The 71,087-nt window shown below is 51.9% G+C and overlaps 1 protein-coding gene and 1 pseudogene across 1 annotated transcript; one reads left to right on the plus strand and one right to left on the minus strand.

Moving 5' to 3' along the window:
* Window positions 1–13,416: 13,416 nt before the first annotated feature.
* Window positions 13,417–16,432, plus strand: LOC130015959 (rRNA-processing protein FCF1 homolog; annotated as a pseudogene).
* Window positions 16,433–20,297: 3,865 nt separating this feature from the next.
* On the minus strand, window positions 20,298–46,230 carry TEX36 (testis expressed 36). Its single transcript, XM_056106702.1, has 4 exons — window positions 46,132–46,230; window positions 37,479–37,610; window positions 35,636–35,716; window positions 20,298–20,546 (listed from the first exon to the last, which is right to left on the minus strand). The coding sequence occupies exons 1-4, from the start codon at window positions 46,180–46,182 to the stop codon at window positions 20,298–20,300; spliced, it is 513 nt and encodes a 170-aa protein (XP_055962677.1). The 5' UTR covers window positions 46,183–46,230.
* Window positions 46,231–71,087: the final 24,857 nt, after the last annotated feature.

The raw sequence follows: 71,087 nt of genomic DNA on the forward strand, positions 1-71,087 counted from the left end.
CTCTCAGAGAGCCCGGCAAGCTACCGAGAGTATCCCGCCCGCACGGGCAGAGCCTGGCAAGCTACCCATGGTGCATTCGATATGCCAAAAACAGTAATGATAACAGGTCTCATTCCCCTGACCCTGAAAGAGCCTCTAATCATTGGGAAAGACCAGTAAGGAGAGGCTGCTAAAATCTCAGGGCTGGGACGAATAGAGACGTTACTGGCACCCGCTCGAGTAAATCGACGGACAACGGGATGACAGTGATACAATGATTTTATTGTCACTGTTACTGGTTTGGGGGTCACATCCAGTGATGCTCAGGGTTTCCGCCTGGCTCTGTGCTCAGGGATCACTCTTGGGGGACTCCGGGGACCATATGGGGTGTGGGGATTGAGCCCAGGTTGGCCGTGTGCAAGGCGAGTGCCCTCCGTGCTGTGCTGTCGCTCCAGGCACAGCTCGTGTGGTTTGAAGCCGGTCACTCCCTCATGGCCCGCCCGCTGTCAGCTCGTCTCATCTGCTCCTTGGACCCCCATCCTGAACTGGCCTCTCGTCTGCCGAGCAGGCCCTGGTCCCTCACGACAACGCTATTAATTCCTCATTTTACCTATCATTACGCTTCCAGTAGGTAAATAAATGAAAATGGAATAACTGCTTATATCCATAAGTAATTAAAATGTATTTAGTGCCTTAGTAAATAGTTCGGTTCCCTAATTTTCCTGTAATTAGCAGAGAAAGAATTAAAATCAATTCGTCATCCAGCAGATAAAAAAAATGACTCCGCTCTCGCCCTTAACACGGATCCGAATTCTAACGCGCACCCGAAACACACATTCGCGATTGTTCTGTAACATAATGTGTCTCCAGTAGGAAACGCATTTCTGTGACATTCATCTTCTCTCTCAGATCACAGCTTAACACAATGATAATTACGACCTTTCAGAGTCTCGTCACCCAAACCACACTTCACGGGAGCGACCTTCGCCGGAGGTGCGGGCAGGGCTATGGGCTGTGGGTCCTGTCATCTGCCACATCCTGATGGCAGCCGCAGGGGCGAGGCAGCCTCACCCCCAAACAGCCGGGGGAGCAGAGCGAGGGTCACTCGCAGAAGGACTCTGGCTGTGCTGGTGTTGCTTTACACTGGGTCCCGAGGGATGGGCATATGTGGGGGGAGGGGAGAGACAGAGTCCCAACCAGCCCACATTCCACGGGGACCAGCCTGACACGTGCAGCCACCAGTTCTCACCCATGGTCGTGTCCCCAGAGGGCCAAATGGTGCCATTAAAGCTGGAAACCAGGGCCGGAGAGATACCACAGTGTCTAGGGCGCTTGCCTTGCACATAGCTGACTGGGGTTCGATCCTTGGCTTCCCATAGGGCCCCCTGAGGCCTGCCAGGAGTGATTCCTCAGCACCATCAGGTGTGGCCCAGTCATCATCGCCAAGTGGTAACCACAGGCATGCAGCCGGGTCTCCTCACCACCCATCCTTGGAAACCACCACAGGGCTTGTCCCAGCAGGTTCTCCTGAGGTGTCCTGTCCTGTCAGAAACCCGCGACTGTGCTAGTATTCTTCATCCTTCCTCCTTCGCAGGCCAACACCTTCCCTGCATCCTGGTTCCACGAAGCAGCAGGTGGAACTAAGGCGTTCAGCCTCTCGGCACCTGCAGATGATACCAGTCCACGAACTGGGCTGCATCACTGGTGGTCGGCAAGAGTCATGGAGATATAAGGGAGGCTCTGATGGGCCCTGCGGTTCCCCGCCAGGCTCCGGATGGCCGAGCATTGTCGGAGGAGAAAGCCGAGTCCCGGCAGCCACAGAGACAACCCCTCACCTGCCTGGATCCCGGGAAGATCACGTAGCCCGTCCAGCCCCCGGGGAGCCAGTGATGCTCGGACCCGAAACCTGCCGCTTGCTCTCAGGCAGAGGGGAGGGAAGGAGGAAAGAAAATGTGACCTGCCCCTTGCTCGGAGACTCGGGAATGGCTTGATCTCAAGCGACAGCGAGAGGAAAAGCCTCAGGGGCGATTCCTGTGGGTCTGCGTGGGAAACTGCACACAGCACCCCAGCGGACCCCACGTGTCACTGAGCCGTAAGTGAGTTCTGCTTGGATTCGTCCCAACTTGCCGGTGAATCTGCCTCTGACAGGGTTAATGCTGTTTAATATTGGGGGGGAGGGATTATTTGGGTATTTCTGTAATGTGTTTACTCAATACTGTGTGTTAAATGAGATGTTGTCATTTGTTGTGATAGGTGATCACACAGGCTGTGCAGCGCGCACGCACACACACACATACACACACACTCACTCACGAGGTTTGCTCCCACTCCCTGCGCTGGGGAGGTGCCAGCCGCCTTCCACGGAGAAAATCTGGAGCTGTCAGACCCCGAAGCCCAGAGCCCCGCTGGATGGGGTCTCCCCCAACGCTGGGGAGGGTCACCAGCCAGGCCTGGAGCTGGGCCCCTGCCCGGAGATGGAGACGGCAGGGGAAGCGACTCTTCTCACTTGTTTTGTGGTTCTCGGGGTGTTACCGTAACAGCAAGGCTCCCTCCCGCACGCCGGGAACATATGGGGGCTCTAAACTTAGCTTCCTGCTGCAGTCCTTCCTTCCCGCACCTGCTCCCCTTGTGAGGTCTCTGCCGGGAGCTCAGGGCTGGGGAACGGGGCGAGTCTCTCTCTTCCTGCCCAGGCGTGGGGCAGCCCAGCGCTAGTGGCCACGAAAGCCCAGTGTGGAAATTGCCCCTTGGAAAGGGGGGTGGCATCAGCCAGGGAGGAGGGCACTGGTCACCACTGAACTGACACCAGCTACTGGCACAGTGACAGCCAAAGGGCACCACGCAGCGGAACCCAGGGGAGTGTCCGTCTCTGACGCGTCACGGTGTCCAAAGGGGGCTGCGAGCAGGAGATGCAGCCCTGGCCTCGTGTGCAGCCGAACCTTGTTCCGTCCCCAGCAGCCGCGAGCCAGAGGCAGGCACCGTCCCTGCGTGCTGCCAGGTGCGGCCCCAAAATCCACCCCACCCCACCCCCAATTTTTTTTTTGAAAAAGTACACGTCAAAATGGATGAAATAAGAACGTGGAGAGTGAATACAGGGCTTAAGGGCTTGCTGCACACAGTCAATTCCTGTTCTATGCATCTCCCCGTTCTAACTCCTGGGCCATGCCTGGGGTCACGTTCAGACGTGAAAAGGGCCAGAAATAGCCCCCCGAGCACTGCGGGGTGTGGCCTCCACCCTCCCAGTCCCCCTAAAATGAAAATAGCATTTCAGGCCCCTCTAATGGGGTCAGAGAGAGACCCGTCCTGTGTGTCTATCACTCGGGAACTGGCTAGAATGTTCTAGAAGGTCAGTGACCAGCCTCTGCGTGTGTGTGTGTGTGTGTGTGTGTGTGTGTGTGTGTGTGTGTGAGATCACTGCTGCCACCTCACAGGGCTGATTCCTGAGACGAGGAAACGATAAAACACTGGCAGGGGGATGGAGTGGGGAGCGGGTGTTAGGGTGGGCGGCCCAGGTGGGGACTTGGACAGAGGCCACAGACCCCACAGCACGTCTGGACTGGAGTCTGCTGGTGCCGAGGCCGAGTGCCCACATCCCACTGGACTTGGGGCTGAGCAGGAGGCAGGACCAGATGTCAAGGTGGCTCTGAGTCACCGAACTGGCCTGGACTCAGGCTGCTCCTTGGTCCCACCTGAAACACGGCCCTGGAACGGGGCTGGGACATGGGACCCCCAGAGCCCCAGAGGAGGAGAGCAGCCACGGGCCCCTCCACAGCCATGCACGGAAGGGGACAGGCGGGTGCCGGCTCCTCTCTACCAACGTGTTGGTCACATGCCCTAGTACAGGGGACGAGGCATTTACCTTGTAGGCAGCCAAACCGGATTCAATTCCCAGCACCACTTAGAGGCCACCGAGCATGGCCAAGGGTGACCCTGATGCACAGAGCCACGAGTGAGCCCCGAGCACTGGGTGTGCCCCCAAATAAGTAAATCTGTTATTTCGGGTGAACTGAAAAGCCCCAGGAGACCCTGGTAACGCCAGAACTCCATCCCCATTCCTCCTGTCTGGTTTTGGGGACACCCCGGTGTGCTGGAGGTTACTCCTATCACTGTGCTTAGGGAACCGGAGATACTAGGGATCCGCTCTAGACCTTCGACAGGCGAGGCCTGGGCTCAGCCCCCGAGCGATCACCCGGTTCCCACCTCCCTCCTCACACTGACAGCCCCCAGCATCCCACGAGGGACCGAAAACGCTGTGAGGCACATAGGAGGGGGCTGGAATCTGACTGCAGGCTACAGCAAGGCAAGGCGAGCAGTGTGCCAGCTCCCTCCCAATCCCCCCGAGGCCGAGGGTAACACCCCCCTCACCCAGGATCCCACGTGCCAAGGGTTTCCCTGCACCAACCTGCATCTCAGAATCAGGGGTCCCAAAGGACCACAGCAGAGAGCGGGGACTCAGTGGGGGTGGGGGCAGCTTGCTCTCCTGCGGGGCCTCTGTTCCTGCCCCCACCCCAGCCTGGCAGGCAGGGGCTCACAGCCCCCAGCCGCGCTGCTTCTTCGCTTCTATTTTCTTTTGTTGGGGGTTATGAAAGGCTGCAGCCTCCTCGGTCTCTAGGGCTGCCGCCCTCAGCCACCCCAGGTCTGGCCTTGGGCTGGGCTTAGGGAGCCACACCTGCTGGATCTGGCCTGCGTCCCACCTCGGCTTTTACTTTCACTTTCTGGCACTTAATCTGGCAGGACTCTGTGTGTATGGGGGCGGGCACCAGGACTGTTGCCCCAGGAAGGTGAGTGGACGTCCAGGCAGTGAATGCGGATGGTTTGGGCCCCGTCCGCCTCCTGAGCCCGGCTGTCAGCAGAGCCCAGGAAAGAGCCCAGTGGGCCGCATTCGGCCCCGGTTTCACCACCCAATGCCCACAGGCTCGAGATCTCACGGGCGCTGGGCTATGAGCAGATCTTTGAAAGCAGAGCAGAAGCCTAAGACCCGCAGAGGCAGGGAGCTGGGGAGCCCAGTTGGGTAACAGCAGGATCATGAATAACTAATACCAGCATTCAAGGATACCAGACAGATGGGGAAACCCAAGCTCTAGAAGAAGGATCAATACTAACAGGAAGCCCAGGGGCCACAAGGCCACAACAAACCTTGGAGAAGAAAGTGACCGGTTAAGAGCAAAGCATCTGAGTCTATCCCCCTCTTTCCGACTCATTTCGCTTAACATGATACTAGGTATCCAGGTAGTACCACTTGTATGTAAATTTCATAACTTCGTCTTTTCTAACAGCTACATAGTACTCCATTGTGTAAATGTACCAAAGTTTCTTTGGGCACTGGTGGAGGGATGGGTATTTGATCCCTGTATAATTGAAACCCAAGCACAAAAATGTGTAAGTCTGCAACTGTACCTCATGATGTCTCACTATTAAAAAATTTTAAAAATAAATAAATAACATTTTTTTTCTGGAAAAAAAAAGAGCAAAGCATCTGAGATGGGCTAAAGGCAGAATGGATCTTAAAACAGCCTAGGAGTAAATTCAAAGTTTGGGGCTTTCCCCAGAAACCAGGGCAAACCAAAAACGTAAAGAAAGAAATACTTAAGAGTGAAGGAAGGCAGGTGAAAATATTTCAGTATTCATCTGACCTGCATTTGAGAAGAGGAGGGAAGAGAACACATATTCAGACAAAACTAAAAGGTAAAAAAATTTAAGAAAGACCTTAAAACTAGAAAATCAGAAGCAAAGAATCCCCAAAAATCCTAAAAGTGGGGTCAGGGAAGTAGCTCATGATAGATGACACTTAGTCCAAGCTTCCGTCCCAGCAACGAACAACAAAAAAGATCTAAGTATGGGGGCTGGAGTGATAGCACAGAAGGTAGGGCATTTGCCTTGCACGCGGCCGACTCCGGTTCGATTCCCAGCATCCTATATGGTCCCCCGGGCACCACCAGCAGTAATTCCTGAGTGCATGATCCAGGAGTAACCCCTGTGCATTGCTGGGTGTGACCCAAAAAGAAAAAAATAAGATGTAAGTATGAAACAGCCCCTCCCAGCCCCGTGTCCAGACCATGCCAATATCAGGATGTGATCCACGGGTGAGTGCGGGCAAGGGTTGACAAACACGGGCGCACATGCGACACGCGGCAGAGCTGGTCTGGACAGGGTCAGCTTCCCGGGGGTTAGCAGTGGGAGACAGAACTCTCAGGGACAGGCGGCGTCTCCCTGTACAGCTCACAACCATCTCCCACGCTGTTATACGGCAGCGAGATTTCCAGATCAACTAAGGTCCCAGATGGATGAAAGTTGTTCTACCTGGGAGGTTAACAATCAAAAAACAAAATTTCACCATGATCTGGGACATCCCGGGCTCCAGAACTGTTTTAAAAAGTTTTTTTTTTAATGCTGTAGATATTTAGGGCTGAAGTGATAGCATAGCGGGTAGGGCGTTTGCCTTGCATGCGGCCAACCCGGGTTCAATTCCCAGCATCCCATATGGTCCCCCAGCACTGCCAGGAGTAACCCCTGAGCATCGCCGGGTGTGACCCAAAAAGCAAAAAAAAAAAAAAAATTGCTGTAGAGAATCTTCTTAGCTCCAAGTGTGTGATTTCTTCAACAGGGCAGTGGTTCTTGTCTACAAAGGCTCACACAGGTGCTGGATCGGGAGAGGGTCTTAAATCTAGAAGAACCACAGAGGGTTAAGAATGGAGCCGTAGGGGCTGGAGCGATAGCACAGCGGGTAGGGCGTTTGCCTTGCACGCAGCCGACCCAGGTTCGATTCCCAGCATCCCATATGGTCCCCTGAGCACTGCCAGGAGTGATTTCTGAGTGTAGAGCCAGGAGTAACCCCTGTGTATCGCCGAATGTGACCACAAAAGCAAAAAAAAAAAAAATAGAGAGCCGGAGCCAGAGCCGCAGGGCAGCAGGTAGAGCCTTGCATGCTGCTGACCCAAGTTCAGTTCCCTGTATCCCATATGGTCCCCCAGGCCTGCCAGGAGTGATCCCTGAGCACCCGCAGGTGTGGCCCAAAAATAAAACAAAGAATGGAGCCAAGTCAGCACCCCAACCACGTGGGACTAATTTGGGCCACAAACACCTCCCCTTATATGAGGACTCCAAGAAGGCAGCTGGGATAGAGAAAAGATCACCAAGTTCAATGATGGTTGGAGGGATAGTTCGGGATGGGAGGTGTGTGCTGAAAGTAGATAAGGGACCAAACATCACGATAGTCTCTCAGTATCTGTATTACAAACCAGAGCGGCCCCAAAGTAAAGAGAATGGGAGAAACTGTCTGCCAGAAGGGGAGGGTGGGGGGGGAGATGAGGATACTGGGGACATTGGTGGTGGAGAATGTGCATGTGGAGGGATGGGTGTTCGATCATTGTATGACTGAAACTCAAACATGAAAGCTTTGTAACTGTAGCTCATGGTGATTCAATTAAAAAAAAAAAAAAGAGGATCCCAGGCTCAGCCTTCCGGCCTACTGGACTTGAGCTAATAAATAGTGGCCTTTTAAGTCATTAAGTTTATGGTAATCTGCTGCATGCCAATAGAAACCAATTTTCTACTGGACTATAGTTAATGCCAGATAGTATCACTGGTAAAAAAATGGGGGAGGGAACCCAGAATCTCTCCACATTAAAATAATTTTCTATGGCTATCTCAAATTAAGTTTTTCAAAGGGAAGTTACATATTCCTTTCAATACATATAGGACAGTTATAAATATCGACAGCCTTCAGTCACCGCTGTTCCATTTTCAGAAAGCAGCCAACGGATCACTCACTGATCACAGTGCAGAGATTAATTGATCAAATGATAAAATACGGATAAAGGAAAGTAACAGAGATAAATTCTAAAATATATTTCTTAAAGATTGTATGAGACTAATACCCAAGAACAGTAGAAACGAGGGCCGGGAGGTCTGGTCCATGGTTGGAAGCTTGCCACAAGTGAAGAGAAGAGTGGGGAAGGACAATTAGGGCAGAGAAGAGACAATCAAACAAACACTATCCTCCCGTTGTTCATCGATTTGCTCGAGCGGGCCCAGTAACATCTCCATTTTTTTTTGAGACTTGTTGTTACTGTGTTTGGCATATTGAATATGCCAAGGGGAGCTTGCCAGGCTTTGCCGTGTGGGCGAGATACTCTCGGTAGCTTGCCGGGCTCTCCGAGAGGGGCGGAGGAATCGAACCTGGCTCGGCCAGGCTGGTTGCGCGCAAGGCAAACACCCTACCGTTGTGCTATTGCTCCAGCCCAGAAGGGACAATGATAGCTGGAAATGATCACTCTGGACAGGAACTGAGTGTTGAAAGGATATGCATGATAACCTTTCAGTACTGTACTGCAAGCCATAATGCCCAAAGGGGGTGGGGGTGAGGGAGAGAGAGACAGAGAGAGAGAGAGAGAGAGAGAGAGAGAGAGAGAGAGAGAGAGAGAGGAAAAGTGTTTGCCATAGAGGCTGGAGTGAGGGTGGCAGTAGAGAAACTGGGGACATTGGTGGTGGGACATGTACACTGGTGAAGGGATGGGTGTTGGAACATTGTATGACTGAAACCCAACCATGAACAATTCTGTAACTCTGTATCTCACAGTGATTCAATAAAAAAAAAAAGAGAGAGAAAGAATTTCTTAATCATTCTTGGATCACAATGAGAAAGGAGAACAATGGCAAGCTATTTCAAAACGAAGAACATAAAAGGACCGTGGAGCCACAAATTGGTATTTCAGAGAAATTGCTTTTGTTGCAAGAAAACAGTCAAGAGTGACAATAATTGAGTGCGCTTTTACCTTAAGAAGTTAGAAAAAGAAACATCAAAATAAACTCAAGAAAGGGATGGGTAAACATGAAAGCAGAAATTAGCGAGATCAAAAGCTAACGGCAGCAGCAAAAATGTAGATTTGTAAACAAAACACAGACGTGTAAACAACATTCAACTTGTGGAAGAACAGGCTGGAATTTTCAAGTACTGAGGGACTATAATGATACTTGAAACACCCACCATTAACATATCTAAATAAAACATATGACTGCCCCTAAAAATAAAACCGATCAAAATTAGAGGGGGAAAAACTAGAAAACATTAAACTGACAATCTCCATAAAAATCAATTGAAATGACGTTCTGAGGTTTGCAACTGAAATTCGCACCAGGTCTAGGAAAAGCTGGGGCCAGCGCTATTGATATTGGCGATTTATAGGAGCGAGGTCAGGACATAGAGAAAAAGACTTTCAAATCCTGAATAATATAGTTTCATGTCAGAGCTGGAGAAGAAGTACAGGGGTTAAAGCACCTGCCTGGCATGTGTCTGACCCCAGTTCAGTCCCTGGCACCCCACGGGCCCCTGAGCATTTCAAGGTGGCTGGGTAAACCCAACACTGACTCCTCTGCCCACAGATAAAACTGCCAGTCTGATGGCATGGGTTCCTAGCAAGAAGCCCAGGGTCCCTGAGAACTGCTTGGGAACCCTCCCGCAAGTTACATATCAAATTCTCCTGCACTAATGCAAATTACAATGCATCAAAACCAACTAGAGTTTGGGGCTGGAGTGATAACACAGTGGGTAGGGCACTTGCCTTGCACGCGGCTGACCCGGGTTTGATTCCCAGCATCCCAGATGGTTCCCTGAGCACCGCCAGGAGTAACTCCTGAGTGCAAAGCCAGGAGTAATCCCTGTGCATTGCCAGGAGTGATCCAAAAAGAAGAAAACAAAACAAAACGAGAGTTTGTCCTAAAAATACCAGAGACAACATTTTTTTTAAAACCTACCAGTACATTTTATCTCACTAATAGAACAATATTCAAAATGTTTATATCCACCTCAATAAATGCCAAGATGTCATATACTGTTCAGTACCCTATACATTAACCATTGGAACTAACAGAAAGACTCTTAGTGTCATTCAGAGGATCTTCAGAGGACCACCTTAGAAACTGTCCCTTCAATTCAGGGAAAAAAAAAAATGCTAGAGGTGGTTCTGTGCTGATATTTAAATTGTACCTGATCCAATGACGATGGGGAGGAGGAACAACATTAAACAGCTACACAGAAAATCTGAAGAAATCAGTTAAAACATTTGAAATATGCTTTTTAGTTTCTTGTATTATTTTTTCATTTACTATAAGAATTTGAAGAAGCTATCAAAAAGCCGGGAGCTGGGTTTTATAGTCTCTGGGTCTTGGCTGTTGATGGGATTACCTGGCGCCGGGGGCAGTTGGTGGGTGTGACCCCTGCCTACTGGAATTTGGAGGATCTGGGTGGAGGATGCTCAGCCCCAATCCGAGCAGGCTTGGAAATCTCAGCCCCAGGACCCACATGCCTTTGTTCTTCTACCGGTACCTTCATGCATGTGGAGAGTAGTCTCAGCATGGTTGTGGCTGGTTCTGGAGGTCTTGGCTGTTGATGGGATTACACGGTGCCAAGGCTGAGATCTCCAAGCCCGCTTGGATTGAGGCTGAGCATCCTCCACGGAGATCCTCCATCTTCCAGTAGGTGGAGGTCAACCCACCAACTGCCCCCCAGCGCCCGTGTAATCCCATCAACGGCCAAGACCCAGAGACTATAAAACCCAGCTCCCGGAAGCGACATCTTATTATCTCATTCTTACTTTGGACAAACTGGCAGGCTACCAAACATAACCTGCCCACACAGCAGAGTCTGGCAAACTCCCCTTGGCGTACCCAATATGCCAAATACAGTAACAATGATGGGTCTCGTTCTCCTAACCCTGGAAGAGCCTTGAATATGGCACTTTTTAAAATCTCAGGGTTAGGGCAAAGGAGAGGTTACTGGTGCCTGCTCGAGGCAATTGACGAACAACAGGATGATCGTGATCATGATCGTAATCAAAAGGCCAGGTTCACATTCAGAAATCAATAATTGTTTCTAATACATCAGGAATACGGTCACGGTCACAGTCTTCCCGTTGTTCATCGATTTGCTCGAGCGGGCCCAGTAACGTCTCCATCATGAGACTTGTTGTTACTGTGTTTGGCATATCAAATACATCACGGGTAGCTTGCCAGGCTCTGCCGACATCAGGAAAAAACAACCCAAAAGTATAATTTTTAAAAATGTAAATATAGGGAGGGTAGCAATCATATAATGGTTAGGGCATTTGCAATGCATGGGACTGACCAGGATTCAATTCCTGGCATCCCATAGGATACCCAGAGTCAGCCAGGTATTATCCCTGCACAAAGACTGGTGTAAGCCCCGAGCACGGCCAGGTGTGGCCCCCAAACTAAAACAAAAAATTTGCAAAACAAAAGAAAAATGTTTCAAGATAGCTACAGTTTCAGAATATGTGTAATCAACATAGAAATAGGTCCTAAACAAAGAAATTATGAATCTTCACTGAAGAACAAAAATAAGATTCGAATAAATGAGGAACTATATCATGGTATAAATTATTGTAGCTTCTCCAATAAGTGATTATCTAGTTTTCAAAAAATCCCTATCAAATTGTCAACACATTTACTTGGCATGCTTGTTTAACAGTCATCAATGTGGACAGGAGACATAAGGAAATATAAGAATATTTTGGTGCCAGGGAAGACAACACACTGATTCACTGATGGGAAAGAGAAATGCCCACCAATGGGCAGGAAAGGAAGTACCACCTCGATTAAAGCAAGAAAAACACAAAGCAAGAAAATAACAAGACCAGGAATCCCTACATATGATTGAAAACATCATTTAGAATAGGGCAGGGAGTGGGAGAAGCAAAAATTTACCCATAGGGGCTGGAGCGATAGCACAGCAGGTAGGGCATTTGCCTTGCACGCAGCCGACCCGGGTTCGATTCCCAGCATCCCTTATGGTCCCCTGAGCACTGCCAGGAGTAACTCCTGAGTGAAGAACCAGGAGTAACCCCTTTGCATAGCCGGGTGTGACACAAAAAGAAAAAAATATATACCCGTAGACATACTATTGGGCCAGGAATTTTTCCCAAATAATTTGGCAATATTGGTTAAAACTTTGTGCCACAGAACCATCTGGCATCAGTGTTAGGCAAGAGCGAAGGAGGAGGGGTTAGCTAACCAAAATCTCTTTCATACACAACCTGATTGGTCTATTCTGCAAGCCCTCATGTACCTGGAGCAGAAATGCCTAAGGGGTAGGGACTACCATACTACATATAAGCTCAGGTCACTGCATATAGATGCTGCATTGAGGTCGCTGTCTGCGTCCCCAAGGTTTCTTGCTGTTAGATTCCTGTCGAAGCCGTTACTGCCGCGGATGCCACTGCTGTTCCATTAAAGAGTCAGCCTGCAGAGATGCACTTGTGAGCTGTAAATAAAGAACGATAACACTGAAGACGACTGGCGGTCGGTGTGCTGTTCTCACCAACTGCAAAATCCTGAAGCCAGTCAGATGTACTGCAACACCGGCCAGGGAATTTTTCAGAGAAACTTGGTGACCCGTGAGAATTATATCAAGGGAGATTCTTAGAATGTTCCAGGAGTTGGACTTTGAAGGTGCTTTAAGTGACTCCATTGGCAAAGATGACCAAAGAAACACAGGCAAGCTACTGATTGGGAGAAAATATTTGCATGCCATATGTTCGATAAAGTAGTAGTATCCAGGATATACTGAGCATTCACAAAGATCAACATCAGTAAATTCAACAGCAGCATTAAAAATTAAGGATGGTTTATGTTCCCCAGATGAATGCAATCTTTCTGTGTCTATCCCTCTCTTTCTGACTCATTTCGCTTAACATGATACTTTCCATGTAGTACCACTTGTATGTAAATTTCATGACTTCATCTTTTCTAACAACTGCATAATGCTCCATTGTGTAGATGTACCAAAGTTTCCTTAACCAGTTATCTATTCTCGGGCACTCAGGTTTTTTCCAGATTCTGGCTATTGTAAAGAGTGCTGCAATGAACAAACAAGTGGCTGAGATTAGCACCAGGAATTTTGCTCCATGACTTGGAGGCCAGCCACACGTGCTAGGGGAAAAGGGAGCTCAGATAGAGAAGGGAACACCAAATAAAGGATGTTGGGAGGATCCTCCCAGGATGGGAGAAGCATGCTGAAAGTAGATTATGGACCAAACATGATTGCCACTCAATGCCTCTCTTGCAAAACACAGGACCCAAAAGAAGAGAGAGAGAACAAGGGGGAATGCCCTGCTACAGAGGCAGGGTGGGATGGGGGGATGGGGGGTGGGAAGGATACTGGGATCCATGGTGGTGGGACATGGGCACTGGTGGAGGGATGGGTACTTGATCATTGTATAACTGAAACCCCACCACAAAAATTTGTAAGTCTATAACTGTACCTCATGGTGTTTCACTAATAATAAATAAATAAATAAATAAAATTAAAATTGGTAATCAAAAGCAAAAAAAAAAAACTCTTTGATGCTCAGAAGTAAAAAAAAAAATTAAGGATGGCATGGTGTGAACATGAGGAAACAAAAGAAGACAAGTATGCGACTATGAATGAATGCTTCGTCTCAGAGGCCAGAGGCTGAAAGCAAAGGATTAAATCCTAAAAAAAAAGTAAAGAAAGATCCCAGTGCACTGAAGGAGAACTCACCCAGCCCCCTTCTTGCTTATTTTTCCAACATAACGCACGGCTGGGCCACTGTACTCTGCACTCCTGGTTGAGACTGACCTTATCAACTTTTCCATTAAAGCCAAATTGGACTCAGTACAATCAAGGATGGATTGTCTGTATTCCAAGTGCATCCCTTGTGTAACTGTGTCATGGCTGAGATTGAGAAATCAGGGCAGAAGTATCAGGAGCCCTCGGGATTGCCAAGGATCCAAGATTTGAACAATTCCCATGTACACACCACGGGACCTATGGAGATGACTGCTTAGTACAACAAGCAACTCTGTTACACAATGCTGCATTGTGGCCACAGTTGGCTCAGACCTGAAAAGAAGGATTAGAAAGACCCCCGCAGTTCCCATCATGGACATCTTTAATTATAGGGACAATACTGAGCGGGGTCCAGATGGTTCTAGTTCTTTTTTTTTTTTTTCATTTATTTTGCTTCTTTGGGTCACACCCAGCGATGCTCAGGGTTTACTCCTGGCTCTGCACTCAGGAATTACTCCTGGTGATACTCAGGGGACCATATGGGATGCTGGGGATCGAACCCAGGCCAGTCGCATGCAAGGCAAACGCCCTCTCGCTGTACTATCGCTCCGGCCCCAGTTCTAGTTCTTTGTATTTATTTATTTTTTTATTTGTATTCTAGTTCTTGAAGACAAAATTTCTGCCTGCATTCAACTTTCTCTGTTGCTAGTTCACTAAACATACTTAAGCATGTCTATGAATTGTCATTCTGCTCACCCACTTGCCCTGTCATGGGCTGAGAATGGTGAAGTACATTCACTTTTTGATGTTTTGAAGATGATAATTTGGGAGCCGGGCTGGAGCGATAGCACAGCGGTAGTGCATTTGCCTTGCACACTGCCGACCTGGCTGACCCAGGTTCGATTCCTCTGCCCCTCTCGGAGAGCCCGGCAAGCTACCGAGAGTATCTCGCCCGCACGGCAGAGCCTGGCAAGCTCCCCGTGACGTATTCGATATGCCAGACACAGTAACAACAAAGTCTCCAATGGAGACGTTACTGGGCCCGCTCGAGCAAATCAATGAACAACGGGAGGACAGTGACAGTGAATTTGGGAGCCAGAGTGATAGTACAGTGGGTTCACATTTGCCTTGCACACAGCCACCTAGATTTGGTTCCTGTCACCCCACACGGTCCTCCCAGCCAGCAGTGACCTCTGGGAACAGAGACAGGAGTAAGCCCTGAGAACAGCAGGTCTGGCCTAAAAACAAAATACAAAATGAAAATTATATTTTCTATCATTACAAACTGTTGCATATTTATTTATAAATCATATGGTTGCTCACACACACAAAAATGACACTTTTTTCTTGTAAAGTTCTACCAGTGCCTTGTATATCATTAATATTAACCTCTCGTCAGATGGGTATTGGGTAAATAATTTTTCTCATTCTGTGGGCTTTTTATCTTGATCACCATTTCTTTTTCTTTTGTAGGAGTACTGCTATTTATTCAGCCACTGATTAGCTGATTAAATTGGGCATGAACTCCACCTTACTTTTTATGTTTCATAATTTTATTTATTTTTTTCTTCTTATATTTATTTATTGAATCACTGTGGGGAAAGTTACTAAGCTTTCAGGTTTCAGTCTTGGTCATACAATGATCAAACACCTCTCCCTTCACCAGTACAGAATTTTCACCACCAAGAACCCCAATATACCCCCCTCCCACCCTTCCCAATGCCTGTGAGGCAGATGATTTTCACTTAACTCTTCTCTACACTAATTACAGTCATTGTTTCGACCAAAGATCACCATTATTGTTTAGAATTCCCCCCCCCCCCCAACAATCAGAATTGCTGAAAAGGCATTGTGAAATACTTTGTTTTCTATAACTGGTTATGAGAATCATATAATGTCATGCGGCCACGATTTTGGATTTCTACAAAAGAGCCAGATAATTACGAGATTGGTTTCTGTGCGTCTGGTGTTATGGCTGTGCCGGAGAGCCGCTCGTGGGGGGCAACTCATGACCTCAGCAGGGTGTGAAGGACGAGCCAGTACCGCCCCCTTCCCATGAGACTGCAGTTGCCCCATCACTGCCAGCTCATACCTGGTTTTCCTATAAGCTCTGAGGCGGCGGCCACCTTGCTGCCGGGCGGGAAAAAGGCTGAAGGGAACAACACCCTTTCCCTCCTGGGGAGGCATGGCACTGTAGTTTAATGCGTGGTCCATTCACTTTTCTGCCGCCAGCTGCTGGGCTCTGGATTAAGTCCTTTTGCCTCTGGATCCATAGCCGTGCCAGAGAGCTGCTTGTGGGGGGCAACTCGTGACCTTGGTAGGGCGGATCACCATTTCTTTTGAGGAGCCGAAGATTCTTATATCCAAGGTCAGGGAAAACAGGGGCTAGGAGGATGGATCAACGGTTGGCAGCTACCACAGGTATGTTCAGGGGGGAGGGGGGATGGAGGGAAGTTAAGATAGAGAAGGGATCAGCATGACAGTAATAGTTGGAAATGACCACTTTGGACAGGAACTCAGTGTTGAAAGTAGGTAAAGGGATAGACATGATGACCTTTCAGTATCTGTATTGCAAAGCATAATGCCCAAAGGAAAGTGAGAGAGAAAGGAGAGAGAGAGAGAGAGAGAGAGAGAGAGAGAGAGAGAGAGAGAGAGAGAGAGAGTCTGACACAGAGGCAGGCTGAGACCAGGGGTGAAGGGAAACTGGGAATATTGGTGGTGGGAAATGTACACTGGTGAAGGCATGGGGGACGGGTGTTGGAACATTATATGACTGAAACCCAATCATGAAAAAAAGGGGAAAAAATAGAGGAAAAAAATAAGGAAAAACAATTAACAGACACTTCTCCAAAGAAGACAGGTGAATATGAAAAAAATGTTCGCCATCTCTTTTCAGGAAAATCCAAATGAAGAAGGCAATGAGATACTACTGCACACCAGTGAGAACAGCATGTATCAGAAAGGACAGAACGTGGAAAGAAAAGAATTCTCAAGCACTGGTGTTGAGAATGTTGTTTCAACCCTACAGAAAACACTGTGGAGATTCCTCCAAGATTACTAAATAAATAAGAGCTACCGTATAATCAAACCATATGACTCAGAGATCCTGCTGTTCAGTATCTACCCACAAGACGCAAAAGCATTCCTTCCAAAAGTTCCATGCGCACCTATATTGATTGCAGTCCTTAGTATGTAACCTGGTTACGGAAACAACCTCGGTGTCCAAAGACAAGAAAGTAGATTACAAAGCTTTGGTGTCTTTACACAGGGGAAATACTACTCAGGGACACAAATGACGAAATCATGTCATTCACTGCAACGTGAGAGGAACTGGAGGATCTGACACCAAGTGACGCCGGAGGCCAAGGCTGAGCTGTTCTCACTAATTTGTGGTCTACAGGATAATTTATCTGGGGAGATTAGAGGGAGAAGAGGTGGGGGAAACACTGAGCCTAGGTTACAGCAACAAAATCGCCAAGGAGAGAGAGACATGCAGAGGAAGAGAGCAAGAGGAAGAGGATGGAAGTAACAGGGGAGCAAGGGTCAGGGCCCTGGGCCCGTCTGTGGTGTAGAGGCACGGACCTGAATAGATGGAAATCACTAGATCCAATGGGACCTAAACATGGGGCCTGAACTATAATGGCTACACTTAAAAATATCTCTGTTAAGGGGACAGGATGTGGGAGGGGGAATCTGGGGTCAGATATGGGGGGATGGGCCTCTGGTGGTGTGTAGGATGACCTTGCTTTGACATTGCTTCGTCCTTTCTCCCTTGCCACAAGGAGCTTAGGTTTATCAGGTTGCACCCATCACAGTGCTCCCGAGTCACTCCCACTCCTTTGTTTATCTGTAACCACTTCTCTCTGCTCTCCTCCCCAACCAGTTCATCAGCTTTTCCCCCTAATCAGACTCTATTAATTTGTAAGGTCAGATCCTTCTAGGACACTGAAATTGTATTGCAAGTTAATAATACTGCCTTTCTCCTCTCCTTATGCCTCTTGAATAGTTTACTTTAAAGCAATGTCCTTTTTGTATAGATGCAGGAAGACCGTTAATATTATGCTCTGTAATTTAGGATTTAATTGGCTTTGAATATTATTCACTCCCGGGCATCTGCTTTCTCGACTTAAGCCTCAGTTGTCCTTAGTTCCTAACATCCCAGAAGCAGGGTCCCAAAAAGGGACTGAATGGACTCAGGGCAAGCGGTGAACTACCCTGGCATAGAAATGGGCCAGGCCAAAGTGCCACGATTCTTAACTATAAGTTAAGAGCTTGATCATAGACAAATGCTGTCATGATCCAAAAGTAACGAGGAGACGAGGACCCAGCTAGGAATAGGAAAGACTATCTGGCCTGAGCACTGTAGCCTGAGATCGAGATGGCCCTAGGAGAGCAATTCTATAAGCTTAAGTGTTTCTTACTGTCACTGTCCTCCTGTTGTTCATCGATTTGCTCGAGTGGGCCCAGTAACGTCTCCATTGGAGACTTTGTTGTTACTGTGTCTGGCATATCGAATACGTCATGGGGAGCTTGCCAGGCTCTGCCGTGCGGGCGAGATACTCTCAGTAGCTTGCCGGGCTCTCCGAGAGGGGTGGAGGAATCGAACTTGGGTTGGCCATGTTGGCTGCGTGCAAGGCAAACGCCCTACCGCTGTGCTATCGCTCCAGCCCCATTTCTTACTGCATCCATACAAAATGATTTTAATATTATGAATGCTTATACGTTTGTTGGACAAGGATAGGAGAAACACACCCCTGGGATTCCGCTCTAAGGTGGGTCGACCTGCTAATGAGAATCTGTGCTAGAAGTGGCTTTCCCCGAGGGAAAGAACTCTACCCCTATTGATTGGGACCACACCTATACATAATAGTTACCCCAACCCCTCATGGTTTGGGGATTTAACTAGACTGGAAGAGTGGCTGGGGGATCAGGATCCAGACTCCAGCAGGAGAAGGAGAAAGGGGATCCAGAGGCCCGAACCAGAAGGAGAATGAAGGGGGATTGAGGAGGAGAATGAAGTAGCATCGGGGAGGAGAAGGCAGAGGAGAGACAGGAGTGAAAGGAAAGAGAGGATTGGAATAAACTACAACGAAGACCAACCAGCCTGGCCCTCGTTCCTTCCTTCACCTGCCCATCGCCATCGACCTCCCCAGGGTGGGGAACCGTAGTGGGACTATCGAACGCAGGCAGCGGGAGAGATAGACCACTGCCATCTTTTTGAGTTTACACATCTGGCACCCCTGGGTGCTGTCTTTTTTAATTTACACAGTGGAGGGATTGGAGGTGGGAATATTGTATGCCTGCAAGACTACTGTAAACTACTATATGTCTAAGTAAACGTTCAAAATGCAGCCAACAACCAATTATAGAGGGAAATATATATGCATATTTTTTCCAGATACATATACGAAAGTTTGCTCAACCTACTCAACCTTTAACAACATGTGAGTGATATCCTAAAGAAGGTCTTAATGGCTCCTTCCAAAATAGAACAACCTTCACACTGTTTCCTCTGTAGATATTTTTGTAGCATTTTCAGCGGTTTTTCATAACAAACAATAAAGGTAAAAGGTAAAGGCCCTCCCGTTGATCGTCGATTTGCTCGAGCGGGCCCAGTAACGCCTCCATTGGAGACTTGGTTGTTACTGTGTCTGGCATATCGAATACTCTCGGTAGCTTGCCGGGCTCTCCGAGAGGGGCAGAGGAATCGAATTCGGGTTGGCCATGTTGGCCGCTTGTAAGGCAAACGCCCTACCACTGTGCTATCGCTCCAGCCCACTAATAATAAGGTAAAAAAAAGGTAAAGGCCCTCCCGTTGATCGTCGATTTGCTCGAGCGGGCCCAGTAACGTCTCCATTGGAGACTTTGTTGTTACTGTGTCTGGCATATCGAATACTCTCGGTAGCTTGCCGGGCTCTCCGAGAGGGGCGGAGGAATCGAACTCGGGTCGGCCCTGTTGGCCGCTTGTAAGGCGAACGCCCTACCCGCTGTGCTATCACTCCAGCCCCATAACAAACAATACAAAATATATTATTTTGGTTGTGCTTTGGGACAGGGCTTGGGGCTTGGGGTGGAAACACCCCAAATATGGTGGTGGGATTGGTGTTTGAATATTAAATGTAATCAAATATTGTAAACTACCTTATAAAATAAAAAATTTTGAAAATAAAATAAAATGAAACGCAGCCTAAGAGGTCGATCAAACAAGTTCACGCACCCCCAGTTCTGACCTTCCCCAAGTAGGAACAACTCAGATGCTCATCAGTAAATCATCATTTTTTTTTTAATAACAGAGTGTATCAGTACACAGATACAGCGATGCCACTGAAAAAGCAAACAAGTCTGTCATGCTGATACTGTAAGAACATTGTTGAGTATCAAAGGGACTGTCTAGAACATTCTCGATAGTCACAAGCAAATTTAAACTGTTTCTGTCTCTAAGCACATCTATATGATGGTAAATGCAGACTGAGAACAGAAGGTGGAATCACTTCTGGGCACGGGGTAGAGAGTGAGAAAATCTAGGGGCTCCTGCTTCTTCCAGGGTGTCTAAAATCCCGAAGTGAAATTAAAGATTGCCACCGAGTAACGATGTGATTTTTAAAACTCCCCCAGAAGTTTAAAGTAATTTTTAAAGTCGGTCACACTTTTACTTCAAATACACCGCCTTATCATTGCATATCTTCACATATAATTCTTATTTGTGTATCTCTAAGGTCGAACATGAAGTTTCTGGATCTCGTAAGAGAAATGAACTTCTTGTCAAGAGCAAACGTTACTTCTGGGCTCCTTTTAGAAGGTTCTCCTTTTCCTCATGAATGCTTTTATAAATGCTCCATTTTTCATTGTAACCTCTTGGGAAGCGCCGGTATGTCGGGACCACTGGGGTTTCTCGGTAGCCGTACGATATTTGGTTATTGGAAAAGCTGTCCAGGCTGGACGGAACATAGTCACTAGCCCAGAGGTTGAAATTTTTTGATACTTGTTGCCTTTTCTCTGGGGAAATCTTCTTACGTCCCAGGCCCTAGGGAAGAATTACAGGAGGATTAGAACAAAAACACCCAAAGTCTCGCAGTTCTAAGATCTTTAAGTGAAAAACAGCTACCGGGCATGTTTCTCATACTGGAAGTAAAAGATTCAGTAATAGTAGGCTGAGTCCCTGCCCAACTGCAGTCCTGACAGCCACACCCACCCCAACAACCACCTAATAACTCCCCAGCTTCACCAAGAATCTTAGCAGACTCATCCCCGTTCTACAGATCCTAACACTTCTGGACCACGTGACACCTCCAAATTCCACAGTCGTGAAATTCCAGCAGGAACACACCAAATCATCACTGTCACTGTCCTCCCGTTGTTCATCGATTTTCTCGAGCGGGCCCAGTAACGTCTCCATTGTGAGACTTTGTTGTTACTGTGTTTGGCATATCGAGTACGTCACGGGGAGCTTGCCAGGCTCTGCCGTGCGGGCGAGATACTCTCGGTAGCTTGCCGGGCTCTCCGAGAGGGGCGGAGGAATCGAACCCGGCTCGGCCGGGCTGGCGGCATGCAAGGCAAACGCCCTACCCACTGTGCTATCGCTCCAGCCCACCAAATCATATGCAAAAGTAATATAGAATCCAACTAGCACTGTGCTGCAGCACTGTCCTGTTGTTCATCGATTTGCTCAAGCGGCCACCAGTAGTAATGTCTCCGTTGCGAGACTTATTGTTACTGTTTTTGGCATATCGAATATGCCATGGGGAGCTCGCCAGGCTCTGCCATGCGGGCAGGGTACTCTTGGTAGCTTGCTGGGCTCTCTGAGAGGGACGGAGGAATCGAACCCAGGTCGGCCGCGTGCAAGGCAAACGCCCTACCCGCTGTGCTATCGCTCCAGCCCCAGAAACCAACTAAATAAACAAAATCAGTAACACAGAAGGCTCAACCAACAAGGAGCAGCTTCATAAGTCCTCAGACAAAGACTTAATACCCTGTGGTTTCTCTACTTTCGGCACACATCTCCTATCCTGAGCGATCCCTCCAACCATCACTGACTTAGTGATAAAGGACTAAACGTGATGGCCTCTCAGTATCTATATTGCAAACCATGATGCCCATAAGTAGAAAGAGGGAAACTGTGTGCTACAGAGGCAGGGGGAGGGAAGGGATGGGGTGAGGGGCAGGGATACTGGGGACATTGGTGGTGGAAAATGTACACTGGTGGAGGGATGAATGTTCCATCATTGTATGACTGAAACTCAAACACTAAAGGTTTTTTTTTTTTGCTCTTTGGGTCACACCTGTCAATGCACAGGGGTTACTCCTGGTTCAGGCACTCAGGAATTACTCCTGGCGGTGCTCGGGGGACCATATGGGATGCTGGGAATCAAACCCGGGTCGGCCGCGTGCAAGGCAAACGCCCTACCCGATCTGCTATCACTCCAGCCTCAAACATGAAAGTTTTGTAACTGTAGCTCACGGTGATTCAATAAAAAGAAAAAAGAAAAAGAATAGATGGTTGATGAAGGAAAGGAAAATCGGAAGAGGCTCAGTTATCTGAGGCAAGTCATTGGACAATTTTGCGAATCTTTGAGATGAAATATCCTCCTTTGTGCTTGCTTTTGGACCGTTTCTAAGAAGTTAAGAATTATCTTCCACTGGAGAGGAGTCTTTTCCCTAAGTTATTTTTAGCTTTCAGGAAACCAGGGTTGTCAGTATGCCCTTTTGGCAGGACAAGATATCCTCACCAGCACAGTTCTTGGGTCCCGTAAACAGATCGGTTGAGGACACAGTGACCACGACTCATCAGAATGAACCACTTGCTGTTCACAGCTCACCTATGTGTTTCTCTACGTATTACCAGAGGGAATAAAAGTTTCACATTTCACAATGGAAAAAAAATAACCCTGTGGTGAGATATATCAATTTTCACAAATTTCCCTTTACTGAAGTATTTTTGATAATTCCTTTAGCCATTTGGTTGTAACACGCAATATAAAACAAATTATTGTGTGCCTGCCAAAGGAACAGGCTTGGGAGTGGTTGGAAAAATGAGAACAGGGTGGAGGAAGGTCACGCAGGTAGGAGGATTGGGTTTGGGACATCAAAGGCTCTTAAGAACTGTATTATGAACAACTCTGTGAGACATGGTATTTAAACAAAGTAAAAACATTAAAAAAATTTTCAGTGAAAACAAAAAGTTTTTTTTAGTTAATCACATAGTGGTGGAAGGTGCAATGGTGGTGGGATTGGTGTTGAAATACTGACTGTAATCATCATGAACAACTTTATAAAAATAAATTTTATTTTATAAAAATAAATTTTATTTTATAAAAATAAATTTTATTTTTATAAAATAAATTTTATTTATTTTTATAAAAATAAATTTTATTTTTATAAAAATAAATTTTTTAGATTAACTCCATAAAAAAGATTCAGGGGAAGGTCAGAGAAATGACACTTGCCTGGCACGCATCTGACCTCCATTCAATCCCCACCCCTGCATATGGTCCCCTGAGCACCATCGGGGGTCACTTTGAGCACAAAGTCAGAAACAGCTCCTGAGCACTGCTGGAGTATAAGCCCAAAACAAACAAAATGATCTGAGGAGAGCTTTTATTTTTTTCTTTTTGGGTCACACCCGGCGATGCGCAGGGGTTACTCCTGGCTCTGCACTGAGGAACTACCCTTGGCAGTGCTCAGGGGGACCATATGAGACGTGGGGAATCGAACTTGGGCCAGCCGCATGCAAGGCAAATGCCCTACCCACTGTACTATCACTCCAGTTCCCTAAAACACTATTCTTAACAGTATTGTAAACTCGGGGGTCTAAAATTCACTGTATCACTGTCATCCCATTGTTCATCGATTTGCTGGAGCAGGCACCAGGAACGTCTGCAAAAGGAGATCCTGCCGTGGGACTGGGATGGACCCAGGGCGAGTGGCAGAGCTACCCTGGCATCAAAATGGGACAATCTAGAGAGCATAAAAGCACAGTCTTGATGCAAACTGTTATGACTTAAGAGACAGGACCCCATGGGGAAGGACAAGCTGAACCAGCCTGAGGACTTAGTCTGGGATTTACGGTAAAAGCCTCGCTAGCCCTCGGAGCCCAGAGAACCAAGTTTGGAATCCCTATCTCGTACTGTGTTATATATGCCAGACACAGTAACAACAAAGTCTCCAATGGAGACGTTACTGGGCCCGCTCGAGCAAATCGACGATCAACGGGAGGGCCTTTACCTTTACCTTTACCTTTATCCTAATCACTAAGTATTAATAAGAAGTAAACTTAATTGCTTAATATTTACCAGTATCAAGAGAAAAGCAATACAGATGCCCCTGGGAGACAGCGTCTCCTTGGGTTATTGCCCAAGACAATTGCCGCCACAGAAACGCTTTACCTCTGGGAATGGTCAGTCACACGTTTGAACTGCAGCCCTATACTTAGCCCCCTCAGGTGTTCTGTAAGATGCGAACATCTCTACAGTCAACGGGCCATTTGGACCATTGGCCTGTGGTTCCCGTCTGTTCCTCTGCTGGGGTGCGGTTCTCAGCCACCAAATGCACGTGTCACGCACCCACACTTTGGTTTTTTTTCTTTTTTTTTATTTAATTTTTTATTATAAAATTGTTTAATAGTGAGACATCATGAGGTACAGTTGCAGACTTACACATTTTTGTGCTTGGGTTTCAATTATAAAGTAAAAAGTAAGTAAAGGCCCTCCCGTTGATCATCGATTTGCTCGAGCGGGCCCAGTAACGTCTCCATTGGAGACTTTGTTGTTACTGTGTCTGGCATATCGAATACTCTCGGTAGCTTGCCGGGCTCTCCGAGAGGGGCGGAGGAATCGAACTCGGGTCGGCCGTATTGGCTGCGTGCAAGGCAAACGCCCTACCCGCTGTGCTATCGCTATACAATGATCAAACACCCATCCCTCCACCAGTGCCCATTTCCCACCACCACGGATCCCAGTATCCCTCCCACCCCCCCGTCCGCCCCATCCCACCCTGTCTCTGTGGCAGGGCATTCCCCTCTGTTCTCTCTCTCCCTTTGGGTGTTGTGTTTTGCAAAAGAAACATTGAGTGGCAATCATGTTTGGTCTATAGTCTATTTTCAGCATGCTTCTCCCATCCTGGGAGGATCCTCCCAATACCTTTATTTGGTGCTCCCTTCTCTATCTGAGCTCCCTTTTCCCCTAGCATGTGTGGCTGGCCTCTAAGCCATGGAGCAAACCTCCTGGTACTAATCTCGGCCACTCTTGGGTGTTAGTCTCCTATTTTGTTACTTTATGTTCCCCAGATGAATGCAATCTTTCTATGTCTATCCCTCTCTTTCTGACTCATTTCGCTTAACATGATAATTTCCATGTTGTACCACTTGTATGTAAATTTCGTGACTTCATCTTTTCTAACAGCTACATAGTACTCCATTGTGTAAATGTACCAAAGTTTCTTTAACCAGTCATCTGTTCTCGGGCACTCAGTTTTTTTTCCAGATTCTGGCTATTGTAAAGAGTGCTGCAATGAACAGACAATTGCAGATGTCACTTCGACTATACTTTTTTGCCTCTCTGGGATATATTCCGAGGAGTGATATTGCTGGATCAAATGGGAGCTCAATTTCTAGTTTTTTGAGAATCATCCATACTGTTTTCCAAAAGGGCTGAACCAGTCGGCATTCCCACCAACAGTGAAGGAGTGTGTCCCTTTCTCACCACATCCGCGCCAGCACTGGTTGCTTTTGTTCTTGTGGATATGGGCCAGTCTCTGTGGTGTGAAGTGATATCTCATTGTGGTTTTGATCTGCGTCTCCCTGATGATTAATGATGTGGAGCATTTTCTCATGTGTCTTTTAGCCATTCGGATTTCTTCTTTGTCAAAGTTTCTATTCATTTCATCTCCCCACTTTTTGATGGGGTTGAATGTTTTCTTTTTGTGGAGTTGAACCAGTACTTTGTATATCCTTGAAATTAACCCCTTATCAGATGTGTAGTTGCCGAATATCCTTTCCCATTCTGTAGACTGTCTTTGTATTTTGGCCACTGTTTCTTTTGAGGACGCACCCACACTTTGAACTCACAGTCAGGGGCTTGCTGAGCAGACGAGTGCTTCCTACCCCTCCAGTAGGTGCTTAAGGCCCAAGACTGTACTCCCTTCCAGGAACACCCTATGAGGGACTGTTCTGGCCTGTTCTGGCCTGTTCTGGGCCAGGCTGGGCCGGACTGGGCTCTTCTGGGCTGTTCTGGGCTGTTCTGGGCTGGGCTGGGCTGTTCTGGGCTGGGCTGTTCTGGGCTGGGCTGGGCTGTTCTGGGCTGGGCTGGGCTGGGCTGGGCTGTTCTGGGCTGGACTGTTCTGGGCTGGGCTGGGCTGTTCTGGGCCGGGCTGGGCTGGGCTGGGCTGTTCTGGGCTGTTTAGGGCTATTCTATGCTGGGCTGTTCTGAACTATTCTGGGCTGGGCTGGGCTGGGCTGGGCTGGGTTGGGCTGGGCTGAACTGAACTGGGATGTTCTGGGCTGGGCTAGACTACGGTGTTCTGGGCTGGGCTGTTCTGGGCTGTTCTGGGCTATTCTGGGCTGGACTGGGCTGTTCTAAGCTCAGCTGTTCTGGGCTGTTCTGGGCTGGGCTGCCTCCTGTCCTCAGCTGCAAATCCCCCTGCCATCCTTCCACAAACCCCTCTTTCCCAATTAAGCTCTTCCCGGGAGGGTCTGGAGAGATAGCAGAGAAGTTAAGGTCCTCACCATGCACATAAACAGCCCTGGTTTTATCCCCAGCACTGTATGTGGACCCTCTTTTGTTGCTCAGAAAGTTATCAACACCCCAAGCCCCTCCCCCCCAAAAAAAACCTTTCTGGGGAAAGGAGTTCTAGATCCCCATCAATTCCTATTTCTTGAGAGCAAAATAAACTGCATGTCTACAGCTTTATAATAGAACTTTCAAGAATAAATTGTAGCTACGGTGCCCTTTCCCTATGTAGTGATTGTTTCTTGAATGCAACAAGGTCGGGGCTTTTTTTTTTTAACAATCTTTTAATCCATCCATCAGATCCATCTAGTTCATTCTAACACGTCTTTCCAACACATCCATCAGCTATATAGCTCATCCTCACACATCCGCCTAATCCATCCATCAAATCCATCAACTTCATCCTAACACCCCCCTCCCCCAGAACATGCATTGATGGACACAATGCTATTATCAAATGGAGACTGTTCTCATCAGCTCATCATCCCAATAAGGTCTCTAAAGCAAACACAAAAATATGCCCGGGGAATTCAGCATAATTGCCAGGTCATTTTAGCTTTCTTTTCATATGCAACACTTCCTCAGCCTTGGCCTTTTACCACACTGCCATCTGGAAAATAGACCTGGCGAATCACTTTGCAAAATGTCTCTCCGTTTGGACTCACCGCACCTTGCTTCACAACTGTTTCGTTTCTTATTTTGATTGGGTTTGCCCCTAATCAGTGACATCAGGGGCAGAAGCATGCGTGGTTGTGCCGTTACCTGAGCTGTGTTAGGGTCACTCCTGCATCTTCATCCTAGAGTCACCTGTTCGTCGTGTGTTTCTTTCGTAGCGCTCCGGGATTTCTATTTTTGTGTGCTTGCTTCGGTTTCTGCTTGCTGCTGCCTTTCTGCCGGGCCAGAGATGGAGCCCAGGGCCTCACCCACGCAAGACGAGATCCACCACAAAGCCAAATCCAGTGATCTCTTGAGGAGGGCTTTTGAGACGATGTAGACTTTCTATTTCTCAAATGATTGTCACCCAGTCTTTTTTCCACACCCAGGAACCGAAACCGTGTTCATGTCACGGTGTGGTTTAATTGATGACTATTATTCCTTTACCACAGTCACCTCTACACGATGCATTTCCCTCCTGCTGAAGGGTCCCCATCTTCCCAGCATGGGTACATTGCCACACTGCTCTCCAGAGGAGTTTCAAATTAATATTGCCACGAACCACCACCAGTGTGTCCACTCACCTGCTAGGGGTTGTCACTCATCTGTCTGAGATCCTGTCCTGGTTCCCTCCTGTCTGCCTCCACTTTGCTTTCTTGACTATTAAGGCCATTTCCGTTCTGCTGCCACTCATAGATGTTCTATTTTTGAGTTGCCTGATCATTTTCCTCTGTGTCTTTTTACAATTTCATTGACTGAATATGATGAAGCTTCCAGTATGAGAGTGAGCTGCCGGCTCCAAATGTGTGACAGTCACCAACTCGGCCACCAGATTTCCAGCACTGGTCCAACCTCCCAGGAGACTCCTGAGAGAGACTTCGGGGAACAGGATATAGAGGACAGGGCAAGTAAGACCACACTGCAGCAGCCCTACCACTGGACTCCCAGGAACCCCAGGAAGATTCTTGGCACCCAAGGGCTCCTCAGCAGGTCTTCCCTGGAGACACCCCCAGCCCAGAGGACTGGCTCTTACTCCAGGAAGTCCTCAGGGTCAGGTTATTTGCCATCCAATGTGGTCCCCATAAAAGACGCAGCACCTCTGAGTCTCTGCCCGTAGGTCTCCTTCTCAATTGTCAGCACCTTCGAGGCAGGCCTGGAAATCACTACATATTCAAGCGGATGCCTCTGCTTCATCAAAACCAGAGAAACACAAGTGGTACTGCATGGAAAGTATCATGCTAAGCGAAATGAGTCAGGAAGAGAGGGATGGACATAGAAAGATTGCGTTCATCTGGGGAACATAAAGTAACAAAATAGAAGACTAACACCCAAGAATGGCCCAGATTAGTACCAGGGATTTTGCTCCATGGCTTGGAGGCCAGCCACACATGCTAGGGGAAAAGGGAGCTCAGATAGAGAAGGGAGCACCAAATAAAGGGTGTTGGGAGGATCCTCCTCCCAGGATGGGAGAAGCATGCTGAAAGTAGACTATAGACCAAACATGATTGTCACCCATTGCCTCTTTTGCAAACCACAACACCCAAAAGGAGAGAGAGAGAATAAAAGGGAATGCCCTGCCACAGAGGCAGGGGGGATAAGGGGGTGGGGGTGGGAGGGGTACTGGGATCAGTGGTGATGGAGAATGGGCACTGGTGGAGGGATGGGTATTTGATCATTGTATAATTGAAACCCAAGCACAAAAATTTGTAAGTCTACAACTGTACCTCATGGTGTCTCACTAATAAAAATTGTTTAAAATCATTATATTTTTCTTTAAAAAAAAAGAAAAGGAAGACAGTGTGCTCAGAATGAGGAGAGGACGATGTCAGATAACAGAGACAGCAGTGGAAAGGGTTGTCTTTTCCTAAGGACTCATCCCACATCGCTGCAGGAGGCACCCTCAAATCAGGGAACTTGGGGGAGAGTTTAATAAAGGAAATGTAGCAGCATGTATATTCAAGGCCCATGCAGTGGCTCTGGGTCCTCGCAGATGGGGACGGAACGTAGCCATAGAGCTCAGTCCCAAAGGAGCCTGAGCAGGAAGGAGAGGGAGTTGGGGATGGGGGACGCGGGGGGCGGTGTAGAAAGGGACAGTCTGGACGCAATGCCCAAGGGCTGGGCTAACAATGTCTCCATGGTACTCCTGGAACAGAAGCAAAGGGAAATCAAGGACAAAAAGGTAGGAAGGGGGACTAGAAGGAAAAGAAGAAGTAAAGATTGTGATATCTAAACACTTGATGACCAGGTGGCTGTGAAGTATATGGAAATGGGGAGGAGGGAGGAAAGGAGGAGGGGTGGATGGAAGGAGAAACAGGTGGAGGGGAGGGAAGGAAATATGGAAGAAAGGTGGAAAGAGGAGAGGGGAGGGTAGAAGGAGGGATGGAAGGAAGGATGAAACAATGAAAGGAATGAGGTAGGGAGAGAAGGAAGGAAGGAAGGATGGAAGGAAGGAAGGAAGGAAGGAGGGAGGGAGGGAGGGAGGGAGGGAGGGAGGGAGGGAGGAAGGAAGGAAGGAAAGAAGGAGACGATAGAAAGGAGGGAAAGGCACCTTTTGGGGAGAGCAGAGCCTGGACCAAGCAACACAAGAACCCCTAGAACAGGAGATGAGAGGAGCAACCCACTCTGAAGGATGGACCTTGCTCCCGGATGAAAGCCATTAATGTTTCTGTTCATACACTCACATGCACTCATGTGTTTCTTGCACTTTTATACTTCAGGGTAACCACCAGTAGAACACAAATAGAAGTCAGAGTGAGCAAGTAAATCCAACCTGCAAAGTTGGAAGTGGATCCTTCACTGTTGGTGGGAATGTCCACTGGTTCAGCCCTTCTGGAAAACAGTATGGACGATTCTCAAAAAATTAGAAATTGAGCTCCCATTTGACCCAGCGATACCACTCCTGGGAATATATCCCAGAGAGGCAAAAACGTGTAGCCGAAGTGACATCTGCACTTGTTTGTTCATTGCAGCACTCTTTACAGTAGCCAGAAACTGGAAGAGACCTGAGTGCCCAAGAACAGATGACTGGTTAAAGAAACTTTGGTACATCTACACAATGGAGTACTATGTGGCTCTTAGAAAAGATGAAGTCATGAACTTTACATACAAGTGGTACAATATGGAAAGTATCATGCTAAGCGAAATGAGTCAGAAAGAGAGGGATAGACATAGAAAGATTGCATTCATCTGGGGGATATAAAATAATAAAATATGAGATTAATACCCAAGAATAGCTTAGATCAACACCAGGAGAATTACTCCATAACTTAGAGGCCAGCCAGGTATTCTAGGGGAAAGGACAATTCAGATAGAAAGGGGAACACCAAGTGGAGGGTGTTTGGAGGATCCTCCCAGGAGGGGAGATGCAGGTTGAAAGTAGACTGGACTGAACATGTTCGCCACTCAATGCCTCTTTGGCTGATCACAGCGCCCAGGAGGAGAGAGAGAACAGGGGGAAATGCCCTGCCACAGTGGCATGGGGGGATGGGGGGATGGGAGGATGGGGGGGGAGGGATATTATCCTGGTGGTGGAAAATGGGCACTGGTGGAGGGATGGGTATTTGATCGTGGTATGACCGAGATCCAAGCACAAAAATTTGTAAATCTACAACTGTACCTCATGGTGTTTCACTAATAAAAAAGAAAAAAAAAGTTGGAAGTGGAACCAACAGGCACCGTTATAAATTGGAAGCATAAGTGAGAAGGCAAAAATCAAGTGTAAAACATAAAATATCGTAATAAAGTGAATGGATTAAATTCTCAAAAATGTGTTCTTTGGAAATGAAGGTAACGTTCTACAAAATAAGTCAGAGAGGAGGACAAAGGCTGGCTGACCTCACTCATTTGTGGTTTACAGAGAGACAAATGGGCAGAATCAAACAGTGGCAGAATCAAACCCTTGGCCTTGGCTTACAAAACCCAGGTTATAGTGGGGAGAAATGGGGAGGAGGAAGAGGGGACGAAAGGTGACATGGCACCGTATGTGAGGGCCTTGCACACTTGGGGGGGGATGACCTCACTTTGTACATCAGTGCCTTAAACATGAACACTATTGAATGTTACCTGAATTATTATGATAAAATAAGTAACACTGTAAACACTGTCCTCCCGTTGCTCATAGATTTGCTCGAGCGGGCCCAGTAACATCTCCATCGTGAGACTTGTTGTGACTGTGTTTGGCATATTGAATACATCATGGGTAGCTTGCCAGGCTTTGCCATGCAGGCAAGATACTCTCGGTAGCTTGCTGGGCTCTCTGAGAGGGGCGGAGGAATCGAACCCGGCTCAGCCGGCCAGCTGCACGCAAGTTAAATGCCCTATCACTGTGCTATCACTCCAGCCCAATAAAATAAGTACAATTTAAAAGAATAAAAACAATTTTTTATTCTTCCCAGTGATTTCTGCCCAGTGCTCTGAATGTCTAATTAAAAAGTAAATTCTATAAAATTTCTATAATGCACAAATAGAGACAGCATCAATAAAAGGATAACAGTAGGGCCAGAGAGATAGTATAGCATATAGTGCATGTGCCTTGCATGCTGCCAGTCAGGTTTGATCCCCCTAAATAGCATACAGGCCCTGGGGCCCCACCAGTAGTGATACCTGAGCCAAGCACTGCTGGGTAAAGCCCAATTCTTTTTTTAACTTTAAGGGATGATGATAAGGAATTCTAAGCTTACAGAAAATTCAAAACATTCTTGTACAGGATTCAGCATGATCGACCATATCCGCACGATAACCAAGCTCACTGAGGTTTCTCGGGAGTTCAGGATGCCGCTCTGTCTAACATTCATTGATTTAAAGAAGGCCTTTGATTCTGTTGAGACGGAAGCGGTCATTGAAGCCCTAGCCAATCAGGGCATTCAAGCCCAATACATCAGGATCCTCCGTGAGCTGTATTGCGGATTCACTACCAGGATCTCACCATTCTACAAAGAAGTGATCGTTGATGTCAAGAGAGGGGTGCGGCAGGGTGATACCATTTCACCAAAATCCTCTTCCGTAGCACCTCGAAAACGTCATGTGATGACTGGAATGGGAAGGAATGGGAGTGAAGATACATGGTCGGCAACTACACCACCTCCGCTTTGCTGATGACATCGTTCTAAAAACACCAAACATTAACCAAGCAGCACAAATGCTGGCCGACTTCGACCATGAGTGTGGAAAGGTCGGACTACAGCTGAATCTCACAAAGACAATGTTTATGAGAAACAGTCTTGTTCCTAACGTTCCATTCGCTCTCAATGGGACGACCATCTCCGAATGCAACAGTTACGTGTACCTAGGTCGAGAAATCGACATGACAAATGACCTGGCACCTGAATTGCTCAGGAAGAAGAGAGCAGCTTGGAACGCCTTCAAGAGTGTCAAAAAAATAGCTAAGAGGATGAAGAATCTCCAGCTCTGGGCATATCTTTTCTATTCCACTGTTCTTCCTGCATTAACATACACCTCAGAGACCTGGGCCCTACAGAAACAAAAAATAGGATGAGAACACTATCCGGGTCTCCCAAAGAGGAATCAAAAGAGCTATGCTTGGAGTATCATGCTTCACTCAAGTGAGAGAAAGAATCCGGAGTTCCAACCTCCATCGAAGGTCAAGAATCAGGAATGCTGTCTCGTTTGCCAAAAATTAGATGGGCTGGACACGTAGTGAGATTTGGAGATGACCACTGGACTAGAGCCGTTACCAACTGAATTCCACAGGACGTCAAAAGACCGCGTGGCTGCCCACCTACAAGATGGTCAGACTTCTTCATCAAGACTCTGAACGATCGGTTTGAGGCTCTTCGTGTTCCTAAGAGCGAGCAGATGCCATTGGGCTACACTAGCACGCGACAGGGATGGATGGAGACGTTACTGGTGCCCGCTCGAGCAAATCGATGAGTAACGGGATGTCAAGTGATCAAGTGATCTTGTACATTTTAAAGAAACTGTACAAGTTTAATGAAATTTAAAATTAAACTGCAGACTATTTGGAAGCAATCAGACAAGAGTTAGAAAAAGGTAAAGCATTTGGGATAACAGCAAAACAATAACAATAAACCAAGCAGTATCCACAGTTAAAATAAATTTATTATCAGAACAGTTACAAGCATATAAACTAAGTAAGCAACTGAAAGAAATGTTAAATGATAGTAAGAGAATTTTAAGCCACATTATACCAAACTGAAATACCCTAAATAAGATTTAGGTAAACATATTAGCAAAATCTACTCAAAAGGAGAAGAGATTAAAGGGGGGAGCTGAAAAGGTAGTTTCTTAAACCTCTAAAAAATATATCAGAGGCCAGAGAGATAGCACAGCGGGTGGTGAGCCTTACATGAAGCTGACCAGCGTTTGATCCCCAGCGTCCCCTCCAGTAAGTCCCCTCCAGTGAGCACTTTCAGGAATGTTTTCTAAGTGCAGAGCCAGGAATAACCCGATTGGCACCAGGTGTGGCCCAAAAATAAACAAACAAACAAAACATCAAACCCAAATCGTTTCATGGCCAAATTCTGTGTAAACTTCATTAAACAGAAGATTTGTACATTATATAAGCCATTCCAGAACCTCAGAGAAAGTTGGAACGCTTCCAATGTTTTCTGTGAGACTCGCATAACTCTGATAAAAATATATGTAGTATAAAATCCTGTTTGCATCATTAACAGGATATACACTGATGAGTGTTTTGCATATGAATTGCAAAATTCTCAAATTTTACCCACCAAGCCATTATTAGTGAATTGTGAAGTCGAAATTGTGAGGAAGGTGTGAATAAGGGTGTAAAATATTTATTTTACATAATTTTAGATTATTTGCAAGTTTTAAAGGATGTGTATGTATTCCAGTGGCAATTTAGAAAGCCTTTTACAATTTAAATTCCTTTTCAATTGAAACGTTGCAACGTTGGTAATCTGGTTCCCTATTCAATACTTGGCCAAAAGCAAGTCAGAAGATTTTTTTTTTTTTGTTTCGCTTCTTCAATTTAGTTCAGATATTAGAGACTCAATGAAAGAGCGACTCTGGAAAAATTTTGCTTAACTTCACAGGCTCTCGGTTTTCTTATCTCTAGGCCAGGTCTGATAAAACCTTGGCTTGCCAATCAAGTTGTTTCGAGGATTGAATGAAACAGCATGGGGTGTTAACCTGTGGAAGATTCTGGAATGGTGGGTACCATCATCACCACTGTCCTCACCTTTCCTATCACTGCGCCACCGTATTTGTGATCATCAACGCTGCCCTCACGATCGGGCTCAACATCATCATCCACCACCAGCATCGTCACCATCACCTGAGCATGTTAATGGTCTTCACCACCACAGCCCAGAGTTTCAAGGCTGGTACAGCTTCTCCGTGGGATGCCACCTAAAATAAGTTAGCATCGCCCTCTCCAGTTTGGTAGCACCCCACCCCATGTGCAGTGGAGCACGGGAACAAGGGGTCTTCCGAACTGAATGGAAGTGTAAGGTGCAACTAAGGTTTTAAAAACAGGCTGAGAAACGTATTCTAATAATTTGATATTGATTGCCTTTAAGATAATTAGAGGAAGCTGAGATCAGCACCAGGAGGATTACTCCATAGCTCAGTGGCCAGCCGGGCATTCTAGAGGAAAGGGCAGCTCAGATAGAGAAGGGAGCACCAAATAAAGGGTGTTGGGAGGATCCCCCCAGGAGGGGAGATGCATGTCGAAAGTAGACTATGGACTGAACATGTTTGCCACTCAATGCCTCTTTTGCAGACCACAACACCCGAAAGGAGAGAGAGAACACAGGGGATTGCCCTGCCACAGAGGCAGGGGAGGATGGGGGATGGGGGTGGGGGGATATTATCCATGGTGGTGGAAAATGGGCACTGGTGGAGGGATGGGTATCTGATCATTGTATAATCGAAACCCAAGCACAAAAAATTGTAAATCTACAACTGTACCTCATGGGGTTTCACTAATAAAAAAAAAAGATAATTGGAGGAATGATGGGACTAAATAAAACATTCACAAAATGAATTTCAGCTCCTCCTTTTCACACAAGGTGGCTTCCAAAGAACTTTCAGTTGCATCTATATTTCACTGCACGGTTGTCTGGTACTTATTACAACTGCATGCTATTGGATTTTGTTTTCTCCAATGACAAAGAATTCACCACCTCAACAGAAAAGACAACTGCTCACAGTGCCTTTTCAGCATGTCTGATTTGGAGGTGTAAATTCTAAATAATAATGGTGCATCTTTTGTCGAAACAATGAATCGAATCAAAGTAAATAGAGTGTTAACTAGAATTCATCTGCCTCACAGGCATTGGGAGGGTTGGGGGGGGGGGGTTATTGGAGTTCTTCGTGATGAAAAATTAGTATTGGTAAAGGGAAATGTGTTTGATATTTGCACGACCGAGACTTAAACCTGAAAGCTTTGTAACTTTTCCCACAGTGATTCAATAAATTAATTAATTAATTAATTAATAAAAAAAAGAAAAGAAAAGACAACTCCTGTTATTAGGGAAACTCTTGACTCTTCCTGGTCACAGATCCCTGCCTTATCGCCTGGAGACACGGACAGGCGTGTTCCTAAGAAAGCTCGCGCGTGGGCACCAGCTGATGGAAAGACACTTGGAGAAACGCCAGGCAGGAGGCTGGTCAGAGATGGAACTCAAAGTTTCCTGCATGTTTTACACTGTCTGGTTAGACCTGCTGTTGGGGTCCGAGCCTGAGAACGCAAGAGCCCCGCTCTGGTTGCCCGGGGTCACCCGGGGATGCTCACCAAGTCCAGGTAGTGTCCGAAGTCCTGGAATCGGTGCCGATTGTCGTGGTCAGAGAAGGGGAAGTTGTTGTCCACTGCTCGCTGCCAGCATGGGGGAGGGAAAGGAGCATCAGAGCAGAGCCGAGAGAAGATGCCGCAGGGAAGTCCCACGTAAGCATTAGATGTCCCCCTAGAGGGGCACCCAGCTGGGGGGGGAGGGTGATGGGGGCAGTTATGCCACCAGCTTAAGACTTCAGGACTCAGCCTCATTGCCAACATGCTGCGGCACATGCAAATTCTCTTTCAAAACCTTTAGAGGCCAAGAAACAAGTTTCTCGGTTCAGGAAAGGCTAGAAAGAGTTTTCATCTGGCCAGTGGGGTTCCTAGCCCCCGAGGTCACTTCCTGTCCCTGAAGCAGCCTGTGCCCCAGTGGGGAAGAACGGGGTGGCTTCACGTCCATCCATGGACCTTCTCACGAGTGTGGGGTCCAGGAGCTGGCTCCTTCTGGAGAGGATATGGCTGAGACAAGCATGAGAGTTGGGGATGCTAGCTCTCGGGTCCGGGGGTCCAGGGAACGAACAAGAGCTGGTCTGCAGGAGGAGGTGGAATGAGCAGACCGACCCTGGGTGGGCGGAGCGTCCCTGGGTGGGCGGGGCATCCCCAGGAGGGCGGAGCATCCCCTGGTGAGAGGGGCGTCTCTGGGGGCGGAGCATTCGAGTGGGTGGGGCGTCCCCACGTGGACAGGACGTCCCCTGGGTGAGCAGAGCGCTCCTGGGTGGGCGGGGCGTCTCTGGGGGCAGAGCATCCAAGTGGGTGGGGCGTCCCTGGGTGGACAGGACGTCCCCTGGGTGAGCAGAGCTCCCCTGGGTGGGCGGGGCGTCTCTGGGGCGGAGCATCCGAGTGGGTGGAGCGTCCCCAGGTGGGCGGAGCATCCATGGTGGGAGGGGCGTCTCTAGGGGCGGAGCATTCGAGTGGGTGGGGCGTCCCCAGGTGGACAGGACGTCCCCTGGGTGAGCAGAGCGCCCCTGGGTGGGCGGGGCGTCTCTGGGAGCAGAGCATCCGAGTGGGTGGTGGGTCCCTGGGTGGACAGGACGTCCCCTGGGTGAACAGAGCGCCCCTGGGTGGGCGGGGCGTCTCTGAGGGCGGAGCATCCGAGTGGGTGGAGCGTCCCCAGGTGGGCGGAGCATCCATGGTGGGAGGGGCGTCTCTAGGGGCGGAGCATTCGAGTGGGTGGGGCGTCCCCACGTGGACAGGACGTCCCCTGGGTGAGCAGAGCGCTCCTGGGTGGGCGGGGCGTCTCTGGGGGCAGAGCATCCAAGTGGGTGGGGCGTCCCTGGGTGGACAGGACGTCCCCTGGGTGAGCAGAGCTCCCCTGGGTGGGCGGGGCGTCTCTGGGGCGGAGCATCCGAGTGGGTGGAGCGTCCCCAGGTGGGCGGAGCATCCATGGTGGGAGGGGCGTCTCTAGGGGCGGAGCATTCGAGTGGGTGGGGCGTCCCCACGTGGACAGGACGTCCCCTGGGTGAGCAGAGCGCTCCTGGGTGGGCGGGGCGTCTCTGGGGGCAGAGCATCCAAGTGGGTGGGGCGTCCCTGGGTGAACAGGACGTCCCCTGGGTGAGCAGAGCTCCCCTGGGTGGGCGGGGCGTCTCTGGGGCGGAGCATCCGAGTGGGTGGGGCGTCCCCAGGTGGGCGGAGCATCCAGGGTGGGCGGGGCGTCTCTGGGGACAGAGCATCCGAGTGGGTGGGGTGTCCCCCGGGTGGGCGGGGCATCCCCGGGTAGGTCTCCTCTGACCAGATCGTCTGTCCATCACCCACGCAGGTGTGCACCTTGTGTTGGCGGGCGGGAAGGCCTGGCCAGCACTCTCACCTTTTCCCGGACTTTGTAGATGGACGGCAGCTTGCAGTCCACTTGCCTACACAGGAAGGACGAGGAGCCCTCCTTGAGCATGGCCTTGGTGACAGATTCGGGGGTCGCCGGTGGGGGCCCATCTGGAAGGAACTGGCAGAAGAGCAGAGGCCACGATTAACCTCTACTACGTGACGACTGGCCACGTGGGTGCCTCCGGTGGACAGAGGCGGCCCCAGAGAAAAACCCAGGCAACGACCGCTGGGGGTCTCCAAGGCCCGAGGCCAGCGGGGCCTGGCAGCAGGGAGGACCTGGTCACCGGCCGGAGAGGCTGGCGAGGAGCCTTGGCGGGCCAGGCGCCCCGTCCTCGGGGCCAGGGACTCGGCTCTGCCCCAGGGGCGCCAGCCCGAAGGCGCACACGGGTGGGGACAAGGTCGGGGGGGTCACTGCAGAGAAAGAGCAGCTGGACCCCACCCGGGCCCACAGGCACCTCCCCTCGGGTTATCCCGAGTCGGTGAGGGCCGAGGGGTCCTTCTACCCGTGTTGATCCTATAACTGAAACCATCTGCGATTTTGCACCCCTTTATTTTGCACCCACAAAACTTAGCCCTCCCTGGGGCTCAGAAAACCAAACCAGACTGGCCCGAGGGCTTCGGTCTTAGGGGGTCACCGGTCTGCGGGGGGGAAAGGGAAAACACCCACCTCCACTCAGAGCTTTGATTGGGCCAGGCGAAGCCTTACAAACACCTTTGCACCGAGGAGCCCAGGCCCGGGTGGACAGACCTGGTCAGTGGAGACTGCAGTGGAAGCTTCACCTCTGATCGCCAAGGTCCTCATTACCATATTAAGCCACGCCCACGGCGACGTGCAGCTCCTCATTAACATGCCAAGCCACGCCCCTGAGGACTCGACCGTCTCCTGAACATACTAATAGACCACGCCCCAACCGTTCCATTTATTTCCATTCTAAACCACACGTGACGTTTCTCTGTTACACACACACATATACTTTTCTTGGGTTTTGTTTATATTTTGGGGGACACACTCCGCGGTGCTCAGAGGTGACTACCGGGCATGCACTCAGGGATCACTCCTGGAAGGACGCTGGGGACCATACCAGGTGCCAGACTGGCCAGGTGCACCCGACCCACTGTCCTATGGCTCTGGTCCACACACCCCCCCCCCCTTTTCTCTTTTGAGAGCTCGCTCCCCAGCCTGGGTTAGACAGACGTGCTTCCCATTTAGTGTGTTTTCTTGGGCCAGAGCAATAACTCACCAGCTAGGACACCTTTGTTGCTTGTGGTCCATCGTAGGGTCACTGGGTGTGGTCCAACACCCCACACCCCCCACCTCAATTTAAGTTGTTTTCTTGCCAATTTCATTTCATTTCATTTCATCATCCTGTTAATCGTCGATTGCCTCGAGCAGGCCCCAGTAACGTCTCTTTCATCCTAGCCCTGAGATTATATTCACGGCTCTTTAGGAGAATGAGACCCATCCTTGCTACTGGTATTTGGCATATTGGGTGCGCCACGGGGAGTTTGCCAGACTGCCATGTGGGCAGGCTACATTCGATAGCCTGCAAGTTTGTCCCAAGTAGGAATGAGATAATAAGATGTCGCGCAGCCACGAATGCGGCCGCGCGGTTCCGGGATCTGGATTTTATAGTCTCTGAGTCTTGGCCGCTGATGGGATTACACGGCGCCAGGGGGCCAGGTGGTGGGTGTGACCCCTGCCTACTGGAATTTGGAGGATCTGGGTGGAAGATGCTCGACTCCAATTCGAGTAGGCTTGGAGGTACTGGCAGAGGGACAAAGCCACGCGGGTTCCGGGGCCGAGACCTCCAAGCCTTCTTGCCAATAGTCCTTCTTAATGGTGTCCAGTTGTTCCATGCTTTCTGTATGGCAGAGGGAGGCCTGGATGAGAGGCGGGACTGTCACTGGGGTTGGGGGGAGGGGAGTGGAAGGAACTGCCCCTTCCTGAAAGGGGTCCGTGGAGCACCGATAGCCAGTGCAGCTCACCCCAACCTCAGCACCTCTTCAGGGCCACCCCCCTGAAGAGATGGCTCACCTGGTGCAGCCCATGACTGGCAAGTGGAAGGTTGTTGAGCTCAAGCCCTGGCATCACATACCGCCCCCAGCACTGCCAGAGTGGGCCCTAGAAAAACTTCAGGGGGCAGAGCAATAATACAGTAGGTGGGGCTCTGGTCTTGCATTTGGCTGGCCAGGGTTCCCTCCCTGGCACCACATAGGGGCCCCTGAGCACCACCAGGAGTGGTTCCTGAGCACAGAGCCAGGAGTAAGTCCTGAGCACTGCCAGGCTTGGCCTCACCAAAAAAAACTAATGAGATAAAATTAGGACTCTCATTCATTGCTGATAGGAATGCAGACTGGTTCAGCCTTTTAGGAAGACAATCTGGACATTCCTCAGAAAAGCCCTAGAAATTGAGCTTACACACAACCCAGCAACACTCCTCCTGGGAATATACACAATGCAAAAAAGCCATCTGCCCTCCGATGATCATTGCAGCACTATTCACAATAGGCAGCATCTGGAAACAACCCACGAACCCAAGAACAGATGACTGGATAAAGAGACTATGGTATATCCACACAGTGGAATACTATGCAGCTCTCAGGAAAACTGAAGTCATGAAATTTACTTAAGCATAGACAGACATGAAGAGTATCATGCTGAGTGAAATGAGTCAGAAGGAGAGGGACAGACATAGAATGATCGCACTCATTTGCAAGATATTTTTTAAACTACACATCACTTAATCACTTAATCCCCGTTATTCATCGATTTACTCGAGCGGGTGCCAGTAACGTCTCCATTCATCCCGGTTGCGTGCTAGCGTAGCCCAATGGTATCTGCTCGTTCTAGGAACATGCAGAGCCTCAAACCGATCATTCAGGGTCTTGACGAAGAAGTCTGACCATCTTGTAGGTGGGCGTCCACGCGATCTTTTGATGTCCCGTGGAATCCAATCAGTAATGGCTCTAGTCCAGCGGTTGTCTGTAAACCTCATTACGTGTCCAGCCCATCTGATTTTTGATGCCTTGGCAAATGAGACAGCGTCCCTGATTCTTGAGCGTTGACGAAGATCAGAACTCCGGATTCTATCTTTCATTTGAGTGAATCTCATACTACACATAGTATGAGAATAATGCCCAAGGACAGTAGAAACAAGGGCAAGGAGGACTGGTCCGTGGTAGGAAGCTTGCCATAAGTTGTGGGGTGGGCAGTTTGGACAGAGAAGGGACCACTATGACAGTAATTGGAAATGATCACTCTAGACAAGAACTGTGTGCCCTAAGGAGGGAGAGTGATCTTTCAGTAGCAGTATTCACCATTAGAGAAGAAAAGTGTCTTCTTTTCCAGCAGGCTGGGAGAGCATCGGAGGGAAGCTGAGGATATTGGTGGTGAGCAAGGTACACTGGTGGAGGGACGGGTGTTGGAACATTGTATGACTGAAACCCCATCAGGAACAACTTTTAACTGTGTATCTCATGATGTCACTGTCACTGTCACTGTCCTCCCGTTGTTCATCGATTTGCTCGAGCGCGCCCAGTAACATCTCCATTGGAGACTTTGTTGTTACTGTGTTTGGCATCTCGAATACATCACGGGGAGCTTGCTAGGCTCTGCCGTGCGGGCGAGATACTCTCGGTAGTTTGCCGGGCTCTTCGAGAGGGGCGGAGGAATCGAACTCGGGTCAGCCATGTTGGCTGCGTGCTTAAGTAAAATTTTAAAACGACATAACATCGGTATGTATTCTGGAAAATGTTCAAAATCAACACATATATTTCTATTTAATTCTACATTATGTCACTGGTGAAGGGAGGGGTCACTGTCACTGTCCTCCCGTTGTTCATCGATTTTCTCAAGCAGGCCCAGTAACGTCTCCATCGTGAGACTTTGTTGTTACTGTGTTTTGGCATATCGAATACGTCACGAGTAGCTTGCCTGGCTTTGCCGTGCGGGTAAGATACTCTCAGTAGCTTGCCAGGCTCTCCGAGAGGGGCGGAGGAATTGAACTCGGGTCAGCTACTTTGGCTGTGTGCAAGGCAAACACCCTACCCCCTGTGCTATCGTATTGGAACATCATATGACTGAAACCCAATTATGAATCGCTTTGAAACTGTGTAACAGCGATTCAATAAAAATAAATAAAAATAATTGTACATGATTTTCAAGTGTTTTCAACTATTGTCTTTTTTTAAATCAAACATGAATATAGCACCAGGACCTCCGGCCTCTGGGGCTCCCCCAGCCCCATTTCCTCCGCCAGGTGTCCCTTCTGAACCTGCCCATTGCAGGGGCCTCACGGAGGCAGCGTCTCAGCGGAAAGGAGCCCATCTGCCCGCAGCCGAAGGCCCACTAGCCCGAGGCTTCATTTGTATTCTGCAAACAGGCCATTCACTGTAAGAAAATGGTGCTAGCATTTTAATTTCACTCTTTTAAAATATATATTTAATGGCTCTAACATGATCGCTGCGAGATAAACCCTTCTGTTAGATATTGTAACCGTGAAATATAGCTTTTTAACTAGTTGGCAGTGAAATTTCTGCTGCGCTCAGTCTCTCGATGACTGAAATATTAAACAGGGGGTGACGGTGAGTGCAGAAGCAGCTCCTGCCGCCACGGCTGGGGGGACGCAGCAAGGTCACCCCTAATGGGGCAATTACTGGCCTCCCTCTAGCCGCCGCTGCCTCCCCTCTGAGGTCCCTGGCTGGCTGCAGGTGACCGAGGGGGTGTCACGTGCAGCACCCCACAGCTTCTGCTCTAGGACTGCGGGGGGAGGGGTGTACATCTTCCTGCCCCAGCTGGCCCTGGCCACTGTTGGCAATTCCCGAGAGGACATGTCCAGTCCTTCTTCCTTCCTGATAATGTTGGGTGGCCTTGAGGTGGTTTAAAATCACCTCCTCTGGGCTGGATCAATAGCACAGCGGGTAGGGCGTTTGCCTTGCATGCGGCCAACCCGAGTTCGATTCCCAGCATCCCATATGGTCCCCTGAGCACTGCCAGGGGTAATTCCTGAGTGCAGAGCCAGGAGTAACCCCTGTGCATTGCTGGGTGTGACCCAAAAAGCAAAAAAAAAAAACCACCTCCTCTGGGATGCATGCTGAAAGTAGACTGTAGACCGAACATGATTGCCACCCAATGCCTCTCCTGCAAACCACAGCACCCCAAAGGGGAGAGAGAACAAAAGGGAATGCCCTGCCACAGAGGCAGGGTGGGATTGGGGATGGGGGGGTGGGAGGGATACTGGGATTGGTGGGGGTGGAGGATGGGCGCTGGTGGAGGGATGGGTACTTGATCATTGTATAACTGAAACCCAAGCACAAAAACTTGTAAGTCTACAACTGTACCTCATGGTGTTTCACTAATAATAAATAGATAAATAAATAAATAAAACACCTCCTCTGGGGCCACAGTGCATGTGCCTCATATGTGAGGTCTAGAGTTGGGCCCCCAGCACTGCATCCTGTCCCCCAGCACCACATGAACACCAAGCACCTCCAGTGGCCCCCCAAAATCCAGGGAAACACCTCCCCAAGCTCCCTTGAAGCTGTGTTGACCCTGGAACGCAAAGACGCAGAAGGAAACACCTGCGCGCTGGCCAGAGGCTGTCTCCCCGCAGAAGAGCCAGCAGCCCAGGGCCTCTGTCTTCTTGTCCTTGCACAAGGAGGACAAGAGATGGCACTGGGAGGACAAAGTCTGGAAAGGAGCCTGTTTCCGTGGGCTTCCCGGAAGGACCACCAGCCCAGACCACCGACTTCTGGCTTGTTACTTGAGAAACTCGGAGCTCTGTTGGGTGACAGTGTCAGGGGTGACTGCTGGCTCACTCCGACCCTATCCCAGCTGACAGGGATTCTCCACCAGGACCCAGAAGGTCTCCTGCTGGCGCCCAGGCTAGCCCAATGGGTGGCCATGGGTGAAAATCAGGCACAGCATGAGGAAGGCACCAGCTGGTAGGACATGGGGGATCCCAGGAAGGAACCAGAATGGCCAGAAGGGTGAGACCCGCCTCTGTAGGTGATTGACAGGGACAGGGTTTCCGGAGTGGAGAAACAGGTTTTGCTCCTCATGATCATCAAGGAGTGGCCACCAGGGAGCACAGAGTCAGCCCAGTGCTCTGGTGACTGTCACGAGGCCACTAAAACACACCCATCTCTGTCTTACTGGCTCTGAGGGGTTTCATCTCTACTCCACAATTTCATGGTGGGTGTTTCCCGTCCATCACAGCCCGAGGTGGCTGGGCACAAGCTCCGTGGCTGAGGGGCCATGTGCTGAGGAACACACGGCTAGCAGCTTTGTCAGTGGCCTGACTCTCTCGTGGCCACACGGAGCAGGTGGCGGGGGCCAGTTAGGGTCACTCTCAGCTAGGTGTCTGTCACTGAGTTGGGGCTAGGGGATGCAGGACTATGCTTTAAGTCCTCGGGATGGAGCAGGGTAGCGAGAAGATGGGGAGGACATTACTGAGTGTATTTTGGATCGTGGATGCCACATACCTGCTCTCCTAACACGTACGCCTGGGTAAGCCTCCGTAATTCTCCCCTGCACCAGGAGCACCTAGGAATTATCTCATTTATCCCTAAAGGTCCCTCTCACCCTCACCTGTCCTGCCCCATTTCATAGAGAAATCAACTGAGATTTAGAAAGATGTTCCTTGGGAACTCAGGGCACCCCAGATGGGCCCCGTTAGCCAGTGAAATCTTTCCCCTCCACCTAAGTGTTCCCAAGATTTTTTCCCATTTCTTCTTTCTCCTTGAAACCAGATGTCCGACGCTTCTGCCCGTGGCTGCCCTCCAGGCGCCGAGGACCCTCGTGTCAGCTCTTCTTCCTGACCAGCGGCAGGGAGGGGGCAGCCGTCACCTGCAAGGTCGCCCCTTGGGAGGGACCAATCTGGGGTCCTGAAATTGATACACTAGAGACCAGATGGCAGAGTCTCCTGCCTCCGCGCCTGGCTGTCCTCACTGGGGCCCCTTGGAGGAGGGTGGGTTGAGGTTCCCTCCCCACCCCGAGTGGAGCCCCAGAAGCTGAAGATCTCTGGTTCCAGCCACAGCCATGCTTAAGACCACTCTCCACACGTTCGAACGAGCCTCACGCATGAGGGAACTGGCAGAGGAACCCAGGTGTGCAGGGCCCGGGGTGTAGATCTCCAACCCTGCTGGGATCAGGAATGGGCCTCCTCCACCCAGATCCCCCATCTTCCAGTACGTTGGCGTTACACCCACCGACTGTGTTACACCCCGGCTCCGTGTAATCTCATCAACGGCCAAGACCCAGAGACTATAAAAACCCGCTTCCGGAAGTGGACATCTTATTATCTAGTTCTTACTCTGGAGACCTCCAGGACCAGCCACCACCATGCTGAGACCACTCTCCGCACACCTGAAGGTACCGGCAGAGGAACAAAGGCAAGCGGGTCCCGGGGCAGAGATCTCCAAGCCTACTCAGATCGGGGCCGAGCATCCACCACCCAGATCCTCCAAATTCCAGTAGGCGGGGGTCACACCCACCAACTGGCCCCCTGGCACCGTGTAATCCCATCAACGGCCAAGACTCAGAGACTATAAAAACCAGCTCCCAGAACCGCCGCGCGACATCTTATTATGACATCTTATTATCTCATTCCTACTTTGGACAAACTGGCAGGCTACCGAATGTAACCTGCCCACACGGCAGAGTCTGGCAAACTCCCCGTGGCGTACCCAATATGCCAAATTCCAGTAACAATGATGGGTCTCATTCTCCTAAAGAGCCTTGAATATAGCACTTTCTTATTTTCTCAGGGCTAGGATGAAGGAGACGTTACTGGGTCCTGCTCGAGGCAATTGACAAATATCAGGATGGTCGTGATTCGTGACTCTGGAGAACCTGGCAGGCTACCAAAAGTATCCTGCCCACACGGCAGAGTCTAGCAAACTCCATGTGGCGTATTCAATATGCCAAAACCCAGTAACAATGATGACTCTCATTCTCCTGACCCTGAAAGAGCCTCGAATGTGGCACTTTGTAAAATCTCAGGGCTAGGACGAAGGAGACGTTACTGGGGCCTGCTTGAGGAAATCGATGAACAACAGGATGACAGTGACAGTGATACAGAGACCAGATAAGCAGGTTTGATGGGGCCTGGGCAAAGCAGGTGCTTGGAGAAAAGAGCAGACTGTGCCCGCCCCGTGGGATGCGGGAGGGGGTCGCTGGGGGCTGGGGGGTTGTGTGGGCAAGAATGTGAGCTGGAGAAAGAGGGGTGCACAGGGCTGTAGCCAGGCGATAGCTCCGTAACTCAGAGGCATTCACCCTCCCGCCCGTGTGCCTCTACTCTCATCCAGGCCCCGGAGAACGGAGACGACGGAGATCCCAGACCCCTGAACCCCACTGGGCACCCACCATCCCAGAAGGAACCCTGAGCCATGGCTCTCAGAGGACAAATCTACAGCCTCGTGAATGCCCCCTCCAAGAACCCGCACTCGTGACCCGGTCCCCTCTCCCAGTGCTGCAGGAGACCCCGGTGCACAGAGGGGTCGAGACTCGGAGTGTGGTTTGCTGCTCCTCCGGCGATCAACAGTTGTAAACCCAGAACCAGGGGAATCTGGTCTCAGTTCTGGGCGCCTGACCCCACCCGTGGCTGAGAAAGGGTCACAGAGGGCACTGTCCTCCTTACCCAGTTCCCGTCCTTGTCTACAGGCGGATTGAAACGTCTTCCTTTGGTCATTTTCGGAGAGCCGAAGGGGGATCCACGCTCTGCACCCCTAGAAAGGTCCCTCCTCAGTCTTCCTGACCTCACATTCTCAGGGGCTGCGGGAGGCCCCAGCCAGGAGGTCTCTGGTCACCATAGCAACAGACTGCCCCATCACAATGGCCAAGGGCGGGGGTGGGGTATCTCACCCTCCAGCAGGTTCTGAGCCCCACGGAGGCAGAGGGCACCCCAGAAACACTGGGGGGAATAAGGGCAGGATGTCCATTACCTCAGTGGCCAATGTTTATATCCTCCAAATCCTCGGCTGGCCGATGGCCAGTGTCCCCATGAGGCCCCTCGCCAACCTGTGGGTTTCAGAGGGGTCCGCTCTGGGCTGGAGGGGGCTTTCCCCACCTGGGGGCATCAGCATCACAACACACAGGTTTTCCTCAGGGTATCTCCACCTCTGGACCCCAGCGCAGAGTGGGGTGTGTAGTGGGAGGGGGGAGGTACTTGCTCACTGAGCACTCAAGGGCCCACCCCAAGCCATGGGGAGGAGAATGTGCCAGGGAGGATCCGAGCTATAAACAAACGCAGTCCTCGTGGGTTTTGTTCTGTCTTCTCCATGGCAACCGGGCCTTTGACCCATGGAGGAACGGGCCTGGGAGCCCGCAGACGAGCCCTAGAGGCCAGCAGCCTGCTTGGGGGCCCCCTGCGCTGCCCCCGCTGCACAGATCTCTCCTGGCTGGACCCTGAGCCCCGGCTTGCGTCTCTACCCCCTCGCTCTCATTCCCTCGTTCCCCTGCATCCTGCCAACTCCCGTGCCAGGAGCAGACTCGCCAGGACCTGCCCAGCACGCTCCTCTGCCGAGAAACTGCCTCGCAACACCCCCACCACCGCCATCACAAGCTCGGGGGTTGGAGCAAGGGTCCCCAGTGAGAGAGCGGCACCCCTCCTCTGGTCCTCACAAACGCCCAGAGGCCCCTCCTTACAGCAGCCGGAGGACATGGTTCCCTGGCCCCAGGCCCAAGTGCCATAGGGAGGTTGGAGCCAGGGAGGGGTGGGCTTGGGACTGTCAGCCCTCAGTCCTGGTGCCGCCGGCCCAGCCCAAGGTGGCGTTTGTGTTGCAGGCCAGCAAGAGGGAAGAAGCAAGACAGTCGAGGGCCCCTGTCCAGACACTGGCTGGTGGCGGCCTTTGGCCCATGGCCTGGTCTCAGTTGTCGTTGTCCTGCCGGACGGGGAATGTTCTGACAGTTGGGAGGGGGCAGGGTTGGGGGCCAGGACCCAGGGGGCTTGTGCTTCCCTGTGAACCAGATCCCAGTGACAGGGCCATACTTGTAAAGGAGTCACGCGTGTCTGCAGAGCAGACTCTGTCTTGAGGTGGGGGTGTCTGTCCCCCTCAGAGAGACCAGACGAAGGGGAGGCTAAGGTTGTGCGGTCTGAGGGCGAGCTGCTCTCGAATCGGCGTTCCCTGAGCTCCAGCGAGCACCAGACAAAGACGGACACGCAAGCAGAGGCTGCGAGAGCCTCGGGGAGTGGACGTGTGGGGACGAGGGTGGGCAGAGAGGAAAGGCCCTTCAGGGCACCAGGACTCCCGCGTGCCCTCACCTCCCCTCTGGCCTCTCCCACCCTCAGAGCCCATCTGCGGGTCTGCCTTTGCTTCATTCCATGCCAACACACCCTCCACCCCTCCCCTCGCAGGCTGGCTCCCTGCCCTCTGGGGACGAGGGCCACTGGGAGGACAGGAGTGTGGCCTTGTGCTGGGAAATTGCGCATCACCAGGTCTCCGGGAGGGGAGTGAGTGGGTGAACTTGCCAAGGAGACTGTGCGCAGAGTGACAGCCCCCCACCCAGGATGCGCCAGCCCCCCCCCCAGCCCACCCTGCAGACACTTGGGAAGAAGCTGGGCAGGAGGCACCTCCATCCACCCTCCAGCCGGGAGCGAGTCGCCAGGGGTCCCCCGGAGGGTGTGAGGAGGGAAACTGAGGCAGGTAGGAAGACGGAGGCAGGGACGTACAAGGGCCTCCACCTACGGAGGGGGAGCATGAACTTTCCAGAGGGGATGAGGCCCACTAGCCTTCATCACGCAGGTCCCGGGGGCGGGTGGGGGGGCGGGGAGCGCGGGCAGCGCCTCTGACCAAGCTCAAGTTGGATGCCAGGAGCAAGTTGGTGTCCCTTGGCTGCCCTGCCCGGCCCGGCTTGCCTGAGCCCGGGGGTGTGGCTGACTTCCTTCCCTCTCTTTGAGCTGCATCAAAGGGGTCTGCTGCACGCCCACCTCCTCTGCACACCCCTTTAAGGCGAGCTCCGATGGGACGTGACGGGGGTGGGGGGGGCGGGAGGCAGGGGGTGGGCGAGGGCCCCTGCGCAGTGGAAGCAGTGTTGAACAGAGGTGCCCCTGCAGGTCCCGCCTGCCCTGGGAGCCGGGCCAGAGTGGGGAGAGCTGGAATCTCCAGCCTGGAGCAGCTCCACTTCCACTGGGGGGCTTCAGGCACGTCCCCCTGGTCTCCGCTGATGGAGCGGAAGATCCCTTCGGACGCAAGTCTCATTTAGAAATAATTTTGCACCTCTCTGGAATTGAGTCTTCTGCCCTGTTAAACAAAGGCATGTGACGGCAGGGTAAGGGCTGTTCCAACTTCCCCCTGCTGAACGGATTATTTAAAATTCTAACGAATTTGTTCAAGACAGTCAGAGCTGGAGAGAGAAAACCTGGCCAGGAAAAAAAAAAATCCATTTTCCTCCAGCTGGGCCTTCTGTCTTGCAGGAGGGGAAGCTGCGGCGTGGATTCTCCGGAGCCTCGCGAGAAATTCTTCCAAGCTGCCGCGTGGATTCTTCCAGAGACTCACGTTGCGGGCTTGCGCTCTGCCTCTCCGGCCCTGAAAGCATCCTCCAGCCCGTGGACTCTCCCGTGGCAAGGACCAGAACCCAGAGGGAGCTGAGCCTGCTCTGGATGGAAGGTCCCAAAGGGACTTAGGACCATGTCTGTTCATTTGTCCATTATTTCATTCATTCATTCATTCATTCTCTCGTCCGTTCATGGAGTGGGCCCCTGTGCCAGGCACCAGTGCCACCTGCGACGGCAAGAAGGCGGCAAAGCAGTAAGGCAGTCACGCAATCCATCCCCTCTCTGGATACTTAGGAAGGTCCCCAAGACACCCCAGCGCCCCGCACTCTGATTCACCAAAAATCTCTTGCAGTGAGCAAGTTATCCACAACAACGCACATGACGTGCCCGCCGTTTCTGACTTTCACTTCAAGCTCGTTTGCACCTGAAGCCGTCAGGGTTCCACAAAAGGGAGGCGTGCCCCTGTTGTTCAAGAGCAGAGAGTCCCTGCCATCATGAATTCGAATCGGGGGTGAGGAACTGGTAGAAGGGTGGGTAGTCTCCCTCCCGCCCTCCCTCTCTCGCGCTCTCTCTCCCTTCCTCTCCCTCGTTCTCCTTCTCCCTCTCTCCCTCCCTCCCTATCTCCTCTCCTCCTCTCTCTCTCTCTTCCTCTCCTTTGTTCTCTTCCTCTCCCTTGTTCTCTCTCTTGTTCTCTTCCTCTCCCTTGTTCTCTCTCTCTCTCTCTCTCTCTCTCTCTCTCTCTCTCTCTCTCTCCCTTCCTCCCTCCCCCCACCGTGGCCTCCAAGTTCATAGCCATGAACCCCAGACAACTTTCCATGCGCTGGGGGGAGGCTGTCCCACTGCATGAGCCACCGAGGGGCTAAGAGCTCCTCGAGCATCTGACTCTTGACTCCCAGAAGGGTCAAATACCTTTTTTTTAATTATTATTAGTGAAACACCATGAGGTACAGTTGTAGACTTACAAACTTTTGTGCTTGGGTTTCAATTACACAATGATCAAACACCCATCCCTCCACCAGTGCCCATTTTCCACCACCACCACGGGTCCCAGCATCCCTCCGACCCCCCAAGCCCCCCATCCCATCCTGCCTCTATGGCAGGGCATTCCCTTTCGTTCTCTCTCTCCTTTTGAAATACCCAGATTCTTTCTGTAACCAAGCACTGGACCAAGGAGACGCTGTTGCACTCTGGAATGATGATCTGTGGCTCGTAGGTACCTGGAGAAGGATTCATATTCGTAGGCCACTAACGGAAATTGCAATGAAGACACGAGGCATTTTCACGGCAACCCAGAAAGTTCTTTTCGGAGGGGGTGGCAAGGGGGTACTCCTGGTGACACTTGGCCCAGTTGGGTGGCAGAGTCAGGGCAAGGCTGTTTGCAATACCAGGAATCCACTGGGTTACCCCAGCAGTATGTGTGAGGCCAGGAGATGTAGGGGTTCGAGCCGGGGCCACAAGCCTATGCCTTTAGCCCTGCAGGACCCCGAGAGCTCCACAGAGGGACTTCCTACAGAGCGAGGCATGGAGCCCACAGCCCTGCACAGGCCAGCAGATGCCCTGCCCCTTGGCCACTGCCTGGGGCCCAGAGAACTTCGTTTCTGTTTCTTTTGTTTCTATAAAAAGCACCTTCCATGCTGCAAGGGTGCAGTGCCATGGTGCCCTTCAGCTTAACCCACCTGTGAAGCTCACACAGCTGGGTCAAGTGGAGTCACCCACCTCCAAACAAGAAAAAGGTAGCACTGTAGCACTGTCCTCCCGTTGTTCATTGATTTGCTCGAGTGGGCACCAGTAACGTCTCAAAACAAATTGCGAGACTTGTTGTTACTGTTTTTGGCATATCGAATACGTCACGGGGAGCTTGCCAGGCTTTGCCATGGGGGACAAGATACTCTCGGTAGCCTGCCAGGCTCTCCAAGATGGGTGGAGGAATCGAACCCGGGTCGGCCATATCGGCCACGTGCAAGGCAAATGCCTTACCTACTGTGCTATTGCTCCAGCCCAGAAAAAAGTAAAAAGAGAGAAAAGCATCTGAAGGGCCAGAGAGGTGGCTCAGTGGTCGGCGCACCTGCTTCACATGCAGGAACTTCGGGTCCAAGTCCCAGTACCACATGGTCCCCTGGCACCACTGGGAGCAATCCCTGACTACAGGGCCAGGAAGAGTGCCTGGGAACTGCCACTGTGATCTAACCCTGCACCTTCCCCAAAGTACCTTAAAAATAGGACGGCGTGTTGGGGACTGGAGCGATAGCACAGCGGGTAGGGCGTTTGCCTTGCACGTGGCTGACCTGGGTTTGATTCCCAGCATCCCATATGGTCCCCTGAGCACCGCCAGGAGTAATTCCTGAGTGTAGAGTCAGGAGGAACCCCTGTGCATCGCCGGGTGTGACCCAAAAGCAAAAAAAAAAAAAATTTGAACGGCGGGGGTTGGTGCAGAGAGTATAGAGCGTAGAGCGGGTGAGGTGTTTGCCCTGGGTTCGACCCTCAGGCACCACACCTGATCCCCCGTGTCCTGCCAGGAGTGACCCGCACACACGGGCAGCCTCTCCAATCGCAAAGCAGAACAAAATAGGTTTTCTTTCCATGGAAAAGAAACTGAGAGGAGTTGGGGTATATGCGGCTCTTCTGCACCCCGGATGGGGGTGCAACCGAGGGGGAGGTGCCCCGAGGAAGAGGAGGAGTCCCCTGACCTTCCCTCCCCCTCAACATGCACCTTTTCTGCTCCGTTGAACACTTGGTGGCGATCTCATTGCTTGCAGGACATTGAGACTGAGGGAAGAGACTTAGACCAAGACGGTAAGCTCAAATCGTGGAAGTAGCAGGCTGAGTTCTGGCGGACGCGCCCCTTCTCCAGCCTGGTGGGCCCCCAGATCCTCGGGGAGTCGTGTACACAGCCACCAGTGTGGCAGGGCCGTCCCTTTCTGTTCCCATCCTAGGGCACCCCTGCCCCTGGGATCCCCGGGAAAGGCAGGCAGATGGGGGCATCCCCACTTCCTGCTGCAGAGTGACCTTCGAGGCTTACAGCTCCGGCCCCCGAGATCTGAGGACCCCAGGACCCCAGTCTCTGCTCCCTGATGAACTGGCTCCCTTTGGGAAGCTCGTGCGCTCACACTGTGGTTCCGACGGCAGTGTACCCGAAAGGTCATTCCTCCTTTACCCTGGCACATTGTCACCTGCAATGTGGGGGTCCTCCCAACCTCAGTGCTCCAGGCACGGCCTTCGGCCAAACCCCTTGGGAGCATTTTAGCAGCAGCGTTAAGGCATGACAGGGGCGGAGGGTGGAGGAGGGGCGTTCCCACTGATGCTTGGCCAAGTGGGTCCAGCCGCAGGGACCGAGTGGTGGCGGGGGTGGAAGTAAGACCTCACGTGTACCAGGCACCTGCTGCGGCCCTGGCTCTGCATCCTGCCCCTCTCCAGGTGCGTTTTAGCAATGGGCACAGGTGGCGTGCACAGGCCGGCGGAAGGCTGCAGAGACACTTCAGCCTTGCAAAGGTCTCACGCTGGTCCCCGCGGGTCCCTTGGCCCTTGATCTGCAGGCCAACTCTGTAGCCGAATCCACACTTCCCCGAGACTGCTCAGTCGCTGGAAGCCAGAGCAGGGATGTCACCACACACCACTCGGACCCAGAAGTTGCAGCCCCGCCGCCCGCCGCCCGCCGCCCTGCGTGACCACCCAGGGCTTGGGCTCCTCCGTCCCTGGGAGGGTTTCTTTGCAGAGTTCCATAAACATGCTGCCGCGTGTTTGTCTTCATGTCCCATTTAGGTTGCTGCCCCATTGATTCAACTCGGACTCAGGCAGATGGAAGGAACCACAGGCACGGTTCCCACCGAGCCACGAGGAGCACGGCCACATCGGGGCCGCGCAGCTAATTAAGCACTCGGTCAATAACCCATCCCCTCCGGACTGGGTCTTGGCTTGGTCCAGCGCGGGTGGGCAGGTACTGGGCAGTGAATAGGAGTAATTCAGGCAGGAAGCGCCCGGCAAAGAGCACGGAGGATCGATCGGAGTTCACCGCTCGGAGTCAAGGTGGAAGGCGCAGAGAGAAAGCATCTTTCCTCGCCGGGGGAGGCCCAGTGCTCCTTGACAAAGGGGGCAGAGTTGATTCCGGCCAAGGACACAGAGTGTAGACTGTGAGAGAACCTGCATCCTGGCGTGGAAGTGTAGGTGGCACCTGGTGGCCTTGGCTCGTGGCATCCTGTTGGGGTCTAATTGCTCTGGAGTGAGACATAAACTTCTGGCACACTCTGGTCTCCCAACCACTATCCTGCTGGACAGCCACTACGATCCTTGCAGGAGGAACCGTGAGTGAAGGCGCTGAAGGGCTGGAAAACAAGCAGTTACGTCTCAATAGCCGCGACGTTGAGTGGGTGTTGGCTTCCACAAAATGTGGCCACGGAGTCTTTGCAGTCGGCATCAATCAGCCACTGCAGAGTGTCAGCCCAGCCAGCCTAAGCCACGGCGATCTGAACCATCAGCCGCTCCCCCTCCTCCCGGGGCGGGGTCTGCCTGGAACACACAGACCGTTTAGCTGTCCCTCCGCAGAGAAAGCGTTTCCCGAACAGCCCTCGCATCCTGACTCCATGTCGTCGCATGCTTTCATCAGCCATCTGCTAGGGTAGCTGCGGCCGTAAGCCATCTTCCTTCGCAGGAATAATTAAAAGAGATTCTCTCCTTCGCGATGCAGTGTTACATCTACATTCAAAGTTATTTGGCGCTCTCTCTCTTTGCCCTTGCCCTCAAGGAATTGTGGGATTTCAAGTTAATAGGCTTTTAATGGTTCTGTGATAACTGTGATTATAAACTGTGAATCAGATCAGGGAGCACCCAAGTTCAGCTGCAGCTCACGCAGACACCGCCGCTTTTGATCGCTGGCTGAAATTTGGTTCGCAGTGTTCAGACACCACCATCCTTTAAAAAGAAAAAATAAATTAAAGACATCTCATTTGCTTCACAACCGCTTTGATAACTTTAAAGCCTTTAACTATGCGTTTTTCCTTTTGCGATACATTAGCAGTATTTGGAAACATATCCTGTTGCTAAAAATTCAATTTCAAAGTCTACAATTGTATTTCCTGCTTCCTTTTGGGGAGGGGAGATGCTGAGTTTATTTAAACCACATGCAACATGTTGGATACACATACCCATGCATGCACATGCTCACACACACACACACACACACACACACACACGTGCGCACATACGCACACTACCTTTCGCTGCCAAACACGGAGAAATAAATTTTGACTGTGTTCTCTGAACATATAATTACTGCTTTGAAGCTAGCTAATGAAAATACACTTTTCTTGGAAACATGTTGGCTCTCCTAAATGAGCCTTTCCTTGTGGGGTCCCTAGATGAATCGATTGTGAGCTTCCTTGAAAAAAAGAGGAATTCTGATCATTGGTGCCAGATGTCTCCAGCAAGCCTGCCAAGCTGGGGCTAGGAACACAGCCTTAAAATAGTAGGCAGGGAATGACACCGTCGGCCAATGAGGGCCCCGGAGGAAACTAGCTCTCATTTCCCATTGGCCGCCACGGCTAAGGCTCTCCGACGGTTAGTCCAGGACGTTCCAGGAACATCTCCCACTCTGGCCAAGTGTTGCTGGCATCCAACAAGGCCACAAGGAATGGTCAGGCTGCAGATTTAAAAATCTGGAACATCTCAGCTCTCTTCCCAGGAAATGCCCCGTGGCCATCTGAGGCAACCGGGGCATTATCTGAGCAAAATCACCCTGTGGTTGAATACTCTTGGCCACCTTTGCCTCTAGGGAGGAAGGTGGCTCTTAGGTGGGGAGTCCTTTACTGCCAGGTCTTCCCTGGGGAGAAACGCACCAGAGGAATCCCTGGGGAAATCCACGGGCTGAGTCAACAAAGCCACAAACACCTCTCCCCGGCCTCTACCCCTTCCCAGCCTCCACCCCTCCCTGGCCTCCACCCCTCCCCGGCCTCCATCTATGACCACGCTTCCCCGTGGACCTGAAAGGGAGCATTTGAGCCAGAAGATCGGGATGAAGATACCAATCTGTGAGCCACAGAGCACTCTGGAGCAGGGAGCTCCATCTGCAAAGGTGCACGCTTGGCAACTCAAGCCCCACTGGGCAGCCCGGAGCACGGAGACACTATCCCAGGTGCCGCTGGGACTGGCAGCAGGACCAAGAATCGAGAAATTACTCTTGGCAGCCAAAAGCAATTTGGTGGCGAGAGCATCCCCAAAGACTTTAAAATATCCATATTTTTATGCTCTGGCAATTCTACTTCTGAGAATATACCCCAAGAAAACACATAGATTTGCCCAAAAATGGATCCCCGAGCATTGCTCATTACACTGTTTTTAGAGAAAAAAAAATGGAAACATAATATAGATGTAATTGAACCCAGCGCAATCATGAAAGACTATGAAAGAGCGACTGAGAAATACGTATATTGTTCGGCAAAAAAAAAAAAAAGGCAAGGGAAACCAAGTCTGCCTTGTTTTGTGAAATTATCTACGCATGTTCGCGGGAAAATGGAAAATCGCACATAAATTTTAGAAATACTACTTGAGTTTCTTTTTCTCTCTCCATTGTGCTTTCCCAAATTTCCATAATGAACATGCGTTGCTGTTATAATTTGAAACACCACTGGAAGAATTTTTTTTTAAAGATTTTATAACTTTATTTGCCTTTTTTTAATTTTTTTTTTTTTTTGCTTTTTGGGTCACACCCGGCAATGCACAGGGGTTACTCCTGGCTCTGCACTCAGGAATCACCCCTGGCGGTGCTCAGGTGACCATGTGGGATGCTGGGAATCGAACCTGGGTTGGCCACGTACAAGGCAAATGCCCTACCCGCTGTGCTATTGCTCCAGCCCCTGGAAGAATTTTTTAAGGAAGACAAAGCAGTGCCAGGGAGATGGCTCCACCGGCCAGAGCACACACTGGTAGGGAGATCCTGCACCCCTCACGACTCACCCAATAGTACTTGGTCTACCTGGAAGTGGTAAATCTGACTGGGGCTCTGGAGGCCCCTTGAGATACACACACACACACACACACACACACACACACACACACACACACACGTCCTTACCTGTATCCTGGGACCATCTCAGACCCTTTCACCTCCTCCAGGCAGTCCTTCCAAATTGCTTCCTAGCTGAGGTGCTCAATGGGGAGGAACGGGGTTAGAGCGCTCTCTCTCTTTCCCTCTCTCTCTCTCTCTCTCTCTCTCTCTCACACACACACACACACACACACACACACACACATACACGCTGAAGGAAGAAGCCCCAGTCAACCAAGGAGCATGTCCACATCTTATAGTATTTCACACCCCAGACAGAGGAAAGGAAACGGACGGAACCCCCAAACCTTCAACATCGGTGGTGCCCTGCTCAGGGCAGAGGCACTGATCGGCCCAGGGCAGACTTGAATGGTTTTTGACTTGGGGTCCACGCCCTGCAGTGTTGCAGGGAGCTGCCTCCAGCTCTGGGCGCTGGGTCGCCCCCGGGGATGCAGGGGACCCTGAGCCAGGGCTGGACCCCAGGCCTCCCGCTTGCGGAGCACATGCTCAGTCCCTCACAGCTCTCTCTCTCCCTGACCCAGGGACCGGCTGTTTTCCAGGCAACCCTCCAACCTGAAGCTACTCGCTGAACACAGAGGGTGTGCGAGGGTGGTCTTGGGAGGTCCTAGTCGAACAGCAATGCCCCCAATGCACCCAGGGAGCCCGGCAGGTGTGTGGGGAAGCGGGCAGGGGGAGCCCATCATGCCAGCAGGGGAAGGCCCACCCCACCCACCCGCCCGCCAGGAGTCTCAGACCCTCCATCTCCTGGGACCCGCCTGAAGCTGTAGACCCTTTCCTCTTGAGGAGTCAGACCCCCCGCCCAAAGGCAGACAGTGCCCGCCAGGGTTACCTGTCCCCTGAGTTGTGCCGCTCGGTGCTGCCAGGGGCCTGCGGGTCCAGCCTGGTGGTGCTCAGGGCCTGCAGTGACACTCAGGAGAACGGGCGGTGCTGGGGATCAGGTCTGGGTCACCCACATGGCAGGTGCTCCTCCCCCCCTCGTACTGTCTCTGCAGCTGCCAGAAGGAAGTTTCGAGGTCCCGCCAGGGGCATCATCCATCCCTCTGTAAGGGTGAAAACAAGCACTGCTAATAACTCCACCCGGCCCACACAGTAGGAGACACCCCGAGCCACAGACGGGTACCAGCCGCAGTAACTCTCAGGAAAGCCAGAGGTGCCCCCTGGAGGAGGTGTAACCTTGGAGGAGGGGGCGAGGGGAGCGATGAGCAGGTGGCCTGGTGGGCCTCTGGCTTTGCCTCCCTCTGCCTGCTGTCACCGCGTCTCTGGGGGGTCGTGAGGATTGGAGTCACTGCTGTGAGCAGAATGCAGAGCGAAGCCCCCAACTCGGGACCCAAGGTGTGGAGAGTTTGGCTCTCGTCCCTGCATTGCTGTGCTTCTGCAGGGCCCCGATGCCCCATGACAACAGGGTCAGACAGGGAGGGGCCTGGGTCAGACCCCCCCAAAGGCAGACGGTGCTGGCCTGGGTCTCCTGTCCCCTGCGTTGTGCCGCTCGGTGCTGCCAGGGGCCTGCGGGTCCAGCCTGGTGGTGCTTGGGGCCTGCAGTGACACTCAGGAGAACGGGCGGAGCTGGGGATCAGATCAGGATGAAGCTGGACAGGCCACCGCAGGCTCCGGAGGGGCGAGTCCTGGGTGGCAAGGGCTGGCGGCTCCCCCAGGTGCCTCAGGCCCACCCAGGGCTCCTGCGGGCCTTGACCTTGCAGTCAGCGTCCCCAACCCCTCAGGCTGAGGTCTCCGGTCACCACGCTCACTGTCACGCCTTGGGTTTGGGTTGGTTTCGGGCAGCTTCGGGCAGGCAACGGGTGGGTCAGAGGAGGCTGAGGCGGAAGACTATGGTTAGGGGTGGGGGCACCCTCCCAGAGGTCAACTGAGTAGTCCGGAAGGTTCCCGATCCTGCCCAGCTTGGCTAGTGGACGCGCTTGCTTCCGCCTCAGTTCAGATCCCGAAAAATCACCAGCAGGGAGTCAGGATGGCTCCAGCTTTGCTCCCGGCAGAGAAGGACTGGCCGGCGTCCCTTCCCAGGAGCTGACCGTCCTCAGCCCCACAAGGTCACGGTGGCGCTCCAAGGACACGCGCCCCCTCCTGGCCGGCCTGAGTAATGGACACAGCCATGGTGCAGAGCATCTGGCCCAATACCGGAATCCAAAGCCCGTTCCCTCTGGCCTTGGGAGAAGTGTCCCCGCGGGTCTGAGTGAGGCGTGCAAGCCCCGCCCCTCCCTCCCATCCCCCACCAGGTCTGGCCTGTGCGGTGGGTTCTGGAAACATCCCCAGGTCGGTCAGAGGAAGGTGTGGGGAGGGGAGGGTGATTCCAGGCTCTGGATCGAGGCCGTGCAGGACTGGACCATGAGTGTGCAGGGGGCTGCCTATTGTCCCTTTCCAGACTGGGCGTCACTTCTTCTCTTACCCCTAACCACTCGGTCATCCTGACACCCCCGCCCACCCGGCAGAGCCTGGCAAGCTCCCCGTGATGTATTCGATACGCCAAACACAGTAACAACAAGTCTCATGATGGAGACGTTACTGGGCCTGCTCGAGCAAATCGATGATCAACGGGAGGACCCCTAACCAAGCCCTGACCCAGCCCTGGAAAATCTCTCAGCTATGTCCACTTCTCTCCGCCTCTACTTCCGATTGCCTGGACTAAGTGACCACCGGGTCACTGCCTCTGCCCAAGGATTCTCCCATCCACATCACCCTCCGCTGCTGGACCCTCTGCACTCGTCCCGTGGTCTTTGTAAAACACGAATCAGGACACGTCCCTCTTCGAATCCCTTTGGTGGCCTCCATGCCCCTGAAATAAGGGACGCGTGAAATAAAGCCACTGTCAGAGGCTCGGCCCACCTGCCTCTGTGGGACCAACCACGTGCTCACGCCCTCCAGCAAGCACCTCGCCTCTGCACTGGGCTCTCTCCGTGCTCTCCTGCTCCTTGGTTGGTATTGGGCCACACCCAGTGATGCTCAGGGCTTCCTCCTGGTTCTGTGCTCAGGGGACCCCCAGTACAGGATGCTGGGGGTTGCACCCTGGTCCACTGCATGCAAGGAAAGCGCCCTATCTGCGGTACTATCACTCCAGCCCCATCGTTTGCTTACTTGGTTTGGGGGCCATGCCCAGTGGTGCTCAGGTTCTTCTCCTGGCTCTGTGCTCAGAGATTATTCCTCATGGGCTCAGGGGGCCATCAGGGCGCTGAGGATTGAGCAGAGGTCACGCCACACCCAAGGCAAGTACCTTACATGCTATTCTATCATTCCGGTCCCATCATTAATAAACTATTTTGCTGCTTCTTTGTTTGATCGATTGTTTTTTTTTTGTTTGGGGATCACACCTGGTGGTCCTCAAGGCTTACTCCTGGCTCTGTGCTCATGGATTACTCCCGGCGGGGCTTGGGGGGACCATATGGGATGCCGAGGATGGAAGCGTGGGCAGTTGAGCGCAAGGCATACGCCGCCCCCCCACTGTCCTACCACTCTGGCCCCTCCCTGCTCCCCTGTCCACTGCCTGATCCCGAACCAAACCTTAGACCTTAATTAAGCTCCTCTTCCTGGGAGCGTCCAGGAGTCCCTTAGCTCAGAGTCTCCCCAAGTGGGCCACGGGTGCTGGGACTCTCTGCTGGAGGTGGGTGGGGCTGTTGTAGCCTGGAACGACTTCTGGAAAGGGTGTGGGGAGGCCAGGCGTGGGAACCTCTGGCTTAGAGCAAGCCAGGCGTCCTCTGGGCGTGGAAACCGGGCCTTCCGCCACGCCCCGTCGCTGCTTGGGGTGCCTGTGTCTGTGCCTTCGCCGCTGGACTCTTGGTTCCCTCAGAGCAGGGGTATCCTGAGTTCTGCTCCACCCCCGGCCACTGTCCATGGCAGACGCTCGAGTCTTCAATGAAGTCGCCTTTTTCTCATTGGAAATTTGTGACGGGGTGATTTCTGGCTCAGCATAGCAAATTTACTCTCCTTCCTTCTCCCCTCTACATTCCAATCACGGTCACGGTCACGGTCCTCCCGTTGTTCATCAATTTGCTCGAGCGGGCCCAGTAACGTCTCCATTGGAGACTTTTGTAACTGTGTTTGGCATACGAATACATCACGGGGAGCTTGCCAGGCTCTGCCATGCGGGCGAGATCCTCTCGGTAGCTTGACGGGCTCTCCGAGATCAAGGTGGTTTTCTTTTTTTTTTCTTTTTTCTTATTTATTTGGGTTTTTTTTGGGGGGGGGTCATACCTGACAATGCTCAGGGGTTCCTCCTGGCTCTGCACTCAGGAATTACTCCTGGTGGTGCTCGGGGGACCCTATGGGATGCTGGGAATCGAACCTGGGTCGGCCGCGTGCAAGACAAATGCCCTCACGGCTGTACAATTGCCCCGGCACTAAAGGTGGTTTTCAACGGTGCAAGCTCCAAAGAACGGGGAACTCAAGAGGAGACAGGAAGAAGAGAAAGATTATTGCAAACTCGGAACGGAAAGACCAAGTGGAGAACTAGTAGCTGATGCAGCAAAGAATAGCTACTACATCTGAGGTGCCCAGGAGAAGCTACCCAGGAGGCACACAGCCCCAAGGCCCCAGTCCTTGGAGACCTGGACGCCCAAGGTGGGGCTGGAGCCTGGTGGTGACAGGAAGATGGGGGTGCACAGAACGAAAACGAACAGATCTGAGAAATACCCAGCGGCCTGAGACAACCGAGGGGGCCCGGCTGGCCAGGGCACAAAGGACACTTGACAGGGAACAGAGGTGATGTGGGAGCCGCAGTTCCCTCGGGGGTCGGAGAAAGAAGAGAGCCAGCTGGAGAAGTGGTGGGAGGGCGCCGGGTGTTCTGATACAGGCTGTGTCTTGGTCTCCTTTGATCAGCAGCGAATGTGCCCAGAGCATTGCCCAAAGGCGGAGAGGTGTCTGTGCAAGGAGGAGCCATGCCCAAGTCTTAGGACGGAGAAACGTCGTGATGCCAGCCTCTCGGCCCTCAGCCGCAGTCACCCGCTTGCATGTAGATGCGGCACGTCTGATCAGAGAGAAGGCGAGATGGGGTCAGGCAGAGGAGATGGAATCAGAGGGACCGACGGAGACGAACGTGACCCTCTCGAATGAGCTGAGGGGTAGCAGGTGTTCTTAGTGTTTCTCTTAGGATTTGTTTAAAGTAGTAGATTGAACATTTTCAAAATAAAACAGAAGGGGCCAGAGAGAGAGAGAGACAGGTGGGGAGAGAGAGGGAGAGAGGGAGAAGGAGAGAGAGGGAAGAAGAGAGAGGGAGAGGGAGAGAGAGAGGGAGAGAGGGAGGGAGAGGGAGGGAGAGAGAAGGAGAGGGAGGGAGAGAGAGGGAGAGAGAGAAGGAGAGAGGGAGAGGGAGGGAGAAGGGGAGAGAGAGAGGGACAGGGATAGGGAGAGAGAGAGGAGAGAGGGAGAGGGAGGGAGAAGGGGAGAGAGAGAGGAGCAGGGATAGGGAGAGAGAGAGGAGAGAGGGAGAGGGAGGGAGAAGGGGAGAGAGAGGGACAGGGATAGGGAGAGAGAGAGGAGAGAGGGAGAGAAAGGGAGAGGGAGAGAGAGGGAAGAAGAGAGAGGGAGAGAGGGAGGGAGAGGGAGGGAGAGAGAAGGAGAGAAAGGGAGAGAGAGAGGGAGGGAGAGAGAGGGAGAGAGAGAGAAGAGAGGGAGAGGGAGGGAGAAGGGGAGAGAGAGAGGAGCAGGGATAGGGAGAGAGAGAGGAGAGAGGGAGAGGGAGGGAGAAGGGGAAAGAGAGGGAAGAAGAGAGAGGGAGAGGGAGAGAGAGAGGGAGAGAGGGAGGGAGAGGGAGGGAGAGAGAAGGAGAGAAAGGGAGAGAGAGAGGGAGGGAGAGAGAGGGAGAGAGAGAGGAGAGAGGGAGAGGGAGGGAGAAGGGGAGAGAGAGGGAAGAAGAGAGAGGGAGAGGGAGAGAGAGAGGGAGAGAGGGAGGGAGAGGGAGGGAGAGAGAAGGAGAGAAAGGGAGAGAGAGAGGGAGGGAGAGAGAGGGAGAGAGAGAAGGAAAGAGGGAGAGGGAGGGAGAAGGGGAGAGAGAGAGGGACAGGGATAGGGAGAGAGAGAGGAGAGAGGGAGAGAGAGGGAGAGGGAGAGAGGAAAACAGAGAGGGAGAGAGAGAGGGCAGGAGGGAGAGAGAGCAGCGGGTCAGGCACTGGACAAGTGAGGCCCGAGCAGCACCAGAGCCTCAGGTCCTGGAAGTCCCCCCTCTATGGGAGGGAGTTGTGGGGTACCTGGTGCCCTTTGCCGTGTTAATCTGGCTCTCATGCCCTTGTAGCATGTCAGACACACTTTGAAGACCTTGAGCGTCTGCTGGCCTGCTCCTTGCCGCTGGGGCCTTGGTGCCCGCCACGGTCTGCGTGGAGGTGGGCACCGAGGGGCGCCAGTGTTCCCGCTCTTCATCCTGGGGCGGTGGGGGTGTGTGTGCTGATCCTCCCGGCCTCTCCCACTCAGGGGACTGTGGCCAAAGTGGACATCAATTTTATTAGAAAGGCAGCAGCAGACAGCTTTATGGCTGGGCTTGCTTGCTGCAGAAAGTACCCGTCCCTCCCAGTGAATGCCCCAGTGTTCACCAAAGACGAAACTGGCACCAGTTTCTCACGAGACTCAAACACTATTCCAGGGTGGGGTTGGAGCGATAGCACAGTGGGTAGGGTGTTTGCCTTGCACGAGGTCGGCCAGGGTTTGGTCCCCTCGTCCCCTAGGCGTGGGCCCTGGATAAGGCTGAATGTGGCCCCCAAACCAAAAAAAAAAAAAATCAAAAGAAAAGATGATCCCAACAGCAGGGAGGCTGGTGCCCTTTCACGGACACTGCAGAAGAAGAGGAGCATGTGCAGTTTCTGGCTTCCACTATTTTTAACAGATTTTCCCTGATTCCCTCTGACTTCCCCCCTCCCTCTTCTCCTGTTGCTCTGACCTCACAAGGAACTTGTGGAATAAAACCCAAGAAACAGCTTCAGGAACAGGGACAGGGAACAGCCTTAAGAAAAAAGGGAAATACTCAGCAGTTGAGAAAACGTGTTGAAATGTTATTTTTCCCCCTGGTACAAATCGTTGCGTCGCATTTCTAAATACGTTTCTCCGCTTGAAATGGAGTCGATTTGCACCACCTACTGGAATAGACTGCTCCAAAGAGCCAGAGGTTTCCAGATTATGAGCCGCCCGCTTTTCAGAACACAGAGCTGGGTTGCTAGTTATCTTGAAGAGACCAGCCTTTGACACGCTGGAAATGCCAACTGTTAATTTGCTTCGGGGACCATTTTCTAAAACAAACGCTCTCTGGAAGCCCGATTTAATCATCTAGCTAAACGAAGAAATTGTATAACGGCTTATAAAAATAATATGATTAAGCCCGATACATCAAGCAAAGAGATAAAAATGTAAATTAGCGGCAAAACTGAAATCAATACACATTATCAGTTGCTAACTCACTATTTGAAAAACAAGACTCAGGCAGACAACTGGAAAATGACAGGAAACATAAGCGAACAGGATAATAGATGGAACATAACTCAACGTTAATTAAAAAAAAGGACTCACCCAATGAAAATGTGAGAGTGGTGACATCGACAGTAATAATCACTGTCATGGTTTAATCACAGCTGAACAACGCGAGTTTTCAGATTTACACTGACATTTTAAGGGGGAGCCCTAACAAAATTTTCATTTTTCGAGAGACAACTCCTCCAAGCAATAAATTTCTGACTCGATGGGAGCAACGTTTATGATGGTGTAATTGACAGATTCAGGAGGAAATCGTGCCGCTACAATGTCGACTTTTCTAGATGAAATTGCCTTAGCATAGAAGCCTCAATATATTGCGTTTTAATTTCTTCAAACCTATTATAGCATTTCACTTATTTTATGGATATTTTGTCTGAAAATTGATTTTATTTTTATATGGCAACTAAATTAGATGTCAACTAAATTAACTGAAGCATAAAATATGCCCACAAGATAGATTTACAAACCCACCCCCGCGGAATGTTTGTACGAGGCACCATGATCTGATTGAAACTCACACGCCTGCAGAGTGCCCAGCGCGGGTGTCCACTGAATCATGATCCTTTTTTTTTGGTTTTTTTTTTTTTTTTTTGCTTTTTGGGTCACACCCGGCAATGCACAGGGGTTACTCCTGGCTCGTGCACTCAGGAACTACTCCTGGCAGTGCTCAGGGGACCATATGGGATGCTGGGAATCAAACTCGGGTCAGCAGCGTGCAAGGGGCTGTGCTATCGCTCCAGCCCCTCATGATCCTTTTTGGCTGTAGCAGGTGATGTGTGTGCGTGTGTGTGTGTGTGTGTGTGTGTGTGTGTGTGTGTGAGACGAGTCTGCGTGCAGTGACAGGCGTCTTGGGAAGGTTGTCGGAGGTTTTCCTTCCTCCTCGGTTCGTCGCTGGTGTGGTTTCCTTCTTAGGCTTCTCCATCCTCTTGCAGACTTGGCTTCTTTCCTTGGACTTGGGGGACAGGAGTCTCTCTGGAGCGTCTCTCTCCAGCCCTGCTACCTCCGTTCCTTCTGGAGGTGGGGGATGCAGAGGGGCCCCGAGGCCACGCTCAGCGGGGCTGGGGGCACCTCCTTCCAGTGACCCTTGACTCAGCTTGAAGGCAGGGAGACCCGGGGCTACCAGGTCCCACAGTGCCAGGCTGAAGCTGGTCCATTGGGTGGTGCTGGGGTGTCCTGCAGGCCTCACCCAGCAGTGTTTGGGAACCTCAGGGTGCTAGCGGCATGCAAAGCACGTGCTTTCGTCCTGTACGATTTCTTGGGCCTCTGCACCTTCTTTTTTTTCCTTTTTGGGTCACACCCAGTGATGCTCAGTGATGCTCAGGGGTTACTCCTGGCATTCAGGAATTAATTACTCCCGGCGGTGCTGGGGGGGCCCTATGGGAGTCTGGGAGTCGAACTCGGATCGACTGCATGCAAGGCAAATGCCCTCCCCCCTGTGCTATTGCTTGCTCGGCGGCCCCTGCATTATTTATTTATTTGGGCTTTTTGGGTCACACCCGGCGATGCTCAGGGCTTACTCCTGGCTCATGCACTCAGGAATCACGCCTGGTGGTAGCTCAGGGGACCTATGGGATGCTGGGAATCGAACTCGGGTCGGGCCGCGTGCAAGGCAAACGCCCTCCCCGCTGTGCCATCGCTCCAGCCTCCCCTGCAGCTTCTTGTTAACTTGAGTCTTCTGCGGGCTGCCTCTGTCCTGGGGATACTGTTACAGCGAACTGATACCGAGGAAACATCTGTGCTTTCCCAGGCCCCAGAACAAGTGCCAAGTCATCCCACCTGGCCGTTGTGCAAGTTCGGGATGGGGGGGAGCAGGGGGGTGGGGGTGGGGAGTCCAGAGTCTCCCACGTGTCCTCTCAGAGGCTTCAAAGACAGCTCCACCCCACGGCCTGGAGACAGTTCTTTATTTTTTTTTGGGGGGGGGGGGAGAATCACACCTGGCGATGCACAGGGATTTCTCCTGGCTCTGCACTTAGGAATTACTCCGGGCAGTGCTCAGGGGTTCCTATGGGATGCTGGGAATCGATCCTGGGTCGGCCGCGTGCAAGGCAAACGCCCTCCTTGCAGTGCCTGGAGACAGCTCTTGCCTTCCTCCTCCTCCTCTTCCTCCTCCTCCACCTCCTCCTCCTCCTCCTCCCCCTCCTCCTCCCCCTCCTCCTCCCCTTCCCCCTCCTCCTCCCCCTCCTCCTCCTCCTCCTCCTCCTCCTCCTCCTCCTCCTCCTCCTCCTCTTCTTCCTCCTTCCGATCCCCCACTGTGTCCCCAGCCCCTTCATCCAACCCGGGTCCCTGCCACCCGCTCCCTGGGCCCCAGCCAGCCCCAGACAGAGTCCTGACCCGTTTCCTCCCTGACCCCTCACTCATTCTTCTGGGCCTCAAGACTTCGCTCTCCCCTGACCCATTTCCAGCCCTCGCCCCGCCCCACCCCCCATCACGGAGCTGTCGGGGAGCTTACTGCAGCAGGAGCTGTGGGGTTCCTGGCCTTGCCTGGCCCCCGCTTCTCCCTCCTTCCCTCTAGCTCCTCTTCCCCTCCCCGAGCGAGCGAGTCTCCAAGTGGGGACCTTCTGGGGGTACATACTTGAGAGTCTCTCTACGCCCTCCCTCGAACTACTCTCTTTTGCGCCCTCAGCACCCTGCACCCCTCCGCCAGGACCCTGGAAGAACTCGGGTGAGGGGAGACGCCTGCCGTGCCATACGCGACTCACAGTGGGTCACGATCCCAGCCATGCTCCTGGGGCCACCCGGGGGGCGGGGAGGGGCTGACTCCCCGGTGATCTGGGCCGCGCACTCCAATCCCAGGGCCCTTCGTGGAAAAGGCGGGTGGGGATGGTGAGCATTTCTGTGTTGCAGGAAGAGCGCCGCTGTGACTGTGAGTCAAGGCAGGGGTGAGAACATATTTTATTTAATACTTGGTTCGCTGAATCTATAACTTCAGACACAGAGACATATGCTCCTCCACTTCCTCTTCCCCGGGCCCGGGGAGAAACACAAACAAGACCCAACAGGCATCTGGCTGGTCTCAGCTTCAGAACCAGCTCGGGCAACTCAGGGGTTGGGGTGAGCCTCCCTCTCCTCCCTGGAACCTGGGCGCAGAAGCTGCTGCCAGCCCCAGGGACATGAGTGTGAGCACCGGAATCCCAGGGGGACATGCATGGGGGAGGGGGCCGGGCGCAGAAGCTCTGGCAGGAGACAGGGTCCACGCCCCGGGCAGGGACCCACGCTGTCTGTTGTGGAACGCTGTCAGCTGCTCCCGACTCTCCAAGCGCCCTGGGGGGCTGAGGAAGCCTCATTTCCTGTTTCGTTTCAGAGCCGTGAATGTCTTTGCCCAAGTTCTTTGTTCATCCTCCCACTGAAACGATGCTAGAACATTCTGTCTGGGATGCATTTCACCGACAGATACTATTTCAGGATGAGGGTTTACCTTGCACCCAGAGACAAGCTTCACTTCCAGTTTTCTCCTTTAAAATGTGTTCCCAGGGGCTGGAGCGGTAGCACAGCGGGGAGGGCGTTTGCTTCGCACGCGGCCGACCCGGGTTCGATTCCCAGAATCCCATAGGGTCCCCCGAGCACCGCCAGGAGTGATTCCTGAGTGTATGAACCAGGAGTAACTCCTGTGCATTGCCAGGTGTGACCCCAAAATAAACAAATAAAGTGTTTTAAAAACAAAAGGCGGGGGCTGGAGAGATAGCAACAGCGGGTAGGGCGTTTGCCTTGCACGCGGCTGACCCGGGTTCGATTCCCAGCATCCCATATGGTCCCCCGAGCACCGCCAGGAGTAACTCCTGTGCATTGCCGGGTGTGACCCAAAAACAGCAAAAAAAAAATGTGTTCCCAGAATAGATGCTCAAGAGCTGACCCTTTTATTTGGGGGAGGAGGGGGGAGATTGGGATGGGGCAGACCCCGCAGTGCTCAGGGTATGAGCAGCTGCTCCCGACCTGAGCCAGGGATCACTCCTGGTGGCCTTGGGACCACAACGAGGTGCCAGGCAGGGGCTGCACCCCTGGACTCTTTCTTTGGGGAACCAGCTAAGGTTCCTGTATGCTCCACCCCGGTTCCCTGGCTCCTCGGGCTGCCTGGGGTGGGCTGCATTTTGTCTCTGGCATCGAAGTCAAAGAGAATGCAGTTTGGCTTTCCCTAGTTGCCTAGGGAGAGGTCAAAGGTTAAGGCCATCGGCCTGCCCCCAAGGCCCTGATACCAGGTGATGGGCAGCCCTTGGGCGTCCATCTTCCTCAGGCTCCTGCAAAGCCCTTCCTCCCCGTTGCCCACCCCGGAGCCCCTCCGCCTGCTAGGAAGCCCCTCTCCTGGCACCCGCGTCCTACTGTCCCCAGAGCCAGATCACGGGCCCGGGGGCGGGGGGGGGGGGGTAGGTGGCTGCTCTGTCCACGCACGGAACCCAGCACTGGGTCAAGGGCTCGCTGGACACCAGGGTCTGGAAATCAATTCCTCCCCTTCGGCCAAGCCTGGCGTTTCTCCGGAGGGAAACTTGCTCACAAGGGAACCAGCAGACGGAAGGAAAGTGCCAGAGAGAGACCAGCGGGAGCAGCAAATGGACGCGATTAAGACTGAGCTCACAGGGCTGGAGCGATAGCACAGCGGGGAGGGCGTTTGCCTTGCACGCAGCCAACATGGCCGACCCAGGTTCGATTCCCAGCATCCCATATGGTCCCCTGAGCACCGCCAGGAGCAATTCCTGAGTGCATGAGCCAGGAGTAAGCCCTGAGCATCGCCGGGTGTGACCCAAAAAGCAAAAAAAAAAAAAAAAAAGCCTGAGCTCACGCCCTGGGGGACCTCTGCTTTGGGGGTGACAGGGGGGCAGGCGCAGAGGCTGTTTCTCGGAAGCAAACCCTGAGAAGAGACAGCTGCTTTCCAGACTGGGAGAGGCCCGGGTGAAGGGCTGAGAGGTCAGGACGGGCCTCCTACTCGCTGTCTTGCTCCGAGAACCAAGCCTCCCTGCATCTACACCCAGCATTCATTCCTGGGCCCCTCCTCCTCACACGCCCAGTGCCAGTGCCCTATATTCCAGAACTTTCCCAGAGGGGATGGCAGCAACTCTGGGGGGTGTCACAGGGGGACAGCTGGGATGTTCAGGCACATCACCCAGGCCCTCCTAGGAGAGGGTCAGCCCTGGTCAGAGGGTCCCACCTTGGGGGCCCTTGCTTCCCTGGGAAGTTTATTCTGGCACAGTACTCAGTACTCGGGCTGTGGTCATCTTGTGATGGTGGGCAGTGGCTGCCATGAAGATGTGTGGGGCCTGGCCCGTGGGCTCACCCTGCTCTTCCCCAAACCACCCCCGGGAGCCATGGAACTCACACCCGGTCACTTCTGGACAAACACTCCTGAGAGCTACCAACAGGACAACAGGGTTCTCTTGCCAGTCACGTGCTGTCTCTGGCTTCCAGACCATTCAAGGAATGACATTGGTCATGGCCATGAGGTCAAGCCTCTTACACGATGTTGGCAGACAAGAAGAAGCTTCCAGAGAGCAATGCCACCGAGGCAAATGAACACAGATGATGTGTTTGCCAGGGCCGCTTTCGAAGGTGCTGCTTGTCCGGGAGCCCCAAAGCTCCCCTGGAAGGAATCGGGGCTCCCTCTCTCCAGTACCTTCACTCGGAGCAAAGGCCCAGGGTCAGCGCTGCCACAGAGTCACCAGCGACAAGAACAAAGGTCCAGGCGCTGACCAACACAGGAGTCTTGCCTTCTGGAGAGCCATCAAAAGTGTGTAGCTACGGAAGGCCCCTGTGCAATCTGGCCGCACCTCCTAGAGTGGAAAAACGAAAATAAATCTGTGAAAACTGTCCTGTGTGGGAACCCCCAGGGTTCACCCAGTGTGAGCCACCATCCTGCCTGCAGCCCTCTGTTCCCGGAGTTGGTGACCAAGCACTGCGAAGAGAGATCAGCGCTACAGAAAGGCTCGGTGGAGGGGTCCCGTCAGCGGTCCCAGCCCCTGACACTTTGGGGGTGCAGAGGGGAGCCCCCAGGCGGTGCTTCAGAGGACCAGGGACTCCACTGGTGCTTCTCAGCCGACAGGCTAGTTGTTCAGTGCAAGGGCCCTCGGATGAAGTGCCCAGGTCTCGCAGTGCTGGGGGTAGCTGGGCCACCTTGCTGGTGCTGGGGTCTCCAGGTCTGCCCCTGGTGATACTCAGGGAACCCGGGCAAGCTGGGAATTGAAGCTGGCACCCCCTAGCTGCCATCCTGTCTCTCAGTCTCACACTGATGTTAGTCACACGGAGCGATGTTTTGCTTTCACCCTCTCCTCTACAGAACACCTGGGAAACGCTTCTCAGCTCCAGGATTCCCGAGGCTGTGCCAAGGCCAGGGAGGCCTGTTCACGGAGAGGCAGGGGGAAGCCCCCACGCGGCACCTGACTGACAGAGGCTAATTTTAATAATGAATGATAAAACTGCACCATGTGGGAAGACACTTTGCCCAACCTTTTTAAGCTTTGCCTTTGCAGATTTACAAACATGTTTCATAGTCAACAAATGGTTTTTTTAAAAGGGGGGCCACCATGTCCTGGCAGAGCTTGGTGGCTCTGCGGTGCGGGGGCTCAAAGTCAGGGTGTCACCCAAGCCAGGACAGCCCCAAGACTCCCACATCTGATAAGTGTTAAGAGTCCGTGGGCATGGGAACATTTTCCTCTATTACCAAAGGCTGATACACAAACGAATCTCGGACCCGAGCAACTTGCTGCAGTGACGGCCCTAGACTTTGCAATTGACCGTTTCCTCTGGGCTGCTCCAGACGGGGGCAGGTGCTGTCCCTCCACCTGTCCTCTGGGAACCCCTGCATCCACCATTTTTTAGAAGTCAGCGACAAGCTCCAGGTATGAGTGGCGGCGGCGGCAAACGCCAACTTCAGGGGACAGGGGAGGGGTGGACCCTTCTCCTTCCCCCGCCCCGACAGGACTCTGAGATGACACCACATCCGGCCACCGTCACTTAAGCTCCCACACATCCACGATCCAGAGACACACCAACAAATCTCGGACCCGAGCAACTTGCCGCAGCGATCTCTTCAGACCCTAATTATTAAAATTTTTAAATTCCGAGAGCACAAGGCTGCTCTCTCAGCCGCGTGACATTATATTGTATCCATAACAAGCGATAGAAAACACATCGTCTGGCATTGCCTTTTTGCCAGGTATGAGTGGTGGTGGGACTGGTCTCGAAATATCGAAGGTAACTAAAGTAGAGAAAGAATATTGTGCGAATTGTCTGCCATACAGGCGGGGGAGGTTTGGGATGGGGGGGTGGTACTGGGGATTTTGGTGGTGGAAAACACGCACTGGTGAACGAGACGGGTGTTTGATGACTGTATGGTCGAAGTTCAAACATGAAAGCTTTGTTGCTGTACCTCACGGTGAATCAATTAAAAAAATAGAAAGATATTACCAAAGGCTGAAACAGCTGTGCCCCACAGCACCGTGCCAGGTATGGGGTAAACGCTGTCAAGGACACCAGTCGTTAAGGGGCTCTCAGCACTGGTGACCCACACAAACAGGCTTCTCTAGGACATGCAAGGCCAGAGAACAGGGTGAGAGGGGCCAGAATGAAGAAAGGGGTTTTAAGGGGGAAGCAGGAGAAACTT

The sequence above is a fragment of the Sorex fumeus genome, unplaced genomic scaffold, assembly GCF_029834395.1.
Source record: "Sorex fumeus unplaced genomic scaffold, SorFum_2.1 ptg000142l, whole genome shotgun sequence".
Lineage (NCBI taxonomy): Eukaryota > Metazoa > Chordata > Mammalia > Eulipotyphla > Soricidae > Sorex > Sorex fumeus.

Bases quoted from the DNA above. Each gene is read 5' to 3' on its own strand.
- TEX36 (XM_056106702.1), bottom strand. From the start codon at position 46,182: ATGACCAAAGGAAGACGTTTCAATCCGCCTGTAGACAAGGACGGGAAC. The intron at 37,611-46,131 runs GTAAGGAGGACA...CTCTTCTGCCAG, and splicing joins TAGACAAGGACGGGAACTGG to TTCCTTCCAGATGGGCCCCC. The intron at 20,547-35,635 runs GTGAGCATCCCC...ATTCTTCCCTAG, and splicing joins TCGGACACTACCTGGACTTG to GGCCTGGGACGTAAGAAGAT.